This window comes from Carcharhinus amblyrhynchos, chromosome 9, assembly GCF_965287045.1.
Source record: "Carcharhinus amblyrhynchos chromosome 9, sCarAmb.v2.hapA, whole genome shotgun sequence".
NCBI classification, from domain to species: domain Eukaryota; kingdom Metazoa; phylum Chordata; class Chondrichthyes; order Carcharhiniformes; family Carcharhinidae; genus Carcharhinus; species Carcharhinus amblyrhynchos.
This window is the reverse complement of record NC_137332.1, coordinates 26,952,594-27,011,698: the sequence shown is the minus strand read 5'-3', so window position 1 is coordinate 27,011,698 and position 59,105 is coordinate 26,952,594. Positions and strand designations below refer to the sequence as shown.

The window sequence follows — 59,105 nt, the reverse complement described above, 5'->3', positions numbered from 1 at the left end:
TGGAGAGAGTGCAGAGGAGGTTTACCAGGATGTTGCCTGGTATGGAAGGACTGGGGTATGAGGAAAGATTGAAGAAATTGGGGCTCTTTTCCCTTGAAAGATGCCGACTGAGGGGGGATCTAATGGAGGTATATAAGGTTATGAAGGGTATAGATAGAGTAAACAGAGGTAAGCTATTTCCTATGATACAGACACATAGGACAAGGGGCCATGGACTTAAGGTGAAGGGGGAGAGGTACAACACAGATATTAGAGGGAGGTTTTTCACACAGAGGGTAGTGGGGGTATGGAATGCTCTGCCAAGTAAGGTGGTGGAGGCAAACACACTAGAGTCATTTAAGAGTAACTTAGGCAGGCACATGACTGGGTTGGAGATGAGTGGATAGAGGAGATTGTTTTAAATAGGGTCATTAGCATTGGAGTGTCCCTGGTAATGTAAATGGGTATAGTATGATAATAATGTTTTTTCTCTTTTCATTCACAGGTTTTAAGTTGGTCCGCCTCGTGTCCAACGAGGGGCATACACGCGATGGGTCGTACTGGGGCTGCTCTTGGTTGTTCGAGATTGGCCTAGTGCTTCATGTCATTAGTGTGTGCCTAAACTGGACCAGATACTGGGCAAGATGACAGCTCAGTGACTATCACTGATCGCTGTGCAGACACATGGATTTGGGCCGGTGTCTGTGGGAGTTTGTGCATTCTCCCCGTGCTTGCGTGGGTTTTCTCCGGGTGCTCCGGTTTCCTCCCACACCCCAAAGATGTGCTGTTAGACTGATTGGCAGGAATAAATTGTCCCTAAATCAGATTCCCTCAATCTGGATGGCCATAAAACATTAGACAGGGGTCGTGGGTGGAGAGGGGGACTGGTGGTGTTGAGATGGCGGTGTGGGCTCATTGGGCCGAAGGGCCTGTTTCCCGGGCTGATTTTGTTCTTTGTTCATATCTGCATGGGTTTCCTCCAGTTGCTCTGGGTTCCTCCCTCAGGCCAAAGACATGTGAGTTCGGTTGATTGGCCTTGGTAAATTGCCCCACTGTCAGGGGGACTGGCAGAGTAAATACATAGAGTTAAGGGGATAGGGCCGGGGTGGGATTGTGGTCAGGGCAGACTCAATGGGCTGAATGGCCTCCTTCTGCACTGTAGGGATTCCATGGAAACCATACAAGACAGTAATCCAAGGCTGTAACTGAACCTGGGTCCCTGGCACTCTGAGACAGCAGTGCTAACCACTGTGCCACCCCATACGACCATGCTACCTTGTGCAAGCTTTTCCAGAAATTACAATGAGGAAGGCATAGCTTGGGCACATTTTCTATTGGTGCTACATACAGTACAGTATGTAGCCTCTGTAGAAAGATCCCATTAAATCCCAACATGAGAAAAGTAACTGGGATTCTTCCTTACTGAGCACAATGAGCAGAATCGGATGAGCTCTGTGAAGGTGAGGGTTGGAGATGGGACTGGGAGGGAAAACAGAATGGTTCATGGCATACTGACTGACTCCCTATTCCTGTCTCTGAGCAACCTTGCCATTGGGAGGGTGAGATCAGCATCAGTTGCCCACCACTGCCAGACTGATGGCTACAGCTGCAATTAGGTGTCCACTTAAAGATAAACTAGTAATGCAGAGATGTCCACCATCTGGAGGCTGGAGTCTGGCAGGTGACTAGGTGACTGGAGGCAGCCTACCCTATAGGAGGCCCATGTAGGGCCTCCCCTACTTCCCATCCCAAAGCCACAGCTTTGAAAGGCCACCACTGCAGACATCATCTCCACCACAGGGCCCTGTCAGTTGTATCCACAGATTATTTTATGTTCTTATTCCATTTTCAGACTCCATCTTGAGGTGGCTTTGATGTCTCCCACCTGCAGTACCAGAGTCTACCTCTTCTCAAGGCATTGCTGTCCCCCCAGAACCTCAGGCTGTCCCATTGACCCTCCCAGTTTCCATAATCACCCACCATCCTTTATTAGATGGTAAACACGGAAGCAGCCCGGTAGTTGGCCGCTCCAAGGAGTTCTCCCCTGGCAGCGTGCCACATGGTCAAGACCCAGAAATACTTCCAACACCTGAACCTTTTATTAATGAAGAAGGTTCTGCCCAATGTTTCATTTCACAGTTGTGACAACTGATTAAATGTCCTCAGTTTAAATTTATTTATTAGTGGCACAAGTAGGCTTCCATTCATACTGCAAAGGTGTGTGGGTTAGGTTGATTGGCCATGTCCTTTGGTGTCCCGGGATGTGTAGCTTAGAAGGATTAGCAAGGTAGATATATGGGCTTATGGGGATAGGGCCTGGGTGGGATTGTGATCAGTGCACATACGATGGGCCAAATGGCCTCCTTCTGCACTGTAAGGATTCTATGATTCCTAGAGTGAACTTCCACAAAAAAAAGGGTGAATTACTCCAGATTTCCTGCAAATTTGAAACTTCAAATTTTTTTGGGAGAATTGTCCATCCCTGCTCTTGATTTGGTTGGTGTGTATCCTCAGACTTTTGTATCTTTCTCCTGACGGAAGAAGGTGGAAGAGAGAAGGTCCATGGCGTGTGGGGTCCTTATTTATGCTGGCTGCTTTTCCGATGCAGCGGGAAGTGTAGACAGTCAATGGATGGGAGGCTGGTTTGAGTGAAGGACTGGGCTTCGTTCTTGACTCTTCGTAGTTTCTTTTTATAGTGGCTAAACAATGGCTAAAGTATGGCAAAAACAGATTAGCCATATATCACCTGTAGTCTCTGACAACTGTTCTTTAGATACCACAAGTGCATTGTTTTGTAGGAACAAATCAAATCGAATTTCATTTCATGCAGTTCTGGAATTGTTAACTGCGTTCCAGGGATTGACCTCTGTCAGTATACTAATTTATAACTAGGTTCCTGATTTATAATGTTAGAATAAATTAAATGTTATTTCTATTACTATTTCTATTATTCAAGGTGGCACGGTGGCTTGGTGATTAGCAGTGTTCTCCACAGCGCCAGGAACCCGGGTTCAATTTCAACCTTGGGTTACTGTGTGTAGTCTGCACCTTCTCCCTGTCTGCATGGATTTTCTCCAGGTTCTCCAGTTTCCTCCCATAGTCGCAAGATATGTAGGTTAGATGGATAAGCCATTTTAAATGTGTGGGGTTACACGGATAGGGCGGGAGGGAGGGCCTGGGTAAGATACTGTGTCAGACAGTCAATGCAGATTTGATGGGCCAAATGGCCTCCCTCTGCACTGTATGGGTTCTATGATCACGTGTAATGGAAGGTTTCCTGGGATGTTCGGGTATTTTGAGGACAGTGTTCTCATTTTCTGTCAGTAATTAGCATTGTGCATAGTGTATGTAAATGAGATAATGTACACAAAAGCAGTGATAATTTGCTCCTGTACAGAGACTTGATTGTGGAAAAATATTCTGAGGGAATCCAAATCCTAAATTAGAGAGGAACGGAAGTTCTACTCTCAGCAGTTTAATGGAACAAGTGCACCAATTGACCAATTCCAAAAGGAGTGCATCGTTGGCCCACAGCTTGCAATTTCTTGTGGCATACACACTGTAAGTATGATCCTATTCAATGGATATACAGGCTTTAAAGTTTGAATGGACTAATCATACTCCTTCCTTCTGTTCAGAGTGCAGTGTCCCACTGCGAATGTGGGATCATGGAATAGATATTTACATATTGCCCCCAAACATTAGACAGAATGAAGTTATTTACATTCATTGAAAAAACTAGAAAATGTTTATTGTATGAAATCTTGGATTTAAATCCATCAAAATGCATTATTCGGGCTAAATATATAGAGCGCAATCTTCCCCCAAATATTCTAAGGGTGTGATTTTATGAAAAGAATTTTAAGTGACGAGCAAGCAAAAAAAAGGGAGAAAAATCGCACCAGTTATTTGCTGCAAGTCGCAATCTTATGTGCCAGGATGTGATGCTCAGCACGGAGTGAAGGTAGCGGAGCTAGAGCTTGTCAGTGAAGCCAGCTGCAGAGTTCTTGGGTGCCTTTATGCAGGGCGCCCTGATCTGTCAGTGAACTGGGAGACTGCATCCCAGATTCTCCCCTCCCCCGAACATCATCAGCAGTATTGTCAACCCTCTAACATGGGTCACCAGCATTGGGGCATCAACACCCTCTCGATGAGTCACTTTGCAGACCCCCAACATGCTGCCCCCGCAGTCTTCCCTCTTGCATAACCCCACCTGCATAGCCCCACTTGCATAGTCCCACTTGCATGACCCTGCCTTGCATAGGCCCGCCTTGCACAACCCCACCTTGCATAGCTCCCCTTTGCATAGTCCCCCTTGCATAGACCCCCTTGCATAGACCTATATTACATAACCCCCCCCCCCCTTGGATAGTACCCCCCCTGCATAGTACCCCCTTGCATAGCCCCCACCTTGCACAGTCCCCTTTGCATAGCCCCCCTGCATAACCTCCCTTGCAATAGGCCCCGTTGTATAGCCCCCTTGCATGGCCCCACCCTGCATAGCCCCCTCCTTGCATAGCTCCCCTTGTATAGCGCCACCTTGCATATCCTCCCCCCCCCATGTAAAGCCTTTGCATAGCCCCACACTGCACAGCCCCCCTTGCATAGTCCCCCCGGATATCCCCCCTTGCATAGCCCCTCCTTGCATAGCCTCCCTTGCATAGCCCCACTTGTCTAGCCCCTCCCTTTGCATAGCCCCCCTCTGCATGAACCCCACCTTGCTGACCGCCCCAATGCTGACCACTCCCTTGCAGAGCTTCCCCTGAATGCCCTTCCATGCATAGCCCCCGTTGACCAACACCCTTGCAGAGCTTCCCCCTGCGTAACCTCCCCACATCACTCCCCATCATAGCCCCAGCCTCACTCAGGCCCCACCACCACTCAGGTCACATCCTTTTGGCAATGCCGCAGCACATTTTTGTTGCTCAATTGGGCACTTCCAGTGTGCCAGGTGGGCAATGCCAGGCTGGCATTGCCAGACTTGCACTGCCCACCGGGCACTCTCCAATGAGCACTGCTAACCAAGACCCCGATGATCCAGAGGCTTCAATGTCTTCCGATCCACCCAGCATGGCCAGGACACCTGGTCTCCACTGGTGGGGACGGGTAGTGATTCTTGCTGGTGTGATATACCAGTGAGATGAAAGATTCTGGAAGGTGGGAAGAAGCTGTGCTGGAGCAGGTAGGTGGTTTTAATTTGGTTACTTTTATGTTAATCAGCCCTTTCTGGCAGCGATGCTGATTTCACTGACAATATGGGAGGATATGAAATCATACCCACCATGAATAATTTTTTTAAATCCCCACTCATTATAAGAACATAAGAAATAGGAGCAGGAGTAGGCCATCTAGCCCTTCGAGCCTGCCCCGCCATTCAATAAGATCATGGCTGATCTGTCGTGGCTCAGTTCCACTTTCCTGCCCTCTCCCCATAACCCTTAATCCCCTCTCTTATCAAAAACCTATCAACCCGCGTCTTAAAAGTATTTAGCGAGGCAGCCTCCACCACTTCAACGGGCAGAGAATTCCAGAGATTCACCACCCTTTGAGGTGAAGAAGTTCCTCCTCAACTCCGTTCTAAACCGCCCCCCCCCTTTATCTTGAGGCTGTGCCCCCTAGTCCTACTGTCCTTTCTGAGCGGGAAGAGTCTCTCCACCTCTATCCTATCCATCCCATTCATCATCTTATTATGTCTCAATGAGATCTCCCCTCATTCTTCTAAACTCTAACGAGTACAAGCCTAGTTTATTCAGCCTCTCCTCATAGCTCAACCCCCTCAACTCTGGTATCAGCCTAGTAAACCTCCTCTGCACTCCCTCCAAGGCCAAAATATCCTTGCGTAAGTGCGGCGACCAAAACTGCACACAGTACTCCAGCTATCTTCCTGGCTCGTCACACTGATTGACCGGCGTGGCGAGCTGGTAAGAACGCACCCATAAAGTTAAATAAATCATATCCATGTTTGAATTATTTAGAGTCTACCAATTAATTATCTATGTGAACCTTTAAAAATAGCAAAGGGATAGTATATCTCACTGTTCAAAACAATTAAGACATCAATTGTCAGTTATAATAAATAATATTCATTGACTCTGAAGGCAAATGATTTGGACAGGCTTTTGTGAACTACATAAAGAAAGATGGTAGCATAGTGGTAATGTCTTAGAATCATATAGAAGGAGGCCATTCAGCCCATCTAGTCTGCACCAACCACAATCCCGCCCAGGCCCTAACTCCAAAACCCCATACATTTACTCTAGCTAGTCCTCCTGACAGTAAGGGGCAATTTAGCATTGCCAATCCACCTAACATGCACATCCTTGGACTGTGGGAGGAAACTGGAGTGCCTGGAGGAAACTCACGCAGATGCGGGAATAATGTGCAAACTCCACACAGACAGTGACCCAAGCTGGGAATTGAACCCGGGTCCCTAGTGCTCTGAGGCAGTAACGCTAACCACACCACCATTATGAGTTTTCCAGAGACTAATGCTGTGGGGATATCAATTCAAATCCCACCATAGTAGAATTTGAATTTAATTAATAAAACTTTGTTAATAATTCTGGAATTGAAAACTAATCTCAATAACAGTGACCATGAAGCCACCATTGATTGTTGTAAAAGTCCATTTGATTTGCTAATATATATTAGGGAAGGGAATCTACCAACCTTACATGGCCTGACCTACATGTGACTGCAGATCTACAGTAACATGCTTGACTCTCAACTGCCCTCATTTATGGATGAGTAACAAATGCTGGCCTTGCCAGTGGCATCCATATCCCATGAAAGAATTTATTTAAAAGGTGAGTTCCTTGTCCATTGAGGCTGCATTTGATAAATTAAAGAAATACATTTTTATGTATTATGTCACACAATACCAATTATCAGACATGACCAAAACCAAGACTCCCTGATAGAACTCCACTAGAGTGCAAGCTTTTTTTTGTCTGTCATTATTGGGTTTTGCTGAATTGTTGATTTAATATTGAGAAATGACTAATTAAAATTTTAGAAGGCATAATTTCTTTTCAAAATATTTTAAAATATGACATTTTTGGTTCCATAATCTTTAAATTAAGAGCTGATTCGGAGTTTGCAGGAGTCAAATGGTGATTCAATGAAGCAAATTATAGAACCCATAGAATCCCTACAGTGCAGAAGGCGGCCATTCAGCCCATCGAGTCTGCACCAACCAAAGATGTCCAAAGATGTGCGGGTTAGGTTGATTGGCCATGATAAATTCACCCTAGTCTAAGGGGATTTGCAGGGTAAATATGAGGTGATGGAAATAGGGCCTGGATGGGATTGTGGTTGGTGCAGTTTTGATGGGTTGAATGGCCTCCTTATGCACTATAGGGTTTCAATGGTTCTATGAACCACACTCCCATCTAGGCCCTATTCCAGTAACCCTATATATTTACCCTGCTAATCCCCCTGACACTAAGGGACAATTCAGCATGGCCAATCAACCTGACCCGCACATCTTTGGGCTCTAATCTGCACACCTTTGGACTATAAAACTCTGTGTTCTGCCGTACCATTTTCCAACAAACGCAGAGAAAGGTTAAAAGATGGGAATAGGGCATAAATTAAGGATTACTCATTCAATTTAGATAAGAATTCTTTTTCTTGTTCTAATTTGAATGAAATTAAATCAACAAACAAGATACTAAAATAGAGTTGTGATACTGCTTTAGATTTCATCTTGGGATAATTGACATGTTCAATTTATAAACATATTGGATGTGTGTTTTGCGTCTATCCTTTATTCGTGTTGTCCAAGCTATTAGCCACTCAATATATGTGGCTAATTGGGAATCCAGAGGTAGCTAATTACATTTCTAATTAATAAATTAAAAACAAATAAAAGTCCCTGTTGTAGAGCTGTAATCTCCATCCTGTGTGCCGTATGTCTGCGTACTTTAACCTTTCTCTGTGTTTGTTGGCAAAATGATAAGGCAGAACACAGAGTATGCCTGTGTTTATAGATTGATGCGATTGCTCTACTTCAATACTGAATAGAGGCAGGTAAGTAAATATACAGATATGAAGTATAATCACCTGTGTCGAGTGAGTGTATGTAAGGCGTTTTCTACTGAAATTAATGGCTAAACCTGTATCACTGATAACCACACCTGTAACTAGCAGGCAATTTCTATTCAACAACACCACCACTTGATATGAAACAAAAAGTATACAATGCATTTTTCCAGCACTGTTGAGTCATATTATCACCTTCATTGTCATAGCACACTAGAAATAGATCCTTAAAGAAACAGGCTTAAGGGATCAGCATTGGTTTTATTTTATTTATTAGTCACAAGTAAGTCTTGCATTAATGCTACAACTAAATTCACCTAGTCGCCACACTCCAGCACCTGTTCAGGTCAATACACCTAACCAGCACGTCTTTCAGACTGTGGGAAGAAATTGGAGTTCCCAGAGGAAACCCATGCAGACATAGGGAGAACGTGCAAACTCATATAGACAATGACCTAAGCCGGGAATTGAACTTGGGTCTCTGGCACAATGAGGCAGCAGTGCTAACCGCTGTGCCACCCACAATGCCCACAATTACAATTTGTGTACATTTCCACTGCAGTTTCTATGGAGAGATATATCAAAATGTTAATATTATTTAATAACACATATTGATTATAATTATTATTCAACCTAAATAAGTAACAGCCCTAATATTTTTAAGACGCGGGTTGATGGGTTTTTGATTAGAGAGGGGATTAAGGCTTATGGGGAGAGGGCGGGAAGGTGGAACTGAGCCACGACAGATCAGCCATGATCTTATTGAATGGCGGGGCAGGCTCGAAGGGCTAGATGGCCTACTCCTGCTCCTATTTCTTATGTTCTTATGTTCTTAATACATCCGTAGTATCAGCTTCACAATGCAGTGCATGTTTAATTTTTTTCTGTAATTTATAACATAAAATGTTTTTTTCTTTTAGACATAGCGCTCTCGAATGCCAGCTATATACTATGGAGAATTAATTCTGTAAAATGTAGGAAAAAGATTAATTACTAATTGGCATACTTGTCTCAGAAACAACTTAGCAAGTACACCCATGAACGCTGTGTGTCACTGAGCATTGAATCAATGATATAACCTGACCAGAATAGCCCTGCTGCCTGTTTGAATGGACCTACCTCACACTAAGTTGATCTTTTTCTGCACATTAGCTATGACTATAACACTACATTCTGCACTCTCTCCATTCCTTCTCTATGAACGATGTGCTTTGTCTGTATAGCGTGCAAGAAACTATACTTTTCACCGAATACTAATACATGTGACAATAAGAAATCAAATCAAATCAAACCTAGTATCGTCACCATCAGTCAAATGACTCTTGTTTTACTGAATGCATTAGCTGAGAGTGTCCCTATCTCACAGGCTAAATTTTCAAAGGCACAACTTATTTTGAAGGGTTATTAGGCATGTTCGATCTAGAAGTTATGATTTTGACATGGACATAAGAGACAAGATAGATAGGAACATCACATTAGCCAAGTTAATTCCTTGTAACATATAAGAATCAGGTTAGGTTGATTGGCTATGCTGAATTGCCCCTTAGTGTGTATGTTAGGGGGGTTAGTGGGATAAATGTGTGGGGATATGGGAATAGGGTCTGGGGTGAGATTGTTGTCAGTGCAGACTCGATGGGCCGAATGGCCTCCTTCTGCATTGTAGGATTCTATGCTTCTAGCCCTTTTAAAACCAAAACAAAAGCAAAAGACTGAGGATGTTGGAAAACTGAAATATAAACAGAAAATGCTGGAAAAACCCCAGCTCTGGCAGCACCTGTGGAGAGAGGACAGAGATAATGTTTCAAATCTATATGACTCTTCTCCAGAGCTAAAGAAAGGGAGAGATGAGATTTGATTTGATTTGATTTATTATTGTTACATGTAATAACATACAGTGAAAAGTATTTTTTCTTGTGCACTATACAGACAGAGCATATCATTCATAGAGAAGGAAATGAGAGAGTGCAGAATGTAGTGTTACAGTAGTAGCTAGGGTGTAGAGAAAGATCAGCTTAACGCATGGTAGGTCCATTCAAAAGTCTGATGGCAGCAGGGAAGAAGTTGTTCTTGAGTTGGTTGGTACATGACCTCAGACTTTTGTTTCTTTTTCCTGAAGGAAGAAGGTGGAAGAGAGAATGTCTGGGGTGCGTGGGGCCCTTAATTATGCTGGCTGCTTTTCTGAGACAGCAGGAAGTGTAGACAGAGTCAATGGATGGGAGGTTGGTTTGCATGATGGGGCTGGGCTACATTCACAACCTTTGTAGTTTCGCACGGTCTTTGGCAGAGCAGGAGCTATACCAAGCTGTGATACAACCAGGAAGAATACTTTGCATGGTGCATCTATAAAGGTTGGTGAGTGTCGTAGGGGACATGCCAAATTTCCTTAGTCTTCTGAGAAACTAAGTGGATTAGATGCAATGCGTCTAATACAGTAGTAACAGCAGTTCATCTTTTGATTAGGCTTGTTACATTCCTTGGCACTCAACACTGAGTTCAGCAGCTTTAGATTGTGATTCTCCTCCATCTTCACCCATTTTTAAAATCCAAAATTTTTTTTGTCCCAACACAACACCATTCCTCTCCCCTTGGCCCCACACTCAGCTATCTGCAATTATACAGGGCCTTGGTGAGGCCACAGCTGGAATATTATGTGCAGTTTTGGTCTCCTTATCTGAGGAAGAATGTTTTTGCTATGCAGAGAGTGCTGCAAAGATTTGCCAGACTGATTCCAGGGATGGCTGGGTTGGGGTATGACGAACGATCAGTTAGGATTATATTTGCTGGAGTGCAGAAGAATGAGGGGTGAATCTCTTGAAATCCGTAAAATTCTAACAGGACTAGACATGGTAGGTGCAAGAAGGATGTTCCCGATGGTGGGGATGTTCAGAATCAGGGGTCACAGCCTAAGCATATGGGGTTAGCCTTTTAGGACTGGGATGAGGAGAAATTTCTTCACCCAGAGAGTGGTCAGCCTCTAGAATTAACTACCACAAAAAGCAGTTGAAGCCAGAACATTGCATGTTTTCAAGAAAGAATTAGATATAACTCTTGGGGAGAAGGAGATCAAAGGATAAGGGGCAGGGGGTGGGGGGAAGGTGGGATCAGGCTATTTAGTTAGATGATCAGCCATGATCATAATGAACGGTGGAGCAGGCTCAAAAGGCCATTCCTGCTCCTTTTTTTTTGTTTAGAACATAGAACATAGAACACTCCAGCACAAACAGGCCCTTCGGCCCACGAGTTGCGCCGATCACATCAACTCCTATCTATAACCCCCAATCCCATAAAACCCCATATACTCATCCAGAAGTCTTTTAAAAGACCCCAGCGAGTTCGCCTCCACCACCACTGACGGCAGCCGATTCCATTCACTCACCACCCTCTGAGTGAAAAACTTACCCCTAACATCACTTCTGTACTTTCCTCCCCACACCTTAAACCTGTGTCCTCTCATAGCGGCCATTTCAACCCGGGGAAATAGCCTCTGAGAATCCACCCTATCTATTCCTCTCAACATTTTATAAACCTCTATCAGGTCGCCTCTCAACCTACGTCTCTCCAGGGAAAAGAGACCCAGTTCCCTCAACCTAACTTCATAAGGCATGCCTCCCAGTCCAGGCAACATCCTTGTAAATCTCCTCTGTACCCTTTCAATAGCTTCTACGTCTTTCCTATAGTGAGGCAACCAGAACTGCGCACAGTACTCCAAATGAGGCCTGACAAGGTTCTTATAAAGTTGCAGCATTACCTCCCGACTCCTAAACTCAATCCCTCGATTTATGAAGGCCAGTACACCATACGCCTTCTTGACCACCTCTTCCACCTGCAAGGCCGATTTAAGAGTCCTGTGGACCCGGACCCCAAGATCCTTCTGCTCCTCAACACTACCAAGACTCCTGCCCTTGATAGTGTACTCGTTCATCCCGTTGGTTCTGCCAAAATGGACGACTACGCATTTATCCGCGTTGAAGTCCATCTGCCACTTCTCCGCCCAGTCCTGCATCCTATTTATGTCCTGCTGCAACTTTTGCCATCCTTCCAGACCATCCACAACACCACCGACCTTCGTGTCATCAGCGAACTTACTTACCCATCCTTCCACTTCCTCATCCAGGTCATTTATGAAAATGACAAACAGCAAGGGTCCTAGAACAGATCCCTGGGGCACTCCACTGGTGACTGACCTCCATTCAGAAAAAGACCCATCCACAACCACTCTCTGCCTTCTGCAGGCAAGCCAGTTCTTGATCCACAAGGCCAAAGGCCCTCAGATCCCATGCCCTCTCACCTTCTCAAGAAGTTTCTATGTCACTTTTACTTTAATTTTGCTTGCATTGAGTATTGACCTTTGTTTTCCTATGAGCACATTCTGCTATCTCACTTTTATGCCACTACCAACACAATTGACAGTCCTTCACACTCCCATCAACACTTCCCCTGTCTCATGCCTTACACATATTTGCTACCATCTCTCCAAGCTCCCACCAATCACTGACCTTCTACTCTGCTCCAGTTGCTCCACCCCATCCTCTTATACAGGCTAAAATCTATCACATTTCTTCCTCTCCTTAACTCTGAAGGGTTATATGGATTCAAAACGTCAACATTATTTCTTTCTCCACTGGTGCGGTCAGCCTCACTTGGAGTACTGTGCGCAGTTCTGATCGCCTCACTACAAGAAGGATGTGGAAGTTATTGAGAGGGTCCAGAGGAGATTTACAAGGATGTTGCCTGGATTGGGAGGCATGCCTTGTGAAGGTAGGTTGAGGGAGCTAGGTCTTTTCTCCCTGGAGAGACGAAGGTTGAGAGGTGACCTGATAGAAGTTTATAAGATGTTGAGAGGTATAGATAGGGTGGATTCTCGGAGGCTGTTTCCCAGGGCTGAGGTGGTCGCTACGAGAGGACACCGGTTTAAGGTGCTGGGGAGCAGGTACAGAGGAGATGTCAGGGGTAAGTTTTTCACTCAGAGGGTGGTGAGTGAGTGGAATCGGCTGCCATCGGTGGTGGTGGAGGTGAACTCGCTGGGGTCTTTTAAAAGACTTCTGGATGAGTATATGGGATTTAATGGGATTGGGAGTTACATGGCCTGGTAGGTATGGATATGATCGGCGCAACTTGTGGGCTGAAGGGCCTGTTTGTGCTGTAGTGTTCGATGTTCCGTGTTCTACTTTCCAGCATTTTCTTTTTTTGCCACAGGAGTTATTACTTGCTTGTAAGCCATCATTCAAAAGATCTTTATGTTGTCCTGTGTTGAATAAAGCTCGGGATAGTTAACTTGGTGCGGCTTTTGTGTCGCTGCCTGAAGGAAAGATTTGTTTCTCAAGGCATGTTTGATGCAAATCTAATTACCCTGTAGAAAAATAAAAGGGATGGCAGTGACTGCATCCGAGACATCTCCTTGTTAAGTATTGTGGGGAAGGTCTTTGCTCGCTTTGCTCTGAGTATGTTGCAGATCATGGCATTATGCACCTACTCCTTTGATTTGATTTTTTTATTGTCACGTAGAACCATAGAATCCCTACACTGCAGAAGGAGGCCATTTGGTCCATCAAGCCTGCACCAATAACAGTCTCACCCAGGCCCTATCCCCATAACCTCAGGTATTTACCCTACTAATCCACTTGATAATCCCCAGACATTAAAGGTCAATTTAGCTTTGCAAATCCACCTAACCTGTACATCTTTGGAATGTGGGAGGAAACCAGAGCACCCAGAGGAAACCCATGCAGACATGAGGACAATGTACAAATTCCACGCAGACAGTCACCTGGAATTGAACCTGAATGCCTGGCGCTGTGAGGCAGTAATGCCAACCACTGTGCCACCATGCCACCCATTTATTGGGATACAGTGAAAAGTATTGTTTCTTGCCTGCTATTACAGAAAAAGCATACCATTTATAGAGTAATTAGGAGAGAAGGAAAGGAGAGAGTGCTGAATGTAGTGTTACAGTCAATAGCTAGGGAATAGAGAAAGATCAACGTTATATGAGATGAGTCCATTCAAAATCTGATAGCAGCAGGGAAGAAGATGTTCTTGAGTCTCAGTGTGGCTTCTGGGCTGGCAGGGATTAACTGCTGACATAAGTTTCTCACTTTGGCAGCTAGAAGAGAAGGGTCATGAACAGTACAAACTGTTCTACTTTGCATTCACAGTCTTCAGCAAGGCCTTCGATTTTGTCAGCCTTTAAACTTTTGCAGACAATAGACTGCCCGGCTGGACAGTTGGGTGCATTCATTCTTTCCATGAAATCATGGAAATTACAATGGAGCAACATCTGGCCATTTCAAGATCAGCAGTGGGTAAATAAGGGCTGCATCCTTGCACCAATGCTCTCTCGCACATTTTTCTCCAAGCTGCTGTTATACACTTTCAGCAACTCAAATCAGAGTTCTACCTACATTCCAGACCTAGTGATTACCTGTTCAGCTCATTTCACTGGTTTTTTTTAGACAAGTGCAAGACATTTTTTAAGTTCAGTCTCTGCACTGCATTTAGTAAGCCAATAGGCAGAAACTAATTAGAAGGCATTACATGATTGCCCATAACACACTCCTCACATTATGAAGCAGATACACTCAGCTTTGCTCTTCATATTGTCATCACTGTGTGTGTGCTCTATTAAAATGGAAAAATAAAGAACTCAACAATAGCAACTTGCATTTATATAGCACCTTTAACATAATAAAGCATCTCAAGACACTTCGCATGAGCAGTCAAAAGAGATTTGACATCGAGACACATAAGGTGACGTTAGGACAGATGGCCAAAAGCTTTTTTAAAATTTTTCATTCGTCACAAGTAGGCTTACATTAACACTGCAATGAAGCTATTGTGAAAATCTCCTAGTCACCACACTCCGGTGCCTGTTCGGGTACACTGAAGGAGAATTTAGCATGGTCAATGCACCTAACCAGCACTCTTTTGGGCTATGGGAGGAAACCAAAGCACCTGGCGGAAACCCGCGCAGACACAGGGAGAATGTGCAAACACTGCACAGACAGCAGCCCAAGCTGGGAATTGAACTCAGGTCCCTGGTGCTGTGAGGCAGCAGTGTGAACCACTGATTAAAGAAGTAAGCTTTAAGAAGTCTTAAAGCAGGAAAGGGGCAGTGAGGCTTAGGGAGGGAATTCCAGGTTATTGGAGGAATAACCATCAATAGTGCAGCAACTAAGGTCACTGATGCATAGGAGGGCAGAATTAGAGTAAAGAGATGTCTGAAGATAGAGGGGCTGGATGTGGTTACAGAGATGGGGAATGGCAAGGTCATGGAGGGATTTTTAAACAAGTATGTGAATTTTAAAATCACAACCTGGTCATAAGAACATAAGAAATAGGAGCAGGAGTAGGCCATCTAGCCCTTCGAGCCTGCCCCGCCATTCAATAAGATCATGGCTGATCTGAAGTGGATCAGTTCCACTTTCCTGCTTTCTCCCCATAACCCTTAATTCCCTTGTCTGTCAAAAACCTATCTACCCGTGTCTTAAAAATATTTAGCGAGGCAGCCTCCACCACTTCAACGGGCAGAGAATTCCAGAGATTCACCACCCTTTGAGTGAAGACGTTCCTCCTCAACTCCGTTCTCAACTGCCCCCCCTTATCTTGAGGCTGTGCCATCAGACCGAGTTAGCAAGCCTCTAAATGTCAATATGTCTACCACATTACAGCATTTTCCACATGACAACATTTCAGAAGTACTTCATTGGCTGAAAGCATCTTACGATGTCCTGAGATTGTGAAAGATGCTTTCCAAATACAATTCTTTATACGTGTATGCGTAAAAAATAGGATGTCAGATAAACTACTGTTGAAAATATAAAATTTGCAATAAACAATAGCACGATGGGATTATTCTCCCTTGAGGAGAGGAAGTTAAGAGGGATTTGAAATGTTCCAAATTAAGATGGGCTTTGATAAGAGTTAATAGAGTTGAAGGGTCAGTTATGAGGGAACACAAGTGAGGGGTGGGAGGTTTTGCGGAGATTTGAGGGAAAGCTTTTTTACTCAGACAATGGACGGTCTGGAATGTGCTGCCTGGGAGGTGGAATGCCTCATGTTCTTTAAGAAGTACCTGGGTGAGTACTTAGCACGCCATAACATTTAAGGCTATGGGCTGAGTGCTGGCAGGTGGGACAAGGTGGGCAGGTCAGGGCATTTTAGGCATCAGTGCAGACTCGATGGGCATCTTGTGCAGAGTAGTATTTTGTGATTCTGAATAAGGAGAATAGTTGCAGGGTGTTACCAGAGGTCCCATTTACATCATTTGCAAAATAAGTCAGGCAGGAGTTAATTTTTTGTTAAACTCGGCCAGTTGTTTTGGTTTGCTTTCGGAGAGCGAGTGATGGATTGTAACCTTCAGAAGGGAATTCGATACGATTTTAGGGAGGGATATTTAGCAGGGCCATGGGGGAGGGGAGGACCGTGTGACTAGTTTTTAATAGAGCAGGCAGGGTCTCTGCTGCTGATTCCTATCACTTCCTTCAAGCAGGGAACCAATAACAAACCAATGTTTTAAAAAAAACATGACGTGAAAAATAATTTACATGTTGACAAAATATTGACACAGCTGAAAACTCACTCAAGGTAAGGTGCCGGGAACAATTTTTGCTGAGGGTGTCAGCAGATTAAAAAAAAGGAAGTTAACTTGGGCTGGTGGAAGTGTTTGGACTGTTGCAATTTGTTTATCCCGTGCGTTGTACCCAACACGTTTAATACGTTTGTGTTCAGGAAAACAGGCTGAATAAAGACACCGGTAAAAGATGATTCACTTATGGGGGAAGAGGGTGGGAGTCACTTATTAATGTAAAGCTTAAAGAGTGAGCGAAGGCTGAAGTGAGTAGTATTTTTGTGTTGTAACCAATATTCCGGGACGCTCAGTGGTGTAGAGGGGGGAGCTTTGTTTTAAATGAGCACCCTTTAGCGATCATTCTTTAGCAAGTTGCGAGCGCTGGGATAGAGAGTGCAGAGACTATGAGAACCATTCAGGACAAACCCACGACTGGGCAGGGAGAGAGACACACACACAGCGAGCCCAGACTATGGCGAATAATTTAAACAAGTCTAGGACTGGGCAGAGAGACACACGCAAAGAGCCCAGACTATGGAGGAAATTCAACCAAACCCAGGGCTGGAAATAGGAACAAGAATAGGCCATTGTCTGAAAAGTGTAGACAAAGCATGCCGTTCATAGAGAAAGAAAGGAGAGAGTGCAGAATGTAGTGTTAGAGTCATAGGGTGAAGACAAGGATAAACTTACTGCAAGGCAGGTCCATTCTGAAGTGTGATGGAAGAAGCTGTTCTTGAATAGGTTGGTACATGACCTCAGATCTTTGTTTCTTTATCCTTACAGAAGAAGGTGGAAGAGATGTGTGGGGCCCTTATTAATGCTGGCTGTTTTGCCCAGGCAGTGGTGAGTGTAGACAGAGCCAATGGATGGGAGACTGGTTTGCATGATGGACTAGGGCTAAATTCACAACCTTTTGCAGTTTCTTGGGCAGAGCAGGAGCCACACCAAGCTGTGATACATTCAGAAAAAATGCCCTCTATGGTGCATCTGTAAAAGTTAGTTGGAGTCATAGTTGACATGCCAAATTTCCTTACTCTTCTGAAAAAGTAGAGGCATTGGTGGGTTTTCTTAACTACGCTGTCGGCTTGTGGGGGGGGTCCGGTACAGTTTGTTGGTGACTTGGACAGCTAAAAACTTGAAGCTCTTGACCATTTCTACTTCATCTCCATTGATGTAGACAGAGAGGCATGTTCTCCATTATGCTTCCTGAAGTCGATGACTAGCTCCTTCGTTTTGTTGACACTGAGGACAAGATGATTATTGTCATCGCACCCGTTCAATAGGTTCTCTGACTCATTCCTGTACTCTATCTCATCATAATTCGAGATCTGATTCACTGCGATGGTGTCATCAGCAAACTTGAAATCGAGTTGGAGGGAAATTTGGCCACACAGCCATAGGTGTAATGTCTGAGTACATTAAAGTTCCTCGTATTCTTTATCCACCTTGCTAGTTGTATCCTCAAGGTATTTGAATAAATTAGTCACACACCATTTCCCTTTCCACTTCATTGAAACCTTTTAAGATCCAGAGGGGTATTGACAGTGTGAATGTGAAGAGGATGTTCTCATGTGGGAGGATGTAGAATGAGGAGTCGCTGTTTAAAAAGTAAGGGCTTACTCATTTCAGACTGAGATGAGGAGATGGTGAATCTCTGGAATTTTCTTCCTGAAAAGCAGTGGAAGCAGAGTCTTTCATTGTTTTTCTGGCAGAGCTAGATAGAATATTGATTAATCAGGGATGTAATAATTTAAGGGCAACTTGTGGTGACTTCAAGTTCAGAAGGGTTTATTACTAACAACACAATGTTGTTAGTAATAAATATGTATGTACAAGCAATGGTCAGACAAAATTAAAGACATGATTACACACTCTGCACCCTAGCTCCAACTGAGGTTCCTCCCAGTTCCTGATAGGCTCAGCTTCCCGTGCTGATTGGCTTTCCATAGGATCTGGACCAATCACATGGCCCTCAGGGATTGCCCCCTTAAAGGGGCCATGCTACCACACCCCCTGCTCACTTGGAAGTTTATCTGTGAATGAAACAGAAGGGAGGTCATTAAACATAGGTAAACACAACTCAACAAGACAAGAAGGGAACCATTGGGGAAAAACTAAGCGCATTCAATCTGTCTGGAACTCAATTCAGTATTCCGATCTTCAGTGAGAAGGCATCTGGGCAGCTGTTGCAAATGGTAAACTCGTCAGCCCAGGGCCGAGCCCAACCTCAGTAGTTGTTGTCTCATTTTCAACAGGCGTTGAGTGTCCCGTCTCCAAACTTACACAGGGATCCCTGTAACAGCAACTGCTAAACATGTGTCCTCCACAGGAGGTACCTATGCATCCTCAGTATCAACCCCAGCTCCCTTCCTCACATAATCCATGTGTGATTTTACATATCGACCTCGCGCTTCGAAAGTGTAGGAAAACTGGTCCAGTTCTTTCCACAATTTTTCCGGACACCCGTGTCAGTCCTGCTGCAAAGTTCCTGGCTAGGACTGGATCATCAATTTGGAAAACTCTATCCTTCTTCCTTGAATCATGCTTTTGCTTATCCAGTTTTCCAGCAAAATCTGGAAATACTAAATCTGACTGGGTCTGCAGACGATATCCTGATAGTGACTCAGCTGGTGTGACCCACGTAGTTGTATTTGACATGATATTGTATGGCAGTAAGAAACTTGCTAAATATGAAGTTAATGGCCTTTGAGCTTGCTTCTTCGTTGATGATTTGAGCATTTATACAGATTGTTCTGCTAACCACTTGGAAGCTGGGTGATAAAGTGCCGAGCAAACATGATGAATATCATTTGACTTTACAGATTTCCAAAATTCATCTGCTGTAAATACTGTAGATTGTCTGACACTATGATCTCTGGGATGCCACGGGTGGCAAAATTCTGCCTCAACTTATGAATGGTGGCTGTGGCCAGGGATCTGCAAACTCTATGTTTAGCCTTGCCCAAGGCTTACCTAGCCATTGGGTGCATATTTGCCAGTGGCGGAAATGCCCCTTGGGCATCATAACTTGGGTGCTGACTGACTTTTGATTTCTTTATCGATTCCCAGCCACCAAATGTAAGTTTGGATGAGTGCTTTCATCCTGCTTTGTCTTGGGTGTGCGTCATGCATTGTAATCCAAGCTAACCCTTGGGTAGCATTACATCACGAACCTCCCCCCCCTCCCCAATAATAACATGACATCATCATGTGTTAATCTCCATTCTACAATGCTGGTTTAAGTTGCTCTGACATATCATCACCATCCATGCATTACCATCCTCTTAATCTTAGGCAGTACTGAGTCTCTTTCAGTCCAAGTCTTAATGTGATTTGCTGAAACTGGCAGTTCTTCCATCAAATGTAGCGCCAACATGATTTCTTGTGGTGCTGATAGTGTGGGGATTGTTTGAGGAAGGAGTAAAAAGTTCAGCACGTCGCATTCCATATTTGTGTTCCTGGACAGTGCTGGAAAGAGTAGCTGTATGCAGCTAGCAGTGGAGTCCATCTCTGTACCCTCACAGAAGCAGTTGGTGGCAAGCGTTTATTCTCTTACAATAAACCCAACAAAGACTTGTGATCTGACACTATGGTGAAATGTCTACCACGTGTGTGTATGTATGTATATATATATATTATACATGAAACTTTTTCACTGCATAAGTTACTAAAATATTTTCCTTGTCTATCTGAGAATACTTTCTTCTGCATTTGATAATGTCCTAGAGGCAAATTTCCAGTCCTTCCAGTATCCTGTGGGACTAAACTGCTCCCATTGCATAAAGTGAGGCATCACGTGTGTCTACTAATTGTTTGGATCGTAGTGTAGAAACAGTGCTGGTGAGTGTAAAGCTTGCTTTACTTTTGGAAACGCTGCCATCAGGACTAAAATTGTAGATATGTTTTTCAGGAATCTACTGTAATGGTTTACCATTCCCAGGAATGATTTTAATTCAGACATGTTTTTAGACTGAGGTACTTCCTTTATGAATTTAACTTTATCCTCCAAAGGATGTAAACCTTTCGCATCTATCCTTAAGAACCTTGGCAGAACTCTTAAAAGTATTGATAGGCAGAGGTATCTGGGTTTAAGGTACACAGATCACTGAAAGTGGCAGTGCAGGTGGAGAAGGTAGTCGTGAAGGCATACAGCATGCTTGCCTTCATCGGCTGGGGCATTAAGTTTAAAAATTGACAAGTCATGTTGCAGCTTTATAGAACCTTAGTTAGGCTGTACTTGGAATAGAATGTTCAATTCTGGTCGCCACACTACAAGAAGGATGTGGAGACTTTGGACAAGGTACAGAAAAGATTTACCAGGATGTTGCCTGGTATGGTGGGTATCAGCTATGGGGAGAGGTTGGAGAAACTTGTTTCTGTTCTCACTGGAATGACAGAGATTAAGGAATGACCGAATAGAAGTCTACAAGAAATGAGAGGCATGGACAGAGTGGATAGTCAGAAGCTTTTTCCCAGAGTGGAAGAATCAATTATTAGGTTTAAGGTATGAGGGGCAAGGTTTAAAGGAGATGTATGAGACAAGTTTTTTACACACTTGCTGGTGGAGAAGGTAGAGAAAGCAAATACAGTTGTAACTTTTAGGGAGTGTCTTGACAAATACGTGAATAGGATGGGAATAGAGGGACATGGTCCCCGGAAGGGTAGGGCATTTTAGTTCAGTCAGGCAGCATGGTTGGTGCAGGCTTAGAGGGCTGAAGGGCCTGTTCCTGTGCTGTAATTTTCTTTGTTTCTTTGTAACCTGAAACCCAGGTATGTAACTTCATCTGCCTGGAAAGTGTATTTCTCACCTTTCAGACACACCTTCACCTCCTTAAATCTTCTTAAAACTTCCTCGATGTTTCACCTGTGTTCCTCCGATAAGGCTCCCATAATTAGGACATCATCTACGTATGTTAGGGATACCCTGTAACAAATTTTCCATCGTATGTTGGAAAATGGCACAAGCTGATGAGACTCATAAAGATAAACGTGTGTACTGGTATAGTTTTTTATGGGTGTTGATAGTAACCAGCCTCCGAGAATCTTTATCCAGCTCCAGCTGCTTGTTGGTGTGACTGTGGTAGAACTTGGTGTACTTCAGGTCCCCGGCTAATTTAGCATAAAAGTCCAATATTTTAGGAATAGGGTATCTGTTCATCTGAACTCCTTGATTAGCAGTTAATTTTGTAATCCCCATGTATTCTTACCATTTGGGGATATGGACTATGGGTGCAGCCCATTCCCAGAACTGCACAGGTTTTATAACACCTCCCAGATCCACTTTAACCTTGTGATGCATGTTGCACTTGGTGAGCCCACAAAAAATTTTGATGTTGTCCTGGGATTCAGTTAGATTTTGGCTTTGACTCCTCTGATTTGTCCCAGTTCCTTTTGAAAGATCTCTGAGTATTTACACAATAACTCTTGAAAACCCCCATCCTGTAGGTTTAATCTTTCCAACCAATTTAGTTTTACCTGCATCAACCAGTCCCAACCCATTAGGCAGGATCTATGACTCCTGATTATTAAAACAGGCAGTCGAGCTGTTTCGTTCCTGTAGGAGACAGTTAACTACCACTGACCCTACTGTGTTCAATATCGCTCCTGTATAAGTAAACAAAATGGCTCCTTATTCACTCAATCCCATTGCTTGAATACATTTTTGCAGGTAACAAAATGCCTATTCTCTTGTGACTGTGGAGCTCCTGTGTCAACCTCCATTTTAAGGGATTTTCCATTTATAAAATCCCTACAGTGCAGAAGGAAGCCATTCGGCCCATCGAGCCTGCACCGACCACAATCGCACCCAGGCCTTATCCCCGTAATCCCATGTATTTACCCTGCTGGTCCCCCTGACATTAAGGGGCAATTTAGCGTGGCCAATCCATCTAACCTCCACGTCTTTGGACTGTGGGAGGAAACCGGAGCGCCCGGAGGAAACCCACATAGACACGGGGAGAAGGTGTAAACTCCACACAAACAGTCACTGGGGGCCGGAATGAACCTGGTTTCTTGGCACTGTGCGGCAGCAGTGCTAATCACCGTGCCACCCAAATAAAAATGAATGCATGGCAACTTAAAAAAAAATTACCATCAGCGATATCGCTGGGAGGCACTTTGTTTAACTAGATCTGGTTTAGGTGGGTCCCTTGTCAGGCTCCTTATCCAGTTTTTTTGATGGAGTTGAACTAACCATTGGTGTTTTTTTTCTCTCTTTGCATGTTCACACTTCACACTGTGCTTGTAAACGATCCTTCCAATTTCATTAGAAATGCGCACAATTCCTGCATCAGCAAGTATCTCGGGAGCGCCTCTACCACATTGGAAACAAGCTTCCCCTCCTCAGTGTTGTGTTCCCCTTCTCGGGAATTGCTGCGCTCTCACTTGGGCTGTTCCTCACAGCGCCCATTTCCAGCTGCAAACGGTTCTCCTCGTTGGGCACACCCTGTAACTCTCTAATGCCCTGCTCAGCACATTCAGTCACCTGAGCCACCTCCACAGCTTTTCTAGGGAGATTTTGATCTTAGCCAGCAACTCCTTTGTCTGTATTACAAGGCTGTTAATTCCACAGACCAAATGGCCCTTTAACATCGCTCCTAAAGCTGGGTCAAATTCACAGCGCTTTCAATCTGGCCACAAAATGAGATACTGACTTCCGCTGGCTCCCTGGTGGCAGGATGAAATTTATACCGCAGTTTAATTATTGAGGGTCAAGTGTTAAAATTATTTTTGACCAATTCGACTACCTGGTTAAAAGACTTTGTGTGTAGAGTGTCTGGTGATATTAAACTCCTCATGAGGCTGTAAGCTTGTGAGTCACAGACTGTTGGAAGAATCAGCTTCTGTTTTTCTTCTGTTGTTATCTCATTTGTTACAAAGAGGTAATGCAGCCTTTTGATATATTGCCCCTAATTTTCCATCTCTGAGTCAAACAAGTCAATTTTTCCAATTAAAGGCATTTTACATGGCTGTTGTACCTCTTTGTAGCTTTGATGCTCAGTCCCCTCCCTCCCTAGCTGCACACTGTAAACTCCTGAGGACTATCAAAAAATAAAATCCTCATTGCCAGTGTAATTTCTTGAAGGTGACTCTTTATGACTTCAAGTTAAGAGGGGTTCATTACTAACAATAAAATTTGTGCACGTAAGCAATGGTCAGACAGATCTAAAGACACGATTACACTCTCTGCTCCCTGGCTCCGAATGAGTTTCCTTCCTGGCACAGGCATGCGTCCTTGCTCCCAATTGGATCGACTTCCCAGGCTGGCTGTCCATAGGGTCTGGCCTGATTACGTGGCCCTCAGAGATCACCCCTTAAAGGGGCCACGCAACCGCAGGGGATAGGTGGGAAAGTAGGATTGAAGATACAATCAGATTAGCCATGACCTTAGTGAATGGTGGAGCAGGTTCGATAGGCCGAGTGGCCTACCCTTGCCCCTAGTTTGTATGTCTCTATGTAAAACCATTTTAACCATGCCCAGTGGTGCTAAGATATTCTAAATGTCCACTTGAGATGTTGTAATCCCATGAGGTCGTGAATAACTCAACTTTGCGGAGTCATGACCTGAGTTAGATTATATTCTTGTGGCTGGTGTAATTTGAAAGATGCTTCATCATGTTCCTGACACCTTACTCACTCTCCCACTCATACCTTACATCTTGAGCATGTTAGATGTTTCCATTTTGATGTATATATTTTTTCCAACTTTTGTATTTGATGAACTTTACCTTGTGTCTCCCACTCATGGACAACAAACTGTTGATATTTTGGTGTCTGGGCTCCAGTTATTGCTGCTTGGCTCCTTTTGCTGGGCACAGAGAGAGTGCTGCCTCCTAATAATTAGAAATATAAATGTTCAGAGAGATGGAAATAGAGAATTTCTAGACAATAAGCATGTAAATGTAACTGGATTTTTACAGAGGGTCAGCGTCTAACATTAAACATTTTATAGCAGGAGTTTACACAATCTTGTAAGGTGCTAAACAAATGTCCTCGCTTCAACCCAGAGTGAAGAGAAATCCTCGATCTTAATTCCAGATGCAAGTTTAGCATCTCTTGCATTTACCTCAAACCTGGTGTGTGAATGCATCCTAAAATTCAGTGGAGTCAGTGAGAGGGAACCTGACATACAACCTTAACGTTTGCATAAAGCTACTGCCATTGTAGCTAACATGTTAGCGAAGTTTGGGTTTGTGAACCTGGGTTCACAGGGTTAAAAATTGCTACTTTGCACTTAATTAGCCTTCATTTCTCGTTCGATTTCGGAAAGCCAATCAGATTTGTGTGCGGGCTGAGGGAAGAGGCACATTCTGACTGCGCGAGTCTCTACAAGCCAAACGAGGGAGGGAATTCCTATCTCATCACTGAAATAAAACCACCTTCAGGAGCTGTACTGGGTTCTGCCGGTGGGCTTTGCAGGACAGCTGTATACATCCCCCCCCCCCAATCGGGTAGTTGCTGCGGTGTGAGCTGTTACCTCTTCCCCAACAGCCCATAAAATTCCTCTCCCGCTTCCCCCTCCTGCAGGCTGCCTTTCAGACACTTGTAAACAAGCTGCTGCTTATTTTATCCTTCCTCACAGATTGAATTACTGGGATTTATGTGCGATGTGTGAGATGTGGGTGGTTGTGCAAGGGATATGCTTGGGAAAAGTTCGCCTGGACAAGGATTTGGTGGACTGACCAAGCTGATACTTGATCTCTAGGAGTTTGGTTGTAAAATGTAATTTTGTGCAGACAACAAGCACCAAACAGGGTTTGCTCTCTTTCCTGTGTTGTTGGTCAAGTCTCGGTCAGGTGACTGTAGAGTCTCTGGAATCATTTCTGTTCCTGTCAGGAAATTTGGTTGCTTCAGTTGATTCCTGTTGTGTAACCCCTGAATACTGGTGTGTGCTGCCTACTGTTTGTTGCTAAGTGACTTTGATGCTGAATAATTTTTAAAAATTCTTTCATGGGGTGTAGGCGTTGCTGGCTGGGCCAGCATTTATTGCCCTTAAGGGGGGACACTTTTTTTCAGAGTCAACCACATTTCTGTGTCTCTGGAGTCACATGTAGTCACATGTAGCGTTTGATAAGGTTCACCATGGAAGGCTTCTGCAGAAAATGCAGATGCATGGGATTGAGGGTGATTTAGGTAATTGGATCAGGAATTGGCTAGCAGATAGGAGACAGAGGGTGGTGGTTGATGGTAAGTATTCGTCATGGAGTTCAGTTACGAGTGGTGTGCCTCAGGGATCTGTTTTGGGGCCACTGCTGTTTGTAATTTTTATAAATGATCTGGATGAGGGTATAGTTGGGTGGATTAGTAAATTTGCTGATGACACCAAAGTTGGAGGTGTGGTAGATAGTGAGGAAGGGTGTCATAGTTTACAGGGAGACTTGGACAAGTTGCAGAGCTGGGCCGAGAGGTGGAGGATGGAGTTTAATGCAGAAAAGTGTGAGGTAATTCACTTTGGCTGGAATAACAGATGTGTAGAGTATAGGGCTAACGGTAGGACTCTGAATAGTGTGGATGAACAGAGGGATCTAGGTGTATGTGTACATAGATCCCTGAAAGTTGGGAATCAAGTAGATAGGGTTGTTAGGAAGGCATACGGTGTCTTGGCGTTTATTGGTAGGGGGATTGCATTTAGGAGCCGCAGCGTCATGTTGCAACTGTACAAAACTCTGGTGCGGCCGCACTTGGAGTATTGTGTGCAGTTCTGGTCCCCACATTATAGGAAGGATGTGGAGGCTTTGGAGAGGGTGCAGAGGAGGTTTACCAGGATGTTGCCTGGTATGGAGGGGAGGTCCTATGAGGAGAGACTGAGGGATTTGAGGTTGTTTTCGTTAGAAAGAAGGCGGCTAAGAGGGGACCTTATTGAAACATATAAGATGATTAGAGGTTTAGATAGGGTGGACAGTGATAGCCTTTTTCCTCAGATGGAGAAAGCTAGCACGAGGGGGCATAGCTTTAAATTAAGGGGTGGTAGTTATAGGACTGATGTCAGAGGTAGGTTCTTTACCCAGAGGGTGGTGAGGGATTGGAATGCCCTGCCTGCTGCAGTTGTAAATGCGCCTAGTTTGGGGGCGTTTAAGAGATCCGTAGATAGGTTTATGGATGGAAAGGGATTGGTTTAGGTTAGAGGGTCATTGCTTTTTAACTGGTCGGCGCAACATCGTGGGCCGAAGGGCCTGTTCTGCGCTGTAATGTTCTATGTTCATGATGTGGAGATGGCGGCGTTGGACTGGGGTAGACACAGTAAGAAGTCTGACAACACCAGGTTTAAGTCCAACCGATTTATTTGATAGTAAACTTGAAAGCTTGTGAGTTTACTATCAAATAAATAGGTTGGACTTAAACCTGGTGTTGTCAGAATTCCTACTGTGTCACATGTAGGCCAGACAAGGAAAGATGGCAGATTTCCTTCCCTAAAGAAATGAGTGAACAAGATGGGTTTTACATATTTAATATTATTGCATCAAAGTCCAGAATCCTAACTAAATTACCTGTAACTGTAAGAAAAGGCTTGCATTTATATAACACAGGGGCAGGAGGAGGCCATTCAGCCCATTGATCTTGCAGTGCTATTCAATACTGTCATGGCTGATCATCCATTTCAATGCCGTTTTCCCACAGTATCACAGTGTCCCTTCATGTCATTAGCATTTAGTAATTTGTCAATTTCTACTTCAAACTGACTGAGTTTCCACAACTCCCTGCAGTAGAGAATTTCAGAGATTTACAACGCTCTGTGTTAAGAAATTTCTCATCACCATGGTACTAATTGGTTCCCTGTTATTTTGAAGTTGTATCCCCTTGGTTCTAGACTCGCTAACCAGGGGGCAAACATCTTACCTTCATCTACCCTGTCTCTTCCTTTTACGTATTTTGTAGGTCACCTCTCATTCTTTTAGAGAGTACAGGCCCAGCTTTCCCAATCTCTATTCATCGGACAGGAACAAGCATGGTGAACCTTTGTTGCACTCCCTCTTATGGCAATAATATCCTTCCTAAGATAAGGGGACCAAAGCTGTACACAGTACCCTAAGCGCAGCCTAACCAAGCTTCTATATAATTGAAGCAAGACTTTGCTACACCTGTACTCAAATCCCCTTACTATACAGATCAGTGTACCATTAGCCTTAGTAATTGACTGCTGCATCTGCATGCTAGCCTTCAGGGACTTATGATGAGGACCCTTGGGTGCTTTTGTACATCTACACTTTCGAATCTCTCGCCATGTAAGAAATACTCTGCACATCTGTTCATTGTATTAAAGTGGATAACCTCATTTTTTCCACATTCTATTCCATCTGCCAGGTTCTTGCCCACTCTGTCCAAACGGGGAGGCAATGGCCTAGTGGTATTATCGCCAGACTATTAATCCAGAAATTCGGCTAATGTTTTGGGGACCCAGGTTCGAATCCTGCCACTTCAGATGGTAGAATTTGAATTCAATAAAAAAAATCTGGAATCAAGAAATTACTGATGACCATGAAACCATTATCAACTGTTGGAAAAACTCATCTAGTTCTTTAGGGAAGGTCTGACCTACGTATGAGTCCAGAGCCACAGCAATGTGGTTGACTCTCCACTGCCGTCAGACAACTCTGGATGGGCAATAAACACTGGTCAGCTAGCAACGCCCATGTCCCAGTAATGAATTAAAAAAAAATCCTCTTGAAACTGCTTTACGCTTCCTGTTACCACACATTGCCACCTAGCTTTGTATCATCCATCAACTTAGAAGTATTGCATTTGGTCTCCACATTGAGATTGTAGACACATGTTGTGAACAGCTGGGCCTGAATAATGATCTCTGCGGCACCCCACCAGCCACATCCTGGTAACATGAGCAAGTAGGAATAAACAGATCATCGTGTTTTCTGTCTGTTAACCAATCCTTACTCCATGTCAGTATATTACCTCATATCCCTTGTGCTTTAATTTAAAGTGCTTCCTATGGGGGAGTCTATCAAAAGCGTTTTGAAAATCCACTGTTTCTCCATTCTGTTACTAAGACCCTCAAAAAGCAGATTCGTCATACATGATTTCCCATTCATAAATCTATGCAGGCTATGTTGAATCAGGTCATTATTATCCAAGTGCCGTTTTATTACATCTTGACTAATAGATTCTAGCATTTTTCTCTACTACTGACATAAGGTTGTAGTTCCCTGTTTTCGCTCTCCCTATCTTTAAATAGTGGAATGACGTTTGCTACCATACAATCTGCAGGAATCATTCCAGAATCAGTTACATTTTTGTGCAGGGTTACAGAAATAGGGTGGGAAGTGGGCCTATGTAGGAGAGTCTGTGCAGATTTGATGGGCTGAATGGCCTCCTTCTGCACTATAAGGATTCTATGGAAGATGCTTACCAATCCACTATCTCCATCAATACCTCTTTGGGATGTAGATAATCAGGTCCGGGGACTTATAAAGATTCAGTTCCATTAGTTTCTCCAATATAAATTTCATTTAATTTCTCATTCTTCCCAATCTCTTGGACCTCCAATTCTTAGCGATTTCTTGTATTTTCCTCAATGAAAATAGACACGGAGTAATTCTTTAACACTTATGTTATGATCCCTGTCGAGATGAATAACTCTTTAAAAGTTATATGAATTTCTGAGTGATATAGTGCAAAGAATATCATATACTCCGGACATTCTGTCTTCCACCTTCTTCCGTCAGGAAAAAGATACAAAAATCTGAGATCATGTGCCAACCGACTCAAGAACAGCTTCTTTCCTGCTGCTGTCAGACTTTTGAATGGACCTACCTTGCATTAAGTTGATCTTTCTTTATACCCTAACTATGACTGCAACACTGCATTCTGCACTCTCTCGTTTCCTGCTCCATGAACGGTATATGTTTTATCTGTATGGCGCACAAGAAACAGTACATTTCACTGTAGGTTAATACACGTGGCAATAATAAATTAGATCAAATAACCCAACAAGGTATCATGTTTTAAAGCTTTTACTGTAACCGACAGAATCAACATTGACCAAACATCGCTTGGTAAGCAACTGATACACAAAATAGAGTATCTCCATTAACTTTATGCCATATTTATACATTATACCTCACTTTCAATGGATGTAGTCTGATGTAAAAAGCCCCAAGATCCTCCTGGCTTTAACAGGATCTCTTCTCCCTGCCCCACCAGGATGCATGTTCCAATGTCATAGAAATCATTCAGCCCATTGAGTCTGCACCAAACACAATCCCACCCAGACCCTACCTCCACAACCCTACCTATTTACCAACTAATCCGACTAACCTAGGCACCTCAGGATGCTAAGAGCAATTATAGCATGGCCAATCAACCTAACCTGCACATCTTTGGACTTTATTAACTATGGCGTCTCTCTGGAGGGACCAGTAAGAAATCTTACGACACCAGGTTAAAGTCCAACAGGTTTATGTGGTAATAAAGAGGTGTTGGTGGGCTTTTGACTGTGGGAGGAAACCGGAGCACCCAGAGGAAACTCTCTCAGACACAAGGAGAATGTGCAAACTCCATATAGACAGTGACTCAACTCAGGAATCGAACCCCGGTCCCTGGAGCTGTGAAGCAGCAGTGCTAACCACTGTGCTCCCGTGCCACCAATGACACTAAGCTTCCTGGAGTCAATGACTATCTCCTTCATTTTGGTGGCATTGAGGGAGAGATTATTGTCATGGCACCAGTTCACCAGATTCTCTATCTCATTCCTAATCCCTGGCTCATCATTGTTTGAGATCCGACCCACTACTCCAGTGGTATGATCAGCAAACTTAAAAATGGAGTTGGAGGAGAATTTGGCCACACAGTCATAGGTGTTTAAGGTTAAAAAAATTAAAAATACTTGATCGGAGTACAAGTGCAATGAAACCTGAGTAGATTCAAACAGATTTCTCCCGACCAACAGATCAACTTCATTCAAATGAATGGCAGGAATAGGAGCACCACCTGACGGTGTGAACTGGTATTGCAGGGTATGAGTAACTGGGCTGGGACTTCCTGTTAACAGTAGGAATGTGTGTATACCTAGTCCCTAAGCTGCAATGAGAACTTCCACTTTGTGCTGCAGCATGATTCAACATTAAAAGCATCGGTGAGGTCTAGCAGCCTGGTGCCTTTGGACAAATCCGTGTCCCCTAGTGACGTTACAAGAGGAAGACTGGCCCCTTGAGATTCTCTTCAGTTCAGTGGCAAGTGGTATTTTATTATGGCTTCAAATACTTCTAAAGACTGAATACTTTTTTTTAAAAAAAAGACCTTTTTAAACAATTTTAAGAATCTTTTCAAAAACTGTCACCAAGGTCCCACATGGCAGACTGGTGCAGAAGGTGGAGTCGCATGGGATCAGAGGTGAGCTGGCAGGGTGGATACGGAACTGCTTTGGTCATAGACGACAGAGGGTAGCAGTGGAAGGGTGTGTTTCTGAATGGTGGGCTGTGACAAGTGGTGTTCCTCAGGGATCCAAGAACAATACAGCACAGGAACAGGCCCTTCAGCCCTCTAAGCCTGCACCAATCATGTGTTCCTAACTAGACCATTTGTTTCTATCCCTCGATTCCCAGTCTGTTCATGTGGCTAAATAGATAAGTCTTAAATGATCCTAGCATGTCTGCCTCAACCACCTTGCTTGGTAGTGTGTTCCAGGCCCCCACCACACTCTGCGTTTAAAAAAAAAAAGTCCCCCGCATATCTACATTGAACCTTGCCCCCCTTACCTTGAACTTGTGACCCATTGTGTTTGTCATTTCTGATCTGGGAAAAAGCTTCCAACTATTCATCCTATCTATGCCCTTCATAATTTTATAAACTTCTTTTGGGTTGCCCCTCAGCCTCCGTCTTTCCAGGGAGAACAATCCTAGTTTACTCAATCTCACGTCATAGCTAAGACCCTCCGTTCCAGGCAACATCCTGGTAAACCTTTTCTGCACTGTCTCCAAAGCCTCTGTCCTCCTGTAGTGTGGCGACCAGAACTGGATGCCGTATTCCAAATGTGGCCTAACCAATGTTCCATATAACTGCAACATCATATGCCAACTTTTATACTCTATGCCCCATCCAATAAAGGCAAGCATGCCATATGCCTTCTTCACCACCTTTTCCACCTGTGCTCCCACCTTTAAGGATCTGTGCACTTACACATCCAGATCCCTCTTCATGTCTATACTCCTGATGGTTCTGCCATTTATTGTATAGCTCCCCACTGCATTAGATCTACCAAAATGCATCACTTTGCATTTATCTGGATTAAATTCCATCTGCAATTTCTCCGCCCAATTTTCCAGCCTATTTAGATCCTATTGTATTTTCTGACAATGTTTGTCACTATCCACAACTCCAGCAATCTTTGTGTCGTCCACAAACTTACTAATAAGTCTTCTTCCAAATCATTTATATATATCACAAACAGCAGAGATCCCAGTACAGAACCCTACGGAACACCACTAGTCACAGACCTCCAATCAGAAAAAGACCCCTTCTCTGCTACTCTGTCTTCAATGGCCAAGCCAGTTCTGTACCCATCTAGCTAGTTCACCTTTGATCACATGAGATTTAACCTTTTGCACCAGCCTGCCATGAGGGACCTTATAAAATGCTTTATTAAAATCCACGTAGACAACATCCACAGCCATTCCCTCGTCAATCATTTTTGTCACCACCTCAAAAAACTCAACCAAATTTGTGAGGTATGTCCTCCCTCATACAAAACCATGTTGTCTATCGACAATGAGACTATTCAGCTCTAAATGCTTATTGATCCTATCTCTAAGAATCTTCTCCCAACAATTTTCCCACCATGGACGTCAAGCTCACCGGCCTATAATTACCCGGGTTATCCTTGCTATCCTTAAATAACGGGACCGCATTTGCTATCCTTCAATCCTCTGGGTCTTCACCTGTGTCCAATGAAGAAACAGATATTTCTGTTAGAGGCCCAGCAATTTCATCTCTTGTCTCCCTCAGTAATCTAGGACAGATGCTATCTGGCCCTGGGGATTTGTCTACCTTAATGCTTCCTAAACTACCTAACACTTTCTCCCTTGTGATTTATTCTAATGGGTCTACACATCCCTCTGAGACACTACCGATCAACGTGTCCCTCTCCTTTGTGAATACTGATGCAAAGTATTTACTTTGGATCTTACCTACTTCCTTTGGTTCTAAGCATAATTCCCCTCCTTTGTTCTTGAGAAATCCGATTCTTTCTCTGACAATCCTCTTGTTCCTAACGTATATATAAAATGCCTTGGGATTCTCCTTTATCCTGTCTGCCAAGGACATTTCGTGATCCCTTTTTGCCCTTCTAACTCCCTGTTTGAGTTCTTTTCTACTTTCTCTGTATTCCTCCGGTGCTTCATCTGTTTTTAGATGCCTGGAACTTGCGTATGCCTTTTTGTTTCTTTTTGATTTGATGCACAATTTCTCTGGTTATCCACGGCCCTCGAGTCCTACCTTTACTGTCCTTCCTTTTTGCAGGCACATGCCTGCCCTGCGCTCCTGTCAACTGTTCCTTAAAAGACTCCCACATGCCAGATGTGGATTTACCCTTGAACAGCCTCTTCCAATCAAAGCCACCAAATCCTGCCTAATCCAGCTGTAGTTAGCCTTCCCCCAATTCAGCACCTTACCCATAGAACAACACTCATCCTTTTCCATGACTATCTGAACGTTTACAGAATTGTGGTCACTGTTTGCCACATGTTCCCCCACTGAAACTTTGATGACCTGACTGGGCTCATTCCCCGGTACTAGATCCAGTATAGCTCCCTGTTTATCAACATATTGTTCCAAAGAATCTTCCTGGACACATTTTACAAATTCCTCCCTGTCTGGACCCCCAGCCTTAAGGGATTTCCAGTCTATATGAGGGAAATGAAAGTCTCCCTACTTTTTCTACACCTGTCCAGAATCTCTTTACATATCTATTCTTCAACTTCCCATGGGTTGTTGGGAGGCCTGTAGTATTCCCCCAGCAAAGTGACTGCGCCCTTCCTGTTTCTGAGCTTTACCCACAGTGTCTCATTACATGATCCTTCCAAATTATCCACCCTCTCTACTGCTGTAATATGCTCCCTAACCAGTATTGCTACTCCCCCATCTCTTCTAGTCCCTCCTCGGTCTCATGGGATGGATAGGATAGAGGTGGAGAGACTCTTCCCGCTCAGAAAGGACAGTAGGACTAGGGGGCACAGCCTCAAGATAAAGGGGGGGCGGTTTAGATTGGAGTTGAGGAGGAACTTCTTCACTCAAAGGGTGGTGAATCTCTGGAATTCTCTGCCCGTTGAGGTGGTGGAGGCTGCCTCGCTAAATATTTTTAAGACGCGGGTTGATGGGTTTTTGATAGGAGAGGGGATTAAGGGTTATGGGGAGAGGGCGGGAATGTGGAACTGAGCCATGACAGATCAGCCATGATCTTATTGAATGGCGGGGCAGGCTTGAAGGGCTAGATGGCCTACTCCTGCTCCTATTTCTTATGTTCTTATGTTCTTACAATATTCAGCTGCCAGTCCTGTCCTTCTTTTAACTAAGTCTCTGTCACTGCAACCACATCCAAGTTCCACACATGCATTAAGGCTCTAAGGTTATCTGTATTGCCTGTTATGCTCCTTGTATTTAAACAGATGCATTCCAGACCTCCAGGCCCACTGAGTTCATTCTCCCCCAGATTGCTCTTCCTCTTAGGTAGCCTTGTCTTGGCCCCATGCTTGTCCCCAGTCTCTACATTTGCTGACCTATTGTTCTGATTCCCACCCCCTTAGTTTAAACCCACCCGAACCATACCAGCAAGCCTCCCAGCCAGGATATTGGTGCCCCTCCAGTTCAGGTGTAAAAGGTCTTTCTTGTACAGGTCCCATCCTCTCCGGAAGATTCCCCAGTGATCCACGAATCTGAAACCCTCCCTCCTGCACCAGTTCTTCAGCCACGTGTTTAGCTGCACAATCTTCCTGTTCCTAGCCTCACTAGCACATGGCACGGGGAGTAATCCAGAGATTGCTGTCCTGGAGGGCCTGTTTTTTAACCTCCTACCTAACTCCCTAAATTGTTCTTGCAGGATCCCCCTGCTCTTTCTGCCTACATCATTTGTACCAATGTGGACAATGATGTCTGTCTGATTACCCTCCTCTTTTAGGATGCTCTCTACCCGCTCAGAGACATTCAGGACCCGAGCACCAGGGAGGCAGACTACCATCCTGGAGTCTTGTTCGTGCCCACAGAACCACCTGTCTGTGCTTCTAACAATTGAGTTCTCCGTTACTCACTACAAGGTCAGTGCTGGGACCTTTGCTGTTCGTAATATATATAAATGATTTGCAAGAAAATGTAACTGGTTTGATTAGTAAGTTTGTCGATGACACAAAGACTGGGGGATTTGTGGACAGCGATGAGGACCATTAGAGGATACAGCAGGATATAGATTGGTTGGAGACTTGGGCGGAGAGATGGCAGATGGAGTTTAATCTGCACAAATATGAGGTAGTGTATTTTGGAAGGTCTAATAAAGATAGGAAATATACAGTAAATGGCCGAATCCTTAAGAGTATTAATAGGCAGAGGGATCTGGGTGTACAGGTGCACAGGTCACAGAAAGTGGCAACGCAGGTGGAGAAGGTAGTCAAGAAGGCATACGGCATGCTTGCCTTCACCGGCTGGGGCATTGAGTTTAAAAATTGGCATGTCATGTTGCAGATTTATAGAACCTTATTGAGGCCGCGTTTGGAATATAGAGTTCAATTCTGGTCGCCACACTACTGGAAGGATGTGGAGGCTTTGGAGAGGAAACAGAAATGGCTTACCAGGATGTTGCCTAGTATGGAGGGCATTAGCTACAAGGAGAGGTTGGAGAAACTTGGTTTGTTCTCACTGGAACAATGGAGGTAGAGGGACGACCTGATAGAAGCCTACAAGATTATGAGAGGCATGGACAGAGTGGATAGTCAGCAGCTTTTTCTCAGGGTGGAAGAGTTAATTACTAGGGGGCATAGGTTTAACGGAGATGTACGAGGAAAGTTTTTTACACAGGTGGGTGCCTGGAATTTGTTGCCAGGGAAGATAGTGGAAGCAGTTACAATAGTGAGTTTTAAGAGGTGTCTGGACAAATAACCTGAATAAAATGGGAATAGAGGGATACGGTCCCCGGAAGGGTAGAGGGTTTTAGTTCAGTCGGGCAGCATGGCGGGTGCAGGCTTGGAGGGCCGAAAGGTTTGTTCCTGTGCTGTAATTTTCCTTGTTCTTCTTTGCTCCTTGTTTAAATACTTGTGAATATTTTTAATACTTAACATTAAAATCTTTAAACAATGTTTCAATATGCAGGGGAGCATCTTAGACAAACTGGTTTATCTTTGAACAGGAGCAGTGACTCCGTAACATGAAGACGATTGTAAAAGTGTAAGTGGTCACTTAAAAAGTCTAGAAAAACATGGAAGTATTACAGAAACCAACAATATGCTGTCAATGTAACGCCCAAGATAAACATGGGGTCGTGAGTAATTGAAGTTTTGTGGCATACTTCCAGAATTCTCCCATTCCAGGCAATGAGGCAACATTTAAGTTAATGGATCAGAACTGTTGCTTCGAAATGGTGAAAGAGAATAGATCCCTGACACGGGGATCTCATTATGATCGAGCTTCCTGACATGGGGATCCTCGTTACGTTCGAGCTTCCTGACATGGGGATCTCATTACAATTGAGCTTCTTGGCATGGGGATCTCATTACAATTGAGTTTCTTGGCATGGGGATCTCATTACAGTCGAGCTTCCTGACATGAGGATTCTCATTATGATCGAGCTTCCTGATACCGGGGTGTCATTATGATCGAGCTTTTTGACACAGGGATTCTCATTTTGATTGAACTTCCTGACAGGGGGATTCTCATTTCGATCGAGCTTCCTGACACGGGGATGTCATTATGGTCGAGCTTCCTGACACGGGGATGTCATTATGGTCGAGCTTCCTGCCATGAGGATTTCATTACAATCGAGCTTCCTGACATGGGGATTCTCATTACGACCAAGCTTTCTGACGTGGCTTCTTGTTACGATTGAGCTTCCTGGTACAGGAATCTTATTATGATCAAACTTTCTGACACGGGGATTTTCATTACGATCAAGCTTCCTGACATGGGGATTTCATTACGACCGGACTCCCTGGCACAGGGATCTCATTACGATCGAGCTTCGCGGCACAGGGATCTCATTACGATCGAGCTTCGTGGCACAGGGATCTCATTACGATCGAGCTTCATGGCACAGGGATCTCATTATGATCGAGCTTCCTGGCACAGGGATCTCATTACGATCGGGCTTTTTGGCGCAGGGATCTCATTACAATTGAGCTTCTTGACAGAGGGATCTTATAATTATTGGGTTTTGTGACTAGCAGGGTGGACCTCATTACTATCTACCTAGCAGTGGAGATATCTTCGCTGTGAATCCCTGCAGTGCAATTCTGTCTGTCACGTTTGTCCCTATATGACCTGGTGAGTATGTCCAGCACTTCCTGTTTTGTGTCTCAGTCAGTCCCTGCATCAGCCATATTCTGCTTGTTTTATTTGCACTTTTTTGTGGATGTGCCCCCATTGTGCAGGAAAGATACTTGGAGGAGCTGGAATTTAAATTTTCATTGAGTTTTGCTCTTTGTTTAGGGCTCGGTTGTTAACATTGATTTATTGTCACATTCAAACGTATTCTAATTAGAGCAGCAGAGAATTCCTGCGTATTGCATTCAGACAAATGGCCGGACAACATCTGGAATGTGTTCCAAATTTGTAGAATCATAGAAACCCTTCAGTGCAGAAGGAGGCCATTCATCCCATTGAGGCTGCACTGACAACAATCCCACCCATGCCTTATCCCCGTAACCCCACACTTTCACCCTGCTAATCCCTCTACCTACGCATCCCATGACACTAAGCGGCAATTTAGTATGGCCAATGCACCTAACCTGCACATCTTTGACTGTGGGAGGAATCCGGAGGAAACCCACGCAAACACAGGAAGAATGTACAAACTTCACACAGACAGTGACCCAAGCGAGTATCGAACCCAGGTCCCTGGAGCTGTGAGACAGCAGCGCTAGCTACTATGCGGGAAGCTTTCTAAGTCAGTGCATATCATTAGTTGTATTTCTCCACTTTTGTGAAACGATCTGCTTCTTTGCCAGGATAACACTCCAATGTATTTGGAAGCAATTTTAGTCCAAATTTTACTGTTTTGCTGGAACAAATAAAAGAAATAAGAAAAGAAATGTTTGCATTCATATAGTAGCTTTGGCAACCCCAGATGGACCAAAGAAATTTCTGGTTGCTGATATATTGAGGATATCTTTTTAATATGGTACATAGCAAATGATCTGGCACATACCTTCTGGGATGGCAGGTCTGTCGTACAAGCAGAGATTAAGTCGGTTAGGATTATATTCATTGGTCTGTAGAAGAGTGAGAGGGGATCTCGTAGAAACTTATAAAATTCTAACAAGATTAGACATGGCAGATTCAGAAAGAATGTTCTCATGATGGGGGAGTCCAGAACTAGGGATAGAGGTAAACCTTTTAGAATTGAGATGAGGAGAAATTTCTTCACCCAGAGAGCGATGAAGGTGTGGAACTCATTACCACAGAAAGTAGTTGAGGCCAAAATGTTTTATGATTTCATGAAGAAATTAGATACATCTCTTGGGGCTAAGGAAATCAAGGATTATGGGGGGAAAGCAGGGATCAAAAGATATTGAATTTAATGATCAGCCATGATCATAATGAATGACGGAGCAGGCTTGAAGGACTGAATGGCCTACTTCTGCGTCTAGTTTCTATGTTTATATATTTCCTTGTCCTGGAAATTTTGTAAGGTGGACTTTAAGAAAAGAATGGCTGGTGGAATCCGTTCTGGTATCTCTATCTCATGCCTGTTGCCAGTAGTCTTGAACAGCATGGGATAAGGGAGCGGGTCACAAGCTGGCATCCAGCTGTCCCAAAATTATCTGCTCCATCGTGGAAGACAGCATTTCAGACACCATGTATGTTTCATGGAGGCAAACCAACACTGGAAGGCTCAAAGGTGCCATGAACCATAGGAGATCCAAATGACAATGAAGCTCAAAAGATATCTACAACTTGGCATGTCATAATGAAAGGCTATATGATAAATTATATTTCTTTTCAACAGAATGATTGATGATAGCTGTTTGTTTTGGAAAGGTTGATGGTCATTAGGTTTTTTTATTAGTGTCACAAATAGGCTTACATTGGGCCTGATTTTACCACTGCGTCGCACTTGCTTCCGGGTGTGAAAACTTGGTAAAGTTGGGCGTGAGGCGATTAGCGTGATCCGCAATTGCATCCACGCAGGTGCCCACTTTACCAAGACTCGAAAATGGCAGTGATGCGTCCAAAATGCATGCATTTAAATTGAATTAATGGACTGCTGCCGGCCCAACTTTACCAGGATTTCTCCCTTTTACCATAGAGTTTCTGTGTCCAGATTTGGTGCGCAACAGACAAGCTCGGCAAAGATCTGTTTGAGGCGCTCCAGCTTCTGAAGAGAGAGGTTCAGAGCTTCCAACTCTGATATCTGTGGGGGCCATGGCTCCCACCTTTTGCTCCCAGGCTGCTTTATCTGCTTTCTGACTCGGATTAGTGGTGGGGGGGGAGGGGGGATGAGGGAGAGGAGGCAGGTCAGATGTATCTCTGGTGGGGGGAGGGGGGTGGGCCAGATCACACTCTGCTGAGGGGGAAGAGGAGGCCTGATCATTCTCTGGTTGGGAGGAAGGAGGAGGGATATTGGGTCAGATGTATCTCTGTTGGCGGGGGGGGCATGAGGGAGGCCTAATTATCCTCTGGTGGAAGGGAAGGCCCAATCATTCTCTGGTGGGGGTGGGGGGGAGGTGGGTGAGGAGGGAGGCCAGATCATTCTTCGGTGCTTAGGGGTGGGGGGAGTGGAAAAGGGGGGTGGGGGAGGGAGGACCGATCATCCTTTGGTGGGGGAGGAAGGAGGTGAGATGGATCTCTGGTGGGGGGGCAGGGGGGTCCATTGTGGGCGATCAATTGGGGGGAAGGGGGAAGAGGGTCACAATCCATCTGGGTAGCGGGGGGGGTGGATAAGGGGGCAGTTGTGTTGTGGAGGTAGAGTGATATCTGTGGGGGCCATCGCTCCTGCTTTTTGCTCTTGGGCCATTTTATCTGCTTTTTGCGGCCTGGGAACGATTTGACGGGCGCGTTTTTCAAATTTTTTCACCAAGCATACGCAGTTTAATGCTCCGATCGGAGCAGCAGCGTTTCAGGCACGATAAGCCCCACCCACGGCGCAATTCAAAACCGCGATTTTTTTATCAGGCTAAGTGCATATGGGAACGCCTGAGAACAGATTTCCAAGGCGAATCTGAATTGCGCCCAGATTGAGCATTTAGAATCAAAATGATAAAATCGGGTCCATTCCACACTGCAGTCAAGTTCATTGAACAACATTATAAAATAGAAACTTTGTCAAATGCATTAAAGCATATTATCCATTGTATAAAGTGCTGTTTTCCATTGCATGTCGAAATTCAAATTGAACTATGTCAATTGTCCCTTCTGCTTTCATGGTTTCATTGTTTCACTATCTACTTGACTGTTTCAAAGCTTGGATAGATGACTGAGCTTCTGGCTGACTTCAAAGGTTTTAACGTATTCAGCTTTGGAAGCTTTGTTGTCAGAGTTGTTGAATGGAATCTCATTATGAATGATAGCTTGACTTCAAAATCCACTAAAGGACTTGACTTGCAGGCATTGCTTGTACAGTTGTGCAATGGGATCTCATTATGGATGGTTGGCTGACTTTCAAACCCACCAATAGTTTCAGCTCAGCAGGGTTTATTGACACAGTTGACAAGAGGACTGTGAGCTGGTATGTTCTATATATTGTGGCTAGTGTATGAAGGGTTATGGAAGGGTGAGGGACAGCAATATGGGAGCATTGAGGGAAGAGTTGGGACATGAGATGGTGTGTTGAAATCAGCTGTTTTATGGATGTGCACTAGCTCTGGCTTGGTGTACTGGATCCTGATTTCAGCCAGAAGTTTGACATTCCCAGTGAACCAGCACAAGCTGTGAGCTGTTAACAGGGCTGCCCGCAATGGTAAAATACTTACTTTGAAACTGGCTTTGGGGAGATGAGATTACACTAATGATTCTGACCTGCAAACAATAGAGGGAAATACAGTTCAATGAAATCAGTAATGTAGAGTAAGTACCAGGAGGCAATTAACTCGGCATATTCTTTCTTGCGATTTGTCCTTTGCTCCGCCCATTAGCTTTGGCTCACACTTCCCCTCGGAGGCTTATTTTGAGTGGTTTTCATACACTGAACATCTATTGGGACTGATTCATCAGATATCGACAGACTTGGAACAGAGCCACTCGCTGTATAAGAAGTTTCTGATCAACCCAGCAAACATCTGGATGTAATTTTAAATGATTTCTCTCTTTGTCCTGGTGATTCTGACAACGCTGGTGTGAGCTCCGGTGTGGTTGATAGTGGCTCTCACCCCTGAGAAGGCTGACACTCCGTATGCTGAGAACTGCTACAGCCGTGAGATGCAATCTTTCAGATGAGACATTAAAGCAAGTTGGCAGCCTCGTGTCGATGTGAATGACTTAAAGAAAGGGCAGGGAAGCTCTCCCCGGTGTACCTGCCGGCATTTATCCCTCAACAAACGTGGCTGAAACAGGTTATCTGGTCAGCTAATCATGTTATTGTTTGTGAGACCTTGTTATCTGAAAGTTGGTTGTTGTGTTTCCTGCTTTAAGATAGTGATGACACTTTGAAAGAATATTTAATTGGCTGCAAAATGGTTTGAGATGGTCTAGAGGGAGAACTTGGTTAAAAATGCAAATCAGTCTTTCTTTCTTCCATAGAAGGCATTCTGCTTGAATGAAACTTGGTCAGTTAATCAGCAAGGACTTGTTTAACTATCAAAATCTTTCAACTTGAATGCGTGTAACAGATAAGGTGACATTACACTGCAGGTGGCAGTGACTAGTTAAAGCTAAGTGCACTTTGGACTTACTATCTGGTAGGTTTGGGAAATGTGATTCTAGAAGGTGGGATTTAATGGCATTGTTGCTGATATGATTCAACTATTTCAACATTGGGTTAACAACCAGAGTAAGATTTGACTTGTGAAGAATCTCCCTGATTTTCCTCCCTGCCCCCACTACTTGGTCTTATCTTCTAAAGTGATTCATTCCACATGAGACAACTGTATTTGTTATTGTTTGAGTGCTAATACTTGGAATAGTTTTTGGGCTGTCAGATTCTCCAGTGTTTGAGTTAGCTGCACAGTTACATTATTTAGTAAAAGTCTAAAAGGCAAAGGATTACAATTACTGATATTAGTGGACAGGTACTTTTATGCATTTCTAAGGAAAAACACTGCATCAGTGCTTGCATTCGAAGTATGCCACAAGTTTATCCATTGTTATCAGCAATGGTGATTTGTTGATGGCTTTTAGTATTTTCATAAGGAATTGATAGAGTAAACCATGAGACACCTTTTGTTGCTGTTGGTGGAGTCCAGACAAGGCACACAAGCTTGAAATCAACGTTAGGCCATTTGGCTGAGAAATGAGGAAACTGCTCTTTGCATTAAGAGTGGGAGTAGTGTAGAAAGCCCCTCACACAATGAATAACAGTTCAGTTAATCATTTTAAATCTGAGATTTATGTATTATTTACTAGTTGAAGGTTTTGAAGGATATGGACCAAAAGTGAATGAATGGATGGAGTTGCGATACAGATCAGTCAAGATCTCTTTGAATTGCAGAATAGGCTGGAAGGGCCAAATGGCCTACACCTACTCTTAAATCCTGCGTACAGAGTGGGTTGAAACAAAAGTGGGGTGTACTGACATGATCACCTTGCCTGTTCTTCCTTCTTTCTACCCTGTGTTTGAAGGAGTTGGGAACTAACTTCCTACATATGGTATCTGGATTGGGGAGCACCTCCAAGAGTGTGAAGCTTTTCTTAAAGGAGGGCTTCATCAGGAGAATCAGTTGTGCTTTTCTGCCTGTTGCCCTTGCCTAGTGCCTAGTGGGCATAGCTGGCACTAGTCTGGGAACGTTAGCATCAACCTGAACTGAAACTGTAAGAGATGCCATTGGGTGAACTGGTGGATGTAGTCACTTGTTTTCTGCACATCTTGTTGTGAGGCTGCACTCTGTTGCTGGGCATCTGAATCGTGCTTTTAAAGATTGACACTGTTGTAGCACAGAAATGGGAAAAGAAGTAGGGGGTGAAGTTAATAGTATTCTTCAGCCTGGGGGTTGGTGGTATTCTTCAGCCTGGGGGTTGGTGGTGTTTTTCACCGTGGGCACAGTTTATGCTCTTGATTTACACCAGAGTGGCAACACAAGTGTTTAAACTAACAGATCCCAAAAAAAGTTTGCTTAAATCTGTTAGGCAAGTGGCGTAACCTTCTGTTTTGGCAATGACCAAATTGACATTGGGGAAATTCAGGGTGAATATTACGTCAATTGATGATAAAACAAAACATGAATGTTGAAAATGAGGAACAACATCAAATTGCTGGTAATGAACAGGTCTGGCAGCGTCAAGCTGAGATGTATGTCTTGGGTGATGCTACATCAAAGTCAACAGGAGTGACTGATTGCCTTACACTTTTTTTTATTAGATCCAAGGGAAACGGCAATGTCAAAGGAACTCGGAGCTGCTGACTCTGCTACTGAGGAGCCTGATGATAGCCCCCCTGCTCCGAAATACACAGACGGTGGATACGGATGGATTATATTAGCATCATGCTTCGTTGTAACTGGGCTGGTGACCGCTTTTGTGAAAACATTTGGAATCTTTTTCCTTGACATACAGGAGTACTTTGACGTACTTGCCTTTAAGGTTTCCTGGATCACTGCCATCACCGTGGCAGTGTTTCATGTGGGTTGTAAGTATCAGTCACTGACCTTGATAATGTCACTTTCCAAATGTAACCCCACCCATGTTTCATTAATCTTAGACTGTTTACAGCACAGAAGGATGCCATTTGCCTATTGTTTTGGTGCCATCTGTCTGCGAGAGAAACTCAGCTAGTCATACCCCTTCCTGCTCAATTTCTCAACCAAAATTGTGTGCATTTTTGCTGCCAAGTTGATGAATCCAATCTTAAAACAAAAATTAGAGCTGTATGTGCCGGAAAATCTGTGCACGTGTGACCATGATCTCAAAATACTTTGGTGTTTTTTAATATATTTTTCCAATTGGTGGGGACTAACTAGGAGAATGAGATTAGCCTTGGTGACTAATGTGGAGAAAAGACATTAGCATGACTCAATGGTCAAACAACCTATTCTACAATAATTATTTCATGTTTGATTACCTTAATTCACACCAACTCAGTCAAGTTGTTTGTGGGTTATGTTAAACTTTGTTATTAAATCTAATATCAATCAAAATGAATGCTTTAGAATCGAGATTGCTATTTTGCTGCATTTCTTTGTTATTCCTGCAGCCCCGTTGGCCAGTGCTCTCAGCCTCCTGCTGTCTCACAGAGTTGTCATCATTCTCGGTGGAATATTGTCCTCACTCGGACTGCTGCTCGGATCCTTCGGCTTCAGTTTGGTGGCCATGTACCTCACGACAGGCTTCCTCATAGGTAAATGAATGAGTGAGTTAAAGTTACACCAATAAGTACATATATGGATCTGGAGAGTGAAATTCTGGACCCATTCAGATGACTATTGGGCAGCTGTCAATTTTAACCTTTCCATGACCATCACATTATAAAGACCCCTTCATCCACAGATTGGTAATAACTTAGTACTTTTTTAAATTCATTCATGGGACATGGGCATCGCTGGCTGGCCAGCATTTATTACCCATCCCTGGTGGCCCTTGAAAATGAATGGCTTGCTAGGCCATTTCAGAGGGCAGTTGAGAACCAACCACATTGTTGTGACTCTGGAGTCACATATAGGCCTGACCATGTCGGGAGAGCAGATTTCCTTCCCTAAAGGACGTTTGTGAACCAGATGGGTTCTTCTGATAATCGACAATGGCCTCATGGTCATCAGTAGATTCTTAATTCCAGATTTTTTTTTAAACAAATTCAAATTCCACCAGCTGCTGTGGCGGGATTTGAACCTGGGTCCCCAGAACATTAGCTGAGTTTCTGGGATTAATAGTCTCGCGAACCTCTTCTGGACCCTCTCCAAGGCCAGCACATTTTTTTTAGACATGGGGCTCAAAGTTGTTCACAATATTCCAAATGTGGTCTGACCAGATCCTTGTAAAGCCTCAGCAGTACATCCTTGCTTTTGTATTCTATTCCTCTCAAAATGAATGCTAGCATTGCATTTGCCTTCCTAACTATCAACTCAACCTGCAAATTAACCTAAAGAGAATCCTGAACTAGGACTCCCAAGTCCCTTTGTGGTTCTGATTTCTGAATTCTGTCCCCATTTAGGAAATAATTCTTCCTACCTTTCCCATGTTATATTCCACCTGCCGCTTCTTTGCCCAGTCCCCTAACCTTTCCAAGTCCTTCTGCATCCTCCCAGCCTCCTTCAATACTACCTGTCCCTCTGCCTGTCTTTGTATTATCTGCAAACTTAGTCACAATGCCTTAAGTTCCTTCGTCTAGGTCACTGATATATAAAGTGAAAAATTGTGGTCCCAACACTGACACCTGTGGAACTCCACTAGTCACTGGCTGCCATCCTGAAAAGGATCCCTTTATCCCCACTCTGCCTTCTGCCAGTCACCCAATCTTTAGTGGTTCAAATCCCAGTATCTTGAGCATATTAGACCTCATCAAAATGGCTTATGGTAATGCTCTTTGTGTGCCCAAATATAGATGCTTCCCATTTTCTGAGTGCCTTACTAGGCTGTAGTGAAGCAGAATCTATAATGTATATTTAAAGGGAAGACATTTGGTGCGGCAGAGTAGCACAGTGATTAGCACTGCTACTTCACAGCTCCAGAGACCTGGGTTCAATTCCCAGCTCGGCTCACTGTCTGTGTGGAGTTTGCATATTCTCCTCGTGTCTGCGTGGGTTTCCTCCGGGTGCCCCGGTTTCCTCCCACAGTCGGAAAATGTGCGGGTTAGGCTGATTGGCCATACTAAAATTGCCCCTTAGTGTCTTAAGATGCTTAGGTTAGAGGGATATGAGGGTAGGCCTTGGGTGGGATTGTGGTCGGTGCAGACTCGATGGGCTGAATGGCCTCTTTCTGCACTGTAGGGTTCTATGATTCTGTGATTCGCAAAAATGAGGATTAAGAATGTAGGAAATGTGCCAAATGGAAAGCTGTTATAGAGCGAGCATAAGCATAAATGGGCTGATTGACCTCTTTCTGTGTTGCTCACTTCTGCAAATGGCTGGAGTTTGAGGGAAAAGTACCCGCCTTTCCACATTATTTGCTCTTCCAAACAATTTGTTCATCAATGCCATTGCAGGTTTGTTGCTTTACAGATGTCCATTTTTCCAATGAAATTAATAAAAACAGAAAAAGTTAGACGTGGGTAATAGATTAGTCATGCCGAATACAGTCAGCAACGAGATGGCAAAAGGCCAACATCAACCCAGTCTTTACTGACTCCTCTTACAAAAAGTAGCCACAAGCTATTTGCCTAATTAATAAACGTAAGTTAATAGTTGATTTTATCTGAAGTATTTTTAATTTTCCTTCTTCCTTTCATAAGGACATAAGGACTAGGAGCAGGAGTAGGCTATCTGGCCCTTTGAGTCTGCTCCGCCAGTCAATAAGATCATGGCTGATCTTTTCATGGACTCCGCTCCACTTACCTGCCAGCTCACCATAACCCTTAATTCCTTTACTGTTCAAAAATCTATCTACCTTTGCCTTAAAAACATTCAACGAGCTAGCCTCAACTGCTTCATTGGACAGTGAGTTCCACACGTTCGCAAGCCTTTCCTTCCTCTTTCTTACTTCCTTTATCCCTGTTTCGTTTGAGTTTCCTTTTTGGTTCTTATCTTTTCAATTATACAGTTTAAATAAACGGAAACATGAGGAGAGGATTTCCTGAATTTGCTATTTACGGTGAACTTATTTTATATGTTTTATTTTAAATTTAAGCAATTATAGCTTAATAAGAGTCAGGAAAACATATTTTCCCTCAGTTGCTTTTCAGATCTTACAAGATGCATGTAGAACAGCAGTTGAATCACTTTCCCATGGAATCCATGGACATTTTCTGATCAGTCTGTCACGTGAATTCTTGTCAAAAGCATTGCTAAAAACCATGTAGACGACGTCAAAAATGCTATTCTTATTCACCGTTTTAGAAAATGCTCATTTGTTCCTGGGACATCGACTGTGCTGGCCAGCTTTTCTTTCCCCTTCCTAACTGCCCTTGAGAAGGTGGTGATAAGCTGCCTTCTTGAATTGCTGCAGTTCATATATTACAGTTACACCCACAGTGGTGTTAGGGAGCAATCTCCAGGATTTTGACCCAGTGACAATGAAGGAACGCTGATACATTTCCAGGTGAGGGCAGTGAGTGACTTGGAGGGGAACTTCCCATGAGCCTGCTGCCTTGGTCGCAGGGTTAGAAGGTGCCATTAAAGGAGCCTTGATGAGTTCTGTGGTGTATCTTATAGATGGTATACACTGTAGATGCCATTGTGCATCAATGATGGAGGAAGTAAATGTTGAAGTTGGTGGAGAAGGTACCAAGCATGTGGGCTGCTTTGTTCTGGATAGTGTCAGGTTCTTGAGTGTCATTGGAGCTGCATTCATCCAGACAAGTGGAGAATATTCCATCACACTCCTGATTTGTGTCTTATAGATGGTGGACAGGGTTTTGGGAGTCAGGAGGTAAATAATTCACTGCTGAATTCCCAGTTTCTGACCTACTCTTGTAGCCATAGTATTTATACAGCTAGTCCAGTTCAGTTTCTGGTCAATAGTAATCCCTCAGGATGCTGCTAATGGGGATTCAGTGATGGTAATACGTGGAGATGGCTAGATTTTCTTGTTGATGATGGTCATTTTCTGGCACTAGTGTGGCGCAAACTTGCCACTTGTTGCCCCAAGCCTGAATGGTGTTATGGATTTGCTGTGTCTGGAAATGGACTACTTCAGAATCTGAGGAGTCATAAATGGTGCTGAGCACTGCAATCATCAGTGAAGGCCCTCACTTCTGACTTGGGGCTCTATCCTGAGAATCCCCTGCAGTGATCCCCTGGGATTGAGATGATTGACCTCCAACAGCCACAGCCACCTTCCTTCGTGGCAGATATGACTCCAAACAGTGTCGATTTTCCTCCTGATTCCCAGTTTTGCGAGAAGTTCTTGATACCACACTTGACCAAATGCTGCCTTGATATCAAGGGCAGTCACTGTCACCTCGTCTTTGTTCAGCTCTTTAGTCTATGTTTGGACCTATAATAAGGTCAGGATTTAGTGGAACATAACTAGCACGTCAGTGATCTGGCTATTGCTTACAGCACTGCCGACCATACCTTCGATCACCTTCTTTGTTATCACCTTAAAAAATCCATTCCAATTAGTCAGCCGTGACCCTCCTTTTACAATTCCATGCCTGCTGTTCTTGATTTAACCTGTATTTTTTCTAAGTGGCAACTTATACTGTCCCTCAGACTTGTTTCCACCCACTCACCCACCATTGAGGTTAGATTGACTGGCTTGTAATGACTCAGTGTACCCCTTCCTCCATTTTTAAACAGTGATGCAACGTTCGCAGTCCTCTAGTCCTTTGGTACCGCGTGCACAGTCAGTGAAGATTCTATACTATTTCCTCCCTTTTATCTCTCATAGTCTGGACTATGTTCATCCAGGCCCGGTGATCTAAACACAAGATGCCGATCATCTTAATATTTACTGTCTCATTACATTAATGCTACTCAACATTTTACGCTTGTCCTTAACTACAGTGATTGTGTTGTCCCACTCTTTTGTGAAGGCAGGCAAAATGTATTAATAGAGAAATCATGCCCGTGTTTTCCCTCATTGAACAAGTTGCCTTTTTGATTTTACTCTGGGCCTAAATATTTTAAAGTAAAAAGTTTATTTATTAGTCATAAGTAGGCTTACATTAACACGGTAATAAAGTTACTGTGAAAATCCCCTAATCGCCACACTCCAGTGCCTGTTTGGGTACACTGAGGGAGAATTTAGCATGGCCAATGTGCCTAACTAGCACGTCTTTCAGACTGTGGAAGGAAACCGGAACACCCGGAGGAAACCCACGCAGACACGGGGAGAACGCACAGTCTCCACAAACACACCGACCCAAGCTGGGATTCGAACCCGGGGTCTCTGGAGCTGTGAGGCAGCAGTGCTAACCTCTGTGCCACTGTGCCGCCCCATATTTAATTATATATATATATTTTATTTTTATTCCAATTCAATCAAATCAGGTCCAATTCAGAGTCTCAACAAGTTGAGACATTCCTGATCCAAGCTGACAAGACAGGGTTTTCACCTCCTGTCTTGGGCTTGATCTACATGATCCAAGCTGATTGGAGTAGGCATAGCTCCTCCTCCAAGACGTGATCTCATTTGCATCTTAGCCAAAAGGCCGAGGTGCCGCTTTTAAAAATTGCTTCAAATGAAGCTGAAATGTAACCTAATGACTTCAACCAAGCACAGCATGTCGATACTACACCTGATCTTAGCCAAAGAGCTGAGTCGCACACACCTTGAAGTTTTCCTTGAAATTAACTGTCAATATCTTTCCATGCCTTTTGTTTGCTCTCTTAATTTTAATTTTCATTTCATCACTGCATTTTCCACACTTGGCTTTCTGCTTAAATAAGGAGGTATGAGTCCAAATAAGATGAATGATTTGCTCATGTTCAGACTGTCAGGAAGTCCTGAACAAGATACAGCAGTGAAAAAAAGCTCAGTGCTTCAAGGAGCAGTTGGATGTCGAGATGGGATGATCGTAGGATTTCTCTCGATAGATGAGCTGTGACCGATTCTTCTTCCCAAATTTAATGTTGGACCATCTTGAAATGCTTTTTCCTGTGACTTCATATCTTTTTCAATTCTGTACGATATTCTAAAACCTATATTTCTGTTTCCATTTTCCTTCAGGTTTGGGTAATGGATTTGCTTGGATCCCGTCAGTAAGCCTAGTCACCCAGTACTTCCGAGAACGGAGGCCATTGGCCAACGCCATTGCCAGCTGTGGGGAATGTGTCTTCACCTTCATCTTCACGCCTTTCTTCCAATGGCTCGTGGATCAGATGTCATGGCGACAAGCAATGATGATCATTGCTGGTATCCAGCTGCACCTCTGTGTGTGTGGAGCGCTGATGAGGCCGTATCAGCCGCCCAAGAAACTTTGTCTGAATTCTCCATCATCATCCAGGAAAGATCTGAGTGGCACAAGAATAGTTCCGAAGAAGAACCTTGCTCAATTTTTTGATTTACCCCTTCTGAAACAACCAAAGTTTATTTGTATGACCTTCTTTGGCCTTTTCTCTGTGGTGGGCTTCTTCGTCCCTACCATCTATTTAATTCCCCATGCTCAAAACATTGGGATTGAGGATTTTGAGGCAGCTTTGTTGATGTCCTACTGGTCAGCAGGGGACCTCTTTGGGCGACTTGGCTGTGGTTGGTTAGCTAACTTGCGCCTGATGAAATCAATCCGCCTTACAACAATATTGATTACGATTTTAAGCATAGCTGTCATGCTCTTGCCTGTGGCTAAGAGTTACACCCTCCTCGCCGTCTTCAGCTGTATTTGTGGGTTCTTCTTCGGGGCCATGCTGGCCATCATTGTCACGGTCCTGACAGATGTGATGGGAGTTGAGAAACTGGAAAATGTGCTTGGGCTGATTATGTTCTTCAGGACTATTGGGTGCCTTATTGGACCGCCCTTGGCAGGTAATGCCTTTTATTAGTAACTGCCAGATCGCCTTTACTTTGCACAGGTCCTATATGTGAGATGACGGAAAGTGAAGTAGGGCGATGGGGGTTTGCCTCCTCTCACAGAATCTTGATGCCACTGCAGCAAGTCGGTACAACTGTCCCAGTGTAGAATTTGTGATATTGTGAGGATTATGCAGCTGGCTTTCACCTGACCCTTGATATTTGTCTCATTATTTCAGGCAACATTGATCCACTTCCTAGATGGTGGCACAGTGGTTAGCACTGCTGCCTCACAGCTCCTGGGACTGGGATTCGAATCTGGCCTTGGGTGACTGCCTGTGTGGAGTTAGCACATTCTCCCCGTGACTTTGTGGGTTTTCACTGGGTGCTGTAATTTCCTCCCACATTCCAAAGATGTGCAGGTTAGGTGGATTGGCCATGCTAAATTTCCCCTTGGTGTGTAGGATAGGGGAATTATGCAGTGGAGTGAGCCTGGGTAAAATAATCTGTCAGAGAGTTAGTGCAAACTTGATGGGCCGAATGGCCTCTTCTGTATTGTAAAGATTTTATGATTCTATGACAAAGTGCCCTTCACTTGACCTAACTGACAGTCTTACTCACTGGCTAATATGAGTGATTAACTTTGAAAGGGAAAAAGTCCTCCCTGATACGAAGAAAGGACGTTCAAGGTTGTGATTGGGTTCCTTATTGGGAGTCTTTTGCTGTAGTTATTTAATACTCTGTTAGTACTGGGTGGCAAAATAGCAAAAGATGTTGCATTCAGGACGTTTGACACAAATTACACCAACAATACCTTTCTGATTATAGGAGGCGAGATTTTTATTTTTGTGCCTGTTAGAAATGTGCCAACTAGAGACCCAACATTTTGACTTTCTTGGCCAGTTAGTCCCTAGAATAAAAATCTGTTGAACCAAGAACAAAGAACAATGCAGCACAGGAAACAGGCCCTTCGGCCGTCCAAGCTTGCGCTGCTCGTCGGTCCAACTAGACCATTCTTCTGTATCCCTCCATTCCCAGTTTGCTCATGTGACAATCCAGATAAGTCTTAAACGATCCCAGCGTGTCCACCTCCACCACCCTGCTTGGCAGCGCGTTCCAAGTCCCCACTACCCTGTGTGTAAAATACATCCCTCTGATATCTGAGTTAAACCTTGCCCCCCTCACCTTGAACCTGTGACCCCTTGTGTTTGTCACCTCCAACCTGGGAAAAAGCTTCCCGCTGTTCACCCTATCCATTCCCCCTCATAACTTTATACACCTCTATTAGGTCTCCCCTCATTCTCCATCTTTCCAGGGAGAACAACCCCAGTTTACCCAATCTCTCCTCATAGCTAAGACCCTCCATACCAGGCAACATCCTGGTAAACCTTCTCTGCACTCTCTCCAAAGCATCCACATCCTTCTGGTAGTGAGGCGACCAGAACTGGATGCAGTACTCCAAATGTGGCCTAACCAACGTTCTATACAGCTGTAACATCAGATGCCAATTTTTATACTCTATACCCTGTCCTATAAAGGCAAGCATGCCATATGCCTTCTTCACCACCTTCTCCACCTGTGCTGCCACCTTCAAGGATCTGTGGACTTGCATACCCAGGTCCCTCTGTGCATCTATACTTTTGATGGTTCTGACATTTATTGTATAGCTCCCCCCCTACATTAGTCCTACCAAAATGCATCACTTCGCACTTATCTGGATTAAATTCCATCTGCCATTTCTCCGCCCAATTTTCCAGCCTATCTATATCCTGCTGTATTCTCCGACAATGTTCATCGCTATCCGCAAGTCCAGCCATCTTCGTGTCATCCACAAACTTACTAATCGCACCGGTTACACCTTCTTCCAAATCATTTATCTATATCACAAATAGCAGAGGTCCCAGTACAGAGCCCTGCGGAACACCACTGGTCACTGACCTCCAGCTGGAAAAAGACCCTTCCACTATTACCCTCTGTCTTCTGTGGCCAAGCCAGTTCTCTACCCATCTAGCCACCTCTCCTTCTATCCCCTGAGATTTAACCTTTCGCACCAACCTGCCATGAGGAACTTTGTCAAACGCTTTACTATAATCCATATAGATGACATCCACGGCTCTACCCTCGTCAACCGTTTTTGTCACCTCCTTAAAAAACTCCACCAAATTTGTGAGGCATGACCTCCCTCTTACAAAACCATGCTGTCTATCACTAATGAGACTATTCCGTTCTAAATGCGCATACATCCTATCTCTAAGAATCCTCTCCAACAATTTCCCTACCACAGACGTCAAGCTTACCGGCCTATAATTACCCGGGTTATCCTTGCTACCCTTCTTAAATAACGGTACCACATTCACTATCCTCCAGTCCTCAGGGACTGCACCTGTGTTCAATGAAGAGACAAAGATCTCTGTCAGAGGCCCAGCAATTTCATCTCTTGTCTCCCTGAGCAGTCTAGGATTGATGCCATCAGGCGCTGGGGATTTGTCCGTTTTAATATTCCCTAAAAATGTAACACCTCCTCCCTTGTAATGGAGATTTTCTCCTTTGTCCCTGAGAGGTCCGATTTTTCTTTTCCCCCCGACAACTCTTTTGTTCCTAACGTATGAATAAAATGCTTTAGGATTCTCCTTAATCCTGTCTGCCATGAACATTTCATGACCCCTTTTTGCCCTTCTAACTCCCCATTTGAGTTCTTTCCTACTTTCTCTGTATTCCTCCTTGGGCACCTGGCAACAGTGAATCTGTATCCTTTGTGGTGTTGGGCCCAAAACGAAAAGGAATTTAAGAAGCTGCTTTTTGCATTTTAGAAAGTATTTCCTCTTCAGGAGAAATGCTAGTGATTAAAATACATACCGTGGGTGAACCTGTATCACTGACCAAGTCAGTCAGAAGGACGATGTTGGAAATCAGAGTCCAGGATGAAAATTCTCGCCCACAAAGGACAGCACTGGGTAACTCTGGAATTTCATGTTTGAGACAGGAGTCACGATGTTTCCTGTCATGATGATCCCTACGGTCAGTGGGATGGCCAGAGCAGCCTGGAGACTAACAATAGGCCTACATCAGAGGCCTGCCAAGAAGAATCCTATGGAGATTATTCTGAGACAATTCAGTCACCTTGATTTCTGAATAACCAAGTCCATCTCATCTGTTGGCAGCAACTGATTGTTGCATACAGGTTGTTACATAGGTGACAAAGATATTGATCTACTACCAAGGTGCTGAACAACAGATTTTAGACTGGATTTATCCTTCTGTGCAATTATATTCCGTTCCACAAATAATCCTTTAAGTGGGGCAGTAAAGGTTCCTTGTTGCATGCATATTAGCTAAAATTTAGGGATGGACATTTTATCCAGAAAAAAAGTTTGATTTGATTTATTATTGTCGCATGTACTGAGATACAGTGAAAAGTATTGTTTTGTGTGCTATCCATACAAATCATGTATGTAGTTTGCAAAGAGTTGCCAAACATGAACCAATATTGGAGCTTTGGCAACACTTCTTCCCTGCTGCCATCAGACCTTTGAATGGACCTACCTCGCACTAAGTCGATCTTTAGTGCGAGATCAACCCTAGCTATGACTGTAACACTACATTCTACACTCTGTCCACTATGAATGGTATGCTTTGTTTGTGTAGTGCACAAGAAACAGTACTTTTCACTATACTAATACATGTGACAATAATAAATCAAATTAAAAACTTTAGGCTGCCTTGACCATTAGCTTTGAAATTCCCTAAATCTCTCCAGCCCTATCTTGGTCGAGTTTGAAGAAGCAGTTTAAGACTTACATTTTTAAAGAAGCTTTTGATCACCTAACATAATAACTTCTGTGATTTGATTATGCAGTTTTGTCTAATATTACTTTGGTGAAGCAATTTGGGATATCAAGGGATGGTTAAATACAAGTTGTTGTGATTTTTTTGTTTAGACGAGTGTAATAGTAAGAGGAGATCTTTGACAGAATTTGATCCTGATCTCAATTACAGAAGTTTAAAGCTTATTTATTAGTGTCACAAGTAGGCTTACATTAACACTGCAATGAAGTTACTGTGAAAATCCCATAACACACTCCGCCTCTTCAGGGTATTAATAACATAACATTTCCTGCTATACTTGGCAAAGCAAGCAATGGTTTATTTCCGAGTGGGAATAACTGTGTGCTCTCTGTTGTTGCAGGGTTTTTGGTGGATGTTACAGGAGAGTATGGCATTGCGTTCTATGTTGCTGGAGGAGGGCTGCTTATTTCAGCTTGCTTTCTTGTCCTTGCTGACTACCTCTCAAGTCGTGAGCAGAACTCCAGCCAGGACACAGAGAAGGAGATGAAAAAGTTTATTTCTCAGTGCCAGCCTCGGGAAGAAGTAGAGGGAAAACTTGGTGCCGATGGAACAGCAGATCCAATGAATCAAGTGTTTGAATGAATGACAATCACATAATGTTTAGAGTTTCACTTAGGATGAATCCTTCCATTTGGGGACCTTGCTGGCATGGAGGCTCAGACGGACATTCCTTGTGTTAGCACACAAAAGGATGCAAGCTCGATATGCAATGAAATGTATTGAAGCTCAGACACTACTGTGTGTCACAGGTCTCAGTGAGTGCCATTTCAGGGCGATTGAAGATGACTGGTTTTACAATTTCACTAAATGCACTATTAAAACAATATATAATTTATATAAAAAAATAACATTTTGGGTGGGATTTTTTTTATTCCTGCTGACTTATTGAAGTGGGCCTGTGAAAGATCTCCCTGCAATCATGTTACACTTTTTTAAAGCAGAGGATCTTTCAGTGATCTGGTTTACCAGGTGAGTTTCCAGCTTTGAGGTAATTTCTTCCACGCTTTTGGATGATCGTACTCAATCTGTGTTAGGAGCAGTCGCAACCTCAGCAACCCAGACCAGTAGCAGCAATGCTTTTTTTTTTAATTCATTCGTGGGACATGGGGTGTCACTGGTTGGCCAGCATTTATTGCCCATCCTTCGTTGCAAAGTCAGTTGAGAGTCAGCCACATTGCTGTGGGTCTGGAGTCACATGTAGGCCAGACCAGGTAAGGACGGCAGATCTCCTTCTGTAAAGGATATTAGAGAACCAGGTGGGTTTCTTCAACAATCAACAATGATTTCATGGGCATCAGTAGGTTGTTAATGCTAGATTTTTATTGAATTCAAGCTCCACCATCTGTAGTGGCGGGATTCGAACCTGGGTCCCCAGAACATTAGCTGAGTTTCTGGATTAATAGTCTAGTGAAAATACCACTCAGTCAGCACCTCCCCTCATATCAGAAGACAGCAGGTAAGTGGAGACTGCAGTCAGTGTGCACAAGCTGTTTTGAATGTCAGTGAATTAGGCAGCTGTGTTTCTCCAGTTAGACCCCTGCATCCTCCTTTACCAGGGCCTGACAGACAAGGAGGCCGTACTTTGTTAGTGGATTTCTAAATCACCACACCCCTTAACCTTTCTCGCCCTGATTTTTACCCGCTTCATACAGCCGATGCCAACTTCAGCTCCCAGTTTGCGATTGCAGTTGCGTTAGGCAGCTTGTCAATTCTCTTCCTCTCAGGTTTGAATCGTACATCAACTTCCCCATTGACCTGTTGGGATTTGCAGCAATAATGGGATTCCCCTTATTATAAGAAGATGTCATTGACTACACACATTAGAGCATCATTTTAGCAACCACATTCGTACATAGAAAAGGCTGCTGTTTGATGACTATTCAGCAAGTAGCCGAGTGGGTAAGTGACTCAGCTCATGCCCACAAAGAGGCCAGTGGATATGTTATGCACCATAGTGGGTACAATTTAAGGGTGCCATGAACAAACAGATGTGCAGACAATGTGAGAAAATGTGCTGCTCCAATTCTATAGATAAACCTTCCTTCCAGTAAAGCCATTGAGTGTTTGCACTCAGCAAATGAGCAACCTCCCTCACCAGGAGAGGATTTTGGGTGTGCACTATCTCTGATATGGGGCTACCAGTTTGATGAAATGTGCAGTTGGATTTTATTGGGACAGCAAGAACCAAGCTGTTGACTTCAAAAACAACCATCATATAAACATCATGACAGACGTGGAAGCATTGGAAAGGATGCAGAGAAGGTTTACCAGAATGTTGCCTGGCATGGTGGGAAGGTCTTATGAGGAAAGTCTGAGGGACTTGAGGTTGTTTTTGTTAGAGAGAAGGTTAAGAGGTGACTTAATTGAGGCATACAAGATGATCAGAGGATTAGATAGCGTAGACAGTGAGAACCTTTTTCCTCGGATGGTGATGGCTAACATGAGGTGGCATAGCTTTTAAATTGAGGGGTGATAAATATAGGACAGATGTCAGAGGTAGGTTCTTTACTCAGAGGGTAGTAAGGGCATGGAATGCCCTGCCTGCAGCAGTAGTGGACTCGCCAACTTTAAGGGCATTCAAATGGTTATTGGATAGACATTTGGATAATATTGGAATAGTTTAGGTTAGAGGGTCATTAGATTGGTTCCACTGGTTGGCGCAACATTGAGGGCTGAAGGGCCTGTACTGTGCTGTAATGTTCTATGTTCTATAAACACAAGCTTAAGGATATACAGCTGTTCTGAAATAGTAGGCAATAATTCTTTCTGTGGTGCTGATCATTGTTCTCTGTGGCTATGAAGGGATTGCCAACAATGATGTTGTTACTTCACTGACTGAATCAGTGGGTGGGAACCAGACCATTACAGTTTTAGCCACCCTGCGTTGCTGCATCTTTTAAAAGGTAAAGGTGCCTATTGTGTGTGTGTGTTGAAATCAGCTGTTTAATGAGTGAGCACTAGCTCTGACGTGGGGCTGCCAGTTTAGTTAAACTTGTAGTTGGATCCTGGAAGTTTGACATTCCCAATGAATCAGGACAAGCTGTTAATGGGATTGTCCGCATTGGGAAAATACTTATCCTGAAACTGGCTTTGGGTCAATGAGGTTATACCAATGTTTCGGCCTGGAAGCAATATCAGGGCGAAATAGAGTTTCCCTATCAATGAAATCAGGAATGTAGAGTAAGTACCAGGAGTCGTTATCTGTCAGTTAACTCGGCATATCTTTCTTGTGATTTGTCCTCTGCTGCACCCATTAGCTTTGCCCCACACTTCCCCTCGGAGGCTTCCTATGAGCGGTGTTTATAAACATCACGTCTATCAGAACCAATTCATCAGATAGCGACGAGCGTTGGAACAGAGCCACTTACTGTATAGGAAGCTTCTGATTAACTCGACAAACTTCTGGGTTTTTATTGTTTGCCCTGGTGGTGCTGAGAAAGCTGGTGCCAGTTCTTGGTTATTTACTAGTGACTCTGGCTCCTGGCTCAGAATCGAGTTTGACCTTTCCAATTAATCAGGACTCGGCCACATTAAGTTCTATCTGCCAAATTTTGGCAGATCATTTATAGAGATTGTAAATAGCTAAGGCCTGAGGACTGACCCCTGCGACACCCTGCCAGTTACATTTTACCAGCGTTTTGAAAGGCCTGCACTGACACAATAAGCTAAATGGACCCCTCCTGTGCTGTGTGATTCTGGGAGCTTGATATGGATGAATTGACTGCTGAGTTTCCTACAATATAACAGTGACCAAAATGACAGGACGGTGTGGGAAGATATCTAGCACAGACTGGGAGATGCCCTGTTTCTCAACAGCACACCTAGTGTCCTAGCCCCCCATATCATCTTGTTCTCTATGCTCCTAACCTTTGCCTTCCCGTAGCACACAAGGTCAGACAGCAAACTCTCCAATCTGTCAAAACATACATGTGAACTAGGAGCAGGGATAGGCCACTCAGCCCATTGAACCTGTTCACCATTCAATAAGATCATCACTGATCATCAAAAACACATTGTACCCTGATCAGTGGACTCCTCAATGCTGATGATGCTGCATAGTCGCGTATATGAAAACTGATGGCCTGTTCTCTCTGACTATAAGCATCAATAAACTATGATTGTAAATCTTATAATGCCGTATGGTCATGCATCTCCACCCCGATTACATTCAATAAGACCCGAATGGAAGTGATTAGCTAATCCTGCTATTTTGACTATGGTGACGGACAATCTGTTCCTTGCTGCAAAACATGATACACATGCAGGGAAAGCAGCTGCCATCTTTGGCTGACTCTAACACGGGCATAGAATAGCATCAAGCTGACCATTGGGACCAAGTTAGAACATAGAAAAACTACAGCACAAACAGGTCCTTCGGCCCACAAGTTGAGCCGATCGTATCTCTACCTACTAGGCTTACCTACAACCCTCAATCCTACTAAGTCCCATGTACTCATCCAGAAGTCTCTTAAAAGAGCCTATCGAATCTGCCTCCACCACCACCGCTGGCAGCTGATTCCGCGCACCCACCACCCTCTGAGTGAAAAACCTACCCTTGACATCTCTGTACCTACTCCCAACACCCTAAACCTGTGTCCTCTTGTGGCAGCCATTTCAGCCCTGGGAGAAAGCCTCTGAGAATCCACCCGATCTATACCTCTCAACATCTTGTACACCTCTATCTGGTCACCTCTCATCCTTCATCTCTCCAGGGAGAAAAGACCAAGCTCTCTCAACCTATCCTCAAAAGGCATGCCACCCAATCCAGGCAACATCCTTGTAAATCTCCTCTGCACCCTCTCAATAGCTTCCACATCCTTCCTGTAATGAGGTG

At 43.9% G+C, this 59,105-nt stretch overlaps 1 protein-coding gene across 5 annotated transcripts; it reads left to right on the top strand.

Moving 5' to 3' along the window:
• Positions 1-16,475: 16,475 nt before the first annotated feature.
• Positions 16,476-55,110, top strand: LOC145347667 (monocarboxylate transporter 13). 5 transcript variants are annotated; one of them, XM_080195347.1, is made up of 6 exons: positions 16,476-16,605; positions 34,710-34,845; positions 43,245-43,511; positions 44,076-44,219; positions 49,646-50,440; positions 54,612-55,110. In XM_080195347.1, the coding sequence occupies exons 3-6, from the start codon at positions 43,262-43,264 to the stop codon at positions 54,851-54,853; spliced, it is 1,431 nt and encodes a 476-aa protein (XP_080051473.1). In that variant the 5' UTR covers positions 16,476-16,605; positions 34,710-34,845; positions 43,245-43,261; the 3' UTR covers positions 54,854-55,110. The 5 variants fall into 5 exon arrangements, with proteins under 5 accessions (XP_080051473.1, XP_080051476.1, XP_080051474.1 ...); XM_080195348.1 differs by lacking the exon at positions 16,476-16,605 and adding an exon at positions 16,809-16,854; XM_080195350.1 differs by lacking the exon at positions 34,710-34,845.
• Positions 55,111-59,105: the final 3,995 nt, after the last annotated feature.

Bases quoted from the DNA above. Each gene is read 5' to 3' on its own strand.
- LOC145347667 (XM_080195350.1), top strand. From the start codon at position 43,262: ATGTCAAAGGAACTCGGAGCTGCTGACTCTGCTACTGAGGAGCCTGAT. The intron at 44,220-49,645 runs GTAAATGAATGA...ATTTTCCTTCAG, and splicing joins CACGACAGGCTTCCTCATAG to GTTTGGGTAATGGATTTGCT. The intron at 50,441-54,611 runs GTAATGCCTTTT...CTGTTGTTGCAG, and splicing joins TATTGGACCGCCCTTGGCAG to GGTTTTTGGTGGATGTTACA.